We start from the raw sequence: 68,256 nt of genomic DNA, 5'->3' as shown, positions 1-68,256 counted from the left end.
CCCTCTTCTTTCTTCCCTTCTCTCCCCCTCCTCTCTCCCTGTCAGCTGACGATCAGGAGATTTCAGCTGACACTGTCTCCCTTTCCTTTCGCTCCTTTCATCCATTACTGGCAAATCCATTCTCCACAGTAAACACATTAGCCAAATTAGCAAATGCACATTTGGATGTACACTGAGAGATTCAATACATGACTCAATACATTCGACAGATATTAGCCTTACTATTAGCATTTCTGTTTGCCAGTTATAAGTGATGACCAAGCCCATTTTCTGCCTTCCAGTTTCTGTCTGCTTGCCCACAGAGAGTGACATACTGCCAGCTATGACATACTGCCTACAATGATCTGTTGTTGAGTCTGAGTGTCTCCCATGCTAAAGATTAACTTTCTAGGTCATTTGTTGGTGGGAACAGGGGATGTATTGTTTAAGCCATCTCTAGCAATTGAGCATTACCAATGGCTATGTCCGTGAAGAAAAGATCAAAAGTTTAGACCTGACTTCACTTTCTTCATGACATACAATACCATGACATACAATTCCCATTCGGGGAAGTATGTCCAAACCTTTGACTGGTGGTGTACTTTTTATACATTTTAGTTCATGCCCAGTGCTATGTTCCCTCAGCAAGAATTTTGTCTCACTCTGCTTCTTTCAATTTGTCTCTGCCTTCACTCTCTCTCTCTCTCTCTCTCTCTCTCCTCTCTCTCTCTCTCTCTCTCTCTCTCTCTCTCTCTCTCTCTCTCTCTCTCTCTCTCTCTCTCTCTCTCTCTCTCCTCTCTCTCTCTCTCTCTCTCTCTCTCTCTCTCTCTCTCTCTCTCTCTCTCTCTCTCTCTTCTCTCTCTCTCTCACTCTCATCTCATGACCCTCGTCACTGCCTGTTTATGCTCTTGCCCGTTTGAGGAAAAGTAGGGCATTTGGAAACATTTGACTAAATTGACTAGGTATTTTTGAAGCCTCAGTCGAACGTCTCTGTATAATTCTCTCCATCTCTGTCTGTTCATCACCCACTCTCACAGCAACATGGCCACACATACACAGACGTCAATACAGTGAAACGCACCCACCCACCCACACAGCCACACACACACACACACACACACACACACACACACACACACACACATTGATATGATCAAAATGCAACCTTTGATTGCTGAAAATAGGAGGTGTAGTTGTCTTGCAACAAGTGAAATTATTTCTTAGATTGTTTAATGTGTGTGTAAACGTGTTCTATTTACTAATTTCAAAGATGATTTACAGATAAAAGAGTATAACAGCTTATTTGTGTCTACCTGAGGTATGGAATGTTAGTGCGTCAGATGTTCAGCATGGTGTGTGTGTGTGTGTGTGTGTGTGTGTGTGAATGTGAGAGAGAGAGAGAGAGAGAGAGAGAGAGAGAGAGAGAGAGAGAGGAGAGAGAGAGAGAGAGAGAGACAGGGAGAGGGAGTGTATCTGTGAGAAAGTACAGGAAGGTGGAGGCCAGGGTTGACAGGGGGACAGTTGATGAGATATAATTAGAGTCTGCAGTTTCAGCCACACAACGTGACAAACATCCCAGCCCTTTGCTATGGTGGCCAAAGCTTCTCCACTTGTCCACTCGCCAGAACTGTCCTCTCTACTTCACTATCCTTTTTCTCTCTCTCCTCTCTTACAAACTCTTAATTTAATTAAGTACGCCTTCTAGTCTTCAAATCAAGTGAACAGATAGTCTGTTATTCCCTGCTTCTAATGTTAATCTCTTCTCTCTTTCTCTCTCTCTCTCTCTCTCTCTCTCTCTCTCTCTCTCTCTCTCTCTCTCTCTCTCTCTCCTCTTCATCTCTCTCTCTCTCTCTCTCTCTCTCTCTCTCTCTCTCTCTCTCTCTCTCTCTTCTCTCTCTCTCTCTCTCTCCTCTCTCTCTCTCTCTCTCCTCTCCTCTCTCTCTCTCTCTCTCTCTCTCTCTCTCTCTCTCTCTCTCTCTCTCTCTCTCTCTCTCTCTCTCTCTCGCTTTGCCTGGTGTTCTTTTCCTCCCCTCCCCCAAAGCTTCTGCATTGCCTCTGCAACAGAGCCTCATTGGGTGTTTGTGATGTGTGTGTGTGTGTGTGCTGTGTGTGTGAGAGAGAGAGAGAGAGAGAGAGAGAGAGAGAAGAGAGAGAGAGAGCACACGTGTGTCTGTGTGTGTGTGTGTGTGTGTGTGTGTTTCCCATGTGTGTGGGTGACCTTACTCCCTCTCTCTGGGCTGGTAAACAGTGTTCCATTGAGATGACAGTGAACAGAGTCCAGTGTGCCCCCCTCCCCAGCACCAGCCCACCATTCTTCAATGATACGCTCCCAAACCGTTGCCTCCTCCAGCCATTCTCTACCCTCCTCCTGGAGGAATGACTTGCCCCAGCCCAGACTGATATCCCCTCCCTCCCCCCAACATTCCAGACCAGCGGAAGTTAACATTGCCCGCCTCCAGGGTCCCCCCCCACCCTCTACAACTATTACGATTAGGAATCGGGGGGGGCTGACAACTCAGGTCCTCAGGCACAAATTAAAATTCTCTGAGATGTCCTGCAGGATGTCAGAGTATGGCTACATGATGGCTACTTTGACCACTCATAACTGTTACTAATGATGCTATACAGTTTCAGGTGTTACATGTTACATGCATGCTGGCTGTGAGTGAGGCTATGCTATTATTTCATTGTCATTTCACACCTACTCAACAAAGGCTAAAGGTATGCCTCACCTGTATCAAAAATAGATGAACACACCTGTAGGATTATATACTAGAGGATGGACTACAGTACCACAGAGTACTCATGTACCGTACTCTACACAGCATAATGTACACCATAGTCCTTAGTGTATCAGAGCAGAGGGACCACTGTGACTTTTGGTTTAGTTCTTTACATCAAAACTCTCAGGGGCCAGTTCTTTAACTATGTCAAATACATTGTCTTTATTCACACTATCACCTCATGTGTACTGCACGACAAGGGATTAGGCTGATTATAACAGAGTTAGAAATACCTCCGTTCCCACTACCCAGAGAGAATCTTCATGGAGTTTTCCACTGGCTTTTTAAGTCGCAGTCTTTTGTGATTGCTATTCTGCAGAAGGGTTGGAATGGTTTATGAATTAGGAAAAGAGGGATTTATTTTCCGCTCCATACCAGCTGCTCAGAGTGCTGCAGGGATGGTCTCTCCTCCCCAATCTCCTCGCTCTGGCTTCTCTTCTCTCCTCTCTTTCTCTCCCCTCTTTCTTATGGCCAGCACCTGAGCACATAAAAATCACATAAAAAGAACGATATTAATTATGTGCGCAACTTCTTTCAAGCAAATAGATGAGTGTATTTTTATTCACACATAACTGTTGTCACAATCAACTAGGGAACAGCATTTCATAATTTTTGGCATAAAGAAGAAACATGTACGGTATGATAGACCCAAAAAGCTAGTGATACATCTATAACTATAAAGTCCATATATAGTCCATAACAGATTGCAGTTAGACAAACCTGGTGAGTCTTTAACCAGACATCCAACCAACATCCAACCTTGAAAACTAAACTGTCACACCATTCTAAGAAGGCTAAAAAGTAAACTTGTAAAACTTTTCACTAAACACTGATGGGGCAGGTTACTACGGACTGGTGGTTACTGTACCACCACAGCCCAGGTGACATTGTGAAACCAGAACAACCGAACAACATTCCACTGGTTTAGAGTGACACCCCTCACATTAAAAACATGCCTTCATCTCCCCAAAACATGTCAATCAAACTCCCCTGCCTATAGAACAGAGGAGACGACCCTCACAGCAGAGATCCGCCCCTAATCCAGTTCTGCAGCCACTATGAAAACTCCTCATCACTGTGAATCACAACAACATGCTGTGTGGCTAATCAATCCAAGGCTGAGAAACTCCCTGCCATGACATTGAGCAATCTTTTCTGTTTTCAGGCCTCCATGACTCACAACCCTAAGCCCGGTGCCATGCATACTGTACACACCCCTCCTGATTTACAGGAACACCCCAATTCTTCCCAAGGAGTCTCAGAAACGTGGCTTTACTTAAACATGATTTAGAACGGAAGAATGAGAGAGTTATACTGTAGTCCCTATCTGCGATGACGAGATTTGAGATTTGTCCCTTAATGTGTGCATGTCCCAGAGATAAGCTGCATGATAATGGCAGCTAGTTCTCATATCTTGGCTCAGGTTTCGAGGAGTCTGGGGCCGACATTTTGTTTAAGGGTTTATGGCCAAATGACTTGATGACTGATGACTGACATTTACAGAGTGTCATACTCAGGACTTGATGTTTCTTGGTCCATTGTTTAATGCTTTTGTCATGCCAATAGGACAGAGGGAGGGAAAGAGAGAGAGAAACAGACCCTCACACAGGAACGACAGCCAAATCACAAAGAGCCATTCATTCAGCCCCTAGTTCCACAGCTGGTTCTAATATAGAGCTAGGAGTGGCACAGAGAGAGAGAGAGAGAGAGAGAGAGAGAGAGAGAGAGAGAGAGAGAGAGAGAGAGAGAGAAAGGGAGAGAGAGAGACCATAACAGCCAAGAAAATAAGCCTCAAAACAAACGTAATGGTTGCTGAGGCCCAGTTGTGGATCTCGACACTATCAGAAATCGTAAATACAAACAAGCAGGCCTGTGCTAAGTGACCAATGTCTAGGAAATGGCTGTTTGTGTACGAGCCTCCCACTGTTATTGCTCATCCATTTATAAAAGCATAGTAAATTAAATTAAATTAGATTAGATTAGATTCGATTAGATTCAACTAATCTAACAAGTACTAAACAACAAAATGCAGTTTAGCATCTAACCAGAAGTGCAAATAGTGATATAAGAACATGATATAAAACATGACAATGATAGTGATAGGTACAGTATGGCATGTACAGTAGTTTAGAGGTACAGTATACATGAGCTATGTACAGTTATGGTAGCTTATGTGCAGTATGTAATGTACAGATGTATAAAAGAGGCTATATCAAAGAGGTATGTGCAATGTGCAATAATACAGTATGTGCAAGGATAGTATAGTAGTAACAACTGGACAACACAAAAGAGCCAGTAAATAAATAGTATGCCGTGTTGAGAATAGAGGTACTGTGTCCATTCCTGTTTGTTTAATACTTTAGTAGAGATAGGTTAACATCCACTCCCACAACTCCCTCCCAGTATCCTCCTATCACGCAGATGAAAATACACACTCTCACACGCACGCACGCACGCACGCACGCACGCACGCACGCACGCACGCACGCACGCACGCACGCACGCACGCACGCACGCACGCACGCACGCACGCACGCACGCACGCACGCACGCACGCACGCACGCACGCACGCACGCACGCACGCACGCACGCACGCACGCACGCACGCACGCACGCACGCACGCACGCACGCACACACACACACACACACACACACACACACACACACACACACACACACACACACACACACACACACACACACACACACACACACACACACACACACACACACACACTTCAGAAGAAGAGATTGGTTAACATCCATTCCCACAGCTCCCTCCCGGTGTCCTCCCAAACACACATTGCACTATTGGACTCTCACAGCTGTTTGTTGTTTGTTGTTTCAACTCATTTATTCAGGTTAGAGCTATGATGAAACAAATATGGGGAACATAACTGTGTTACTTTCATCCATCTAGTCAAGCTGGGGGGTTGTGGTGACGAGTCTGAAATCCACCATGAGACTCCACCTTTCCACCATTCAACAGCAACAATGTGATGACGGCATACACCCACTCAAAAGATCAAATCACCATGCAACGGCACTCAACTGCACATGTCTGAACCCTGGGGTCTGAGCACATGAGGAGAAGTTTCCCAGTTTCATAAAGAAAACATTGATATAGCAAACTTGACTCAATGTTGTGCGATTGTCTGATCAAGAAAGGGTTACAGGAAAGGGAGCTCCATCTCTTCATTCCCCTAGGACCCAGAAACAACCCAGTCACTTCCTCCAAGGCCAGGAGAAAGAGTAACAAGGAGAGCAAGAGAGGGAAAATGAGACAGAGAAGGAGAAAGAATAAGGGAGTATAGGAGAGAGAGAGGAGGGCGAAGGTACAGTATGGCGGAGAATGGGGGAGAAAAAGAGAAGGAGCGAAAATGTGAGAAATAAGGGTGAGACTGAAATGGAGAAGAAAAGCAAGGGAGAGGAGACTTTGAGATGGAAAATTCTAGAATGAGAACACCATGAATGGTCTCAGATTTAGAATCCACCAGAATGAATCATTGAGAATCCCAGAGGCGACACCACAGCGGAGCGTTCTCTTGCCAAAGCAGAATAATATCAATAGGATGAGATAAGGCTTTAGTAGCGCCCCTGACCAAGATTTAATAATTTTTCAATAGACTGTTCCTCATAATCTGAATGGTTCAGCTAATAACGTTGTTCCAAGATGAACATGGTATGAAATAATCAAAATTTCTGTTGACCGAAATGTTGGTATCTTTCTCACATACTGTAAATGTCACAGAAATGTGAAGCAGCAACAATGCAATTGTGCTGGAGTTTTCTCCGCAAATAAGATTGCCATCATATTTTGCGCATTCCACAATCTGTTTAAGGATAAATATAGACACACAACACAAACCATTATAAAAAGAGGCAGTACTTATTGTATCTAAATTAGGCTAAATGTAATTTCTTTGTCAGCACCCACTTATGATTGATTACAGTCAATTGTTTGAGAAGGTCAAACGGTCATAACTGATGAACTGATGAACTGGAGATTGAAGGTGTGTTTACTGACTATATAGTGACTTACATCCACAGTTTAAGCATTTTATAAAAAAAAACAATGAATGCATACAGTATAACATAATGCATAGGAGGATGGGAGAAATATTAATTAATCTTTACTTTATGCTCTTCATTTGCTGGGTACTGCTGTATGGCCTCACTTTCATCATCACAGATGGCTTAATTTAGCCAACTGGTCGTGAATTAATAATTTACCAATTAATTACTAGTCTCTCCTTATGGTGAAAAGCAGCAATGATGGTAGCCATTTATAAATAAGTAGTATGGTTACTTTACATATAAAACCTGCTCTCAGCTCTGTGGGATACATCACAGCAAGTAAAACGAGGCATGTTTACAGAGGACATGGGCTCATCAGGGTCACACTAATTGCTCTTAGGATGATGAGCATCTGAAGTGTGACTAATGTGGGGTTTGGACTGGCAAGTCATAACCCAAATGTTGAGACACCACTCTCCAAGCAGTGTATGCCCTGGGACTGGTTTTCACATTAGGAGTGGTATGGAGAAAAAGACAGCAGTCTGCTGAAACAGTCTGGCCCAGGCCGGAGTACAGCCCAGGGAGGGGCCAGCCTACTCACATTACGGCTGGAACAGGAGGAGAAAAAACATCATCACAGCTGCCATTGGTCATTGTGCTGACCCTCCAACAGGAAGCTATCCAAGGGTGGGGCTGAGGGACAGAAATCGCCACGGAAACATGTAAAAAAATTAAAAAGGCATTAAACAGAGAAGGAGAGAGAGAGAGAGAGAGAGAGAGAGAGAGAGAGAGAGAGAGAGAGAGAGAGAGAGAGAAGAGAGAGAGAAGAGAGAGGGAGAGGGAGAGAATTCCTGGGTGGAGCTGGAGGTAGGGATTAGGGAGTGATGAAGGCCAGAGAGGCATGCGTGTTGTAATGATTTGGGGAAATGGAGGGGTTCTGGTCAGGGGAGAGGGAGACGAAGACCAGGAGTGTATTCAGGGGGAGAGGTGGTCAGAGCAGTGTTGGGGTCAAAAGCTGAGGTCAATTGTGTGGAAGGGCTCCCAAGGCAGCACCGTAGGGGTAGAGGAAGTATTGTTAAAACAGAGTTGATATTTCAGAGTAGTTCCTCTGCAGGGTTACTGATCAAATGCTTCTTGACTGATTGAGTGCAATAGATTACATAACTACCACCCTCAAACACAGACGTGACAAATGTGCACAATACACTGGGGTCTGTGGGAATCAGGAAATAGAGATGTGCATCTCCCCTTTCTGAGCGATTATTGCATTATGAGGCATTAGTTCAGATTATAGCCGATAATATGTTTTGCTTGCTAGTACTCTAAATACCTGATATGGGCATATGTTCATAGAAAACAATACTGGATTGGTCTCTCCGTGCTTGTAGCTAATAAATAATTAGGAGTATTAACTCCTAAAATCCTGGCCAAATCCTATATTACCGTATCTATTATTGTGGCTGTGAATGTATCCCCTACTCAAGCAAAATAAATCCTCAATTCCCAGGCAATAACTAATATGATCGCATGGAGCAACAGCTGACCTGCCTTTCTGTGCCAATGTTCAGAAGGAGAAACAGGCTTTGTATCCACTGAATCAGCAATAATTGTTCATTGACTGATGTGATAGGACTAAGTGTCCAGTGGGCTAGAAGACATGCACTGTGAAATAAGACTTAACACACACACACTGACCAGAAGATGTACTGTAATAATATTGCAAACTCTTGGATCGCTGATAAAGTTACCTGATTAAAAGTGATAGGTCCCTCAAAATGAACTGTTCATGTGTGTAACCATGGTTTCAACTGAACATACGATGCCAACAAGGGGACAATTCGACATGCTGTGAACTGTCCACGAATTCTAATAAATCCTGACAAATACAGACGACTTCATGCAGGTTCAGAGCGTAATTCCATTAGTCTTTCTAAACCATTTAAATGCTCAGCGTGTGGTCCACCGTACAAATGGGGTTTATAACCTTGCATTCCTCCGTTTGGAATTCCACTACAGCGCCCCTTGCTCTAAACGTTGTAATCGGGAATGTGAGTCCATGAGACAGATGCATTCCATCCACGACGGCTGGCAAAACCACAGGGGCAACTCCAGCTGGGCACCAACCCAATGACAATAGCGCACCAACTCAATGGCAACGGCTCATGTGATTTGGATTAGCCTACCTTTACTAGTCTTATTCCGACAAGTTGTCTGTGTGACAATGGGCTACATTGAGTCATGCCCTGTGAGACCTAATTTGGGTATGATTTGAAAGGAGCTAGGATCAAGGATTAATAGCAGGACGCCATAACATCACCTAATCACGAAATAGGCCTATGATCAGTACAGTAGGCTAATTTAAATGACGAATGGCCAACATGGCCAATAAGACATAAGCCCCATAATAAATGCACATGGCATTAACAGCCGCTGTGCGTCCTCATAGGCTTATTCAACAAAGAATAAACATTCAACTGCAGGACAGTTAGAATCAGAAAACTCCAGTGAAACTTATGTTGAGGAATCCATCCGTTAACTGCTGTTCACTGACCATCGTATCGACGGCCGGTTAGACTAGCAAATCTGAGGGCAAAGCGGCAATGAGAAACTGATGAACATCTGGAAGTAATGAAAACTGGGAAAATGGACAGACCCACCCTCTCCCTTGAGTCACAGCAATCACGGGTTTTCTTTTAATGAATACATAATCTTTAAATTATTTAGGAATTATACTTCAAACATCATTCCATCTGATTGAACCCATAGCTTTTACCCGAAAAATGTTAGTTCAAGTTATCAAAGGTTACAAAGAGATGATGGTACGGTTCCAAAATGTCTCAACTAGCCTACGCAAGTATCAGGCAAATATGTTTTCTCTAACCCGCCCAAAGATCTTTATGGGAAAATGAATGCTTAGTCGTAAAAATATCTAGGCTAGGCTATAAGAAATCATTATACCAAGTTGTTGTTGTCGTTGAATTGGCAATTGTTGTTAAAGGTTTCCTTTGCTTCCTTGAATAACACACGCGCCACTTCAGACGGCTCAATGTATTGTGTGCGCTCCCTCGAGGAGCGCATTAACGTGAATGATGGTTAGAAGAACAAATATATGCAGAAGAGAAAGAACAAAACCATAGGATACCAAATAATCCATTAAAACCATGCTACTGAAATACGTCGGGACCGACTCACAACCGCTAATACCAATATAGAACCAAATAAGTAGGGAATTCAATTCGTTGACAATAAGAGACCCGTTATACTTCAGAAGTAAAACAGAAATCGAGGAATGGGTAGGACCAGTGCCATACAAAAGAAATCATATTCCAGGCACCATTTTGTACAATAGAATTGAGCCTTACAGACAGCAAGGAAATTAAAATGAAATGAAATAAATCATCGTTGTTGTCCTGACCTTACCTATCCTAGAGGAAACCTTTCAGACGTCTTCGGCCAGCAGCGCTCACTGACAGCGAGACAAAAACACCGCAGCCAAGACCGTCTCAACCCCCTCCCCTCTGTTCTTAAAGGGCCAGCAGCGCGTCTCTGACCAATCTGTTCCCAAACCTCCAGCGACACAATATACACATTCTTTGAAAACGTCAAAACATCTGGTTATGATGGAGATCATACGAAAGAAACAAATCACATTAATTGACTAAATGTCTTGTTTACTTAAGACCACAGAGAGACACAGACGTTCGTGAAATTTCATCCATTCATATTTATTGGCGTGTAGGGGGAATGTGATTCCCGTACCATGACGTCATACTTTGTTCTATTCCCAGTTTCTGCCAATACAGCATTGATTAAAGGCTGCAAATATGACAATGGATACAGCCGCGATATACCGCTAATTGACGTATGCGTAAATGGGTGTTTTCTGGAAGCGGATAGCGTTTTACATATCAATATACAGCACATCCATATGGGGCGGTTCATTCTTGCAGACAAACATTAGGCTACAATGTGAGACATACCGGCACAGGAAATTAATTGCACATGAAAAATAACGAAAAGTGGCGCGCACTTCGGTTCAGGAAGACATCTGGATCAAATCGAGATCTGAGAGGTCTGCGCCCAGCAGTAATCAGGGCGTATTTACGTCTGCGAAGACGATCCTTCGAGCCATATGGCAGATATTGTTAAATGGATCCACGACAATAGAAACTATATGCAATTTACTTAAATGCTGTATGTTTCCTGAAACGTTTTGTGTGTGTGTTGTTAACATTTAAATTGTAGAAGGTTGACAACCTTGAGATGTAACAAATGGCAAATATATCTGTTCTTTTTTCTGTTTTGTTTAAACTAGATATAATCTTTCATATGGCCGTTTTATACAAATGAAATAATAAACAAATGAATTAATGTTTGTATTAATGTTTGTCCTGAAGGTGAAAACCAACCTGACCTCGGGTGTGATTTGAAGTGCTATACAAGGAACAGTGTTCACCGCCCCCCCCCCCCAAAAAAAATGCAGAGCCTTGATAAGACAGAGAGAGGTTTAATACAATGCAGTAAAAAACACAAAACATGTGAATAAATTAAAAAAGTAGTTTTTCCTGATTGGTAAAAAAGCAGTTTTGGAAGAGCCTTGTAAAAGTACAATAGCAGAGAAAATACAGTAGTAGTAGTAACAGTGGTAGGTGCTGCAATTTGATTACAGTAGTGCAATACAATAGATACAGTAGTTCCAATACAGTAGATAGAGAAATAGCTACATTGATTATAGGTGTTTCACCAACCAAAGGTGGGATGGATAATAATGTTTGGTTTACTTTTCTTACCATCAAATACAACCAGCCAGGCAATGAAACATGTTGACAAAGTATGACTGTGTCTCTGTCTTACTTCAGTCTATAGATAACACATGCAGGTGTGTGTGTGTGTGTGTGTGTGTGTGTGTGTGTGTGAGTGTGAGAGAGAGAGAGAGAATGCGCGAGAGAAAGAGTGAGAGCGAGCGAGAGAGAGAGAGAGAGAGCGAGATTGTCAGTGCTTAAGTGGAGAACATCAGTGATGTGACTTGTGTTTTTTGGTCAGTGCAGAAAAAAAAAAGTATTTCACAGTGTTTTAACAAAGACCATTTTCAACACTCACTACCCCTCTACCCTCTTTTTTTATCTATGTTTTCACATGGAAATTGGAACTCTAGTGTTGGAGATACAATCCATATTTCATACGTCTTAAACGGTAATTTATGATCTGAGATGGTTGGATGAATGTAAGAACTCCCTAGAGAAAGAATGTCAGTTATTTGTATGAGGATACATTAACAAGGAAAATCTCCCAGGGACTATTTAATGACAGCGTCTGGCAGCAACTGGCCTCAAACATTCACACACAACTTCACGGCGGCTGTGAAATAGGTCTGCTAAGTAACCACACAAGGTAATCAGGCCCTTCCACAACAGACATTAAACATACACAAGCAAATGGAAAGAAGCCTAGATTTGTCACACAGTCTGTCACACAGTCAAGCTCACAAATACAGTCTGAACGCACCCAACACAAACACACAATTATGGAAGTGCCTGGAAGAGCATTTGGATTCTCCAGTTCTGTAAAACCTAAAATTATCATTCAGAGTCCGACAGAGAGTGGTCTTTCTGTGTCCTCCATGCAGAGAGTGCTGTTGAAAGCCTGTCTCAAAATGCCCAAGAGACAGAGCCATGACTCCGAATGACTGTGTTTACAGTGCAGATAAACTTTCAGTATAAACAGTGAGATCTTTTCCTATAGGAGTGTGAGAGACAGGGAGGAGGACTGATGGTGGGAGGAAGGAGACCAGAAGAGGAAGAAAAAACGAGTAGGGAGGGAAAGGGGGACGGGGGACGGGGGACGGGAGGGGACGAGCGTGAGACAAGGTAAAACGGTGTGTGTTAGTGATAGTTTGTGTGAGAAAGGAGGTGAGAAGACAGACCAGTTGAAATAAAGCATATTTCTGAAGCCCTTCCGTCTCTTTAGGAGATCCTCCAGGCTTCAACAGTCCACTTTGCGAAAGCTGGACCTACTGAAGGAATTCCTGTGAATACACAAACAAAGATGGAGGACATGAAGGGTTCCTTCATCAGGTTTTATGGTTATGTTGTAACGCAGCAAAAGGGGAAGTGGTGCTGTGTGTTTAATATACTCTTCTGGCAGGTATTGCAGTGCTTCTGGTTCTGATTATAAATTAAACAGCTCTCCAACTCGCATATAACACACGCAGATGGCTGCAAAAAGAGGTCAGAAACATCAAACAATGTGCTGACACTTTGCATAACAAAGCCAGGCCAGATTATTTCATCAGATGCATTATGTGCGTGTTAATCCTAATATGCATGAGGGTGGCTCATGGTGTTCTATTGGTTTTTGTGTTTTGTGTACATGTATGTGCCCTATAGGGTTGAGTTACTGCAGTGTTTGTGAAATCTGGGGTTGTCAGTGCTGTGTTAAGTTGGATAAGCTCACAATGTTTGACTTAGCATCTCTGTGCTTAAGAGAATGGTGTAGAGTTACTCTTGTTTTGTAGGCTACGGGAAGGGTCATGCTGTGTAACTCTGAATGAGCTGATAGTGTGTGTGTGAGAGTGTGTGTGCCTGCTTGTGTGTGTGTGTGTGTGTGTGTGTGTGTGAATACAGTGTTATGTTACCGTTGTGTTTGTGTAGTCTGAGCTGGCAGTGGTCTGTAGAGTTGGGGGATCTTGCGGTTGATGAGGGGACCCAGGGATTCTTTGAGCTTATGGTAGTTCCTCTCCATTTCCCTGTGGTAGTCCTTCTGATCTGGTCCAATCAGACCTTTATTCTTCCTCAGGGCATCCTCACACCTGGATGAGAAAAACAGACAAGACAAGGGGAGTCAGGGACTTGTATTCACTGTGTAGTCTGTGCAGCTTTTTGGGAAAGTGGCATCACCTCTTAGTGAAGTCTTTAAAGCAGAGGCGCAGTTTGTTGTGATGACGGAACAGCTTTGGGTCATCAGGAATGTCTGAGAGAAAGACTTGTGCCACCTCCAGAGGGCCCTGCGAGACAGAGGAACTGTTATACACCTACACCAGCCGTATGATAACACAATACAGACACCACACACACACACACACACACACACACACACACACACACACACACACCCAGTGGAGAGCCTACCACAAGTTGTGCATGAGGGGTACCTGGTTGACAGTGGTGCCTACAGAACCCTGCAGCACCATCTGAAGCATCTTGGCATCAGCAGGGTCCTGGTGGGTGGCAAAGGCCAGCTCCTGGGTCTTCTTCTGCATGTCCTCTATGGCCACCTCCATCGGGACCAGGATGATCTGACGAGTGGCGGCAGTGACACAAGAATGAACACTCCAGTCACTAATTAACCCTGACTAACGTACCCTAACCCTAGGCAACTTACTCACCATGCTCTATATAGACTAGGTATGGGTATAGACTCACAGTGGACCATACAGTACTGTTGACATGCAAAACCACCAACCTCCTCTTTGTGGATGACATTGATCCGTGTCTTAATGTAAGGGAAGGCGTGGGAGGTGGTCAGGATGGTCTTGCGCTTGTACTGCTCGTGCAGGTCTCCGTGGGCGTGCCCGTCCAGAGTAAAGGGGGTGCAGTACATGAAGGTGCGCAGATTGTAGTTCTTGTCAAAGTAGGTGATTCGCTCCTTCAGCTCGTAGGTGTCGAAGAAGGGCTCCACGTAGGTGATCTGGAGGTAGGCCTGAGGAGGGGCAGAAACACAGGTCAGCTCCAGAGATCGTCCTCGTACACACTCCTGGAAAACCCAACCTAAGCCTTCAGTGTTATCCCGGGCCCCCGTGCGTCTGGGTCTGACCTTATTGGGGTCCATCTTGTTCTTGTCCACAGGATTGGAGTCCTTGATAATCTCCACCACATCATCGCCGAATCGCTCAGCGTAAAACTCCTAAACAAGAACCAAATGAGAAACACCAGAGTCGGCGTAATTGAAATACATTGCGCAACTCTCCAATGGACAATGAAAATAAATCATCTTTCACATCAACAGCGACACAGTGACGCTGAGACGTGCCTCTAGCCGGTGGGAGATCTCTGCCAGCTTGGTGATGGACGGCTCCTTGTACACAAACTCCTGCTCATCCAGATCTCCAAACCGGCAGCCGTAGAAGCCCACCCTGAAGTAGGTCCCGAACATCCTCTACACACTACAAGAACCAGGTAAGGAGAGGAGAGGAGGACGAAGAAGAGAGGGGAGGGGAAGGGAGAGGGAGGTGGAGGGCAGAGGGAGGAAGAGGAAAACACAATAATGACAGTCTGAGCCACTAAGCTGGCCTTTATTGACATGTTACAACATTTAAAGCAGATGCAACCACAGCGACCAGTGAGCAGACCCAGGAGAATTGAAGCCAGTCACTCTTGTGCAAACGGTTTTACACAACTATAAATTGGTAAGTAAGTGAGAGTGCAAACGCAATGATGTATGAATAAGTGTCGGGGAGGAGTTTTATAACATTTCACTCACCAGTTTAACATCAGCACAAAGGACAGGAAAGATGAGGGGAAACAAGGGAAAGAGAAAGAAAACATTATTGTTTCAATGCAAAATGACCCAGTGACAGTTACTGTACATGGACACACAGAGCCCAATGAAACTCTTACCTCCCACCCAGAACTCTGCAAAAGGACAAAAAGAAAGAACAAGAGAAGCATGTTAGTCGAGTACAACCCACACATACCTCTCTCTTAATAATCATATATAATAATCATAATCATAAAAGTAGGGATGCACGATATGCATTTTTTCCAACCGATACCGATAACCGATGTTTACCCGCTTCTCGTGGCCGATAACCGATATGAGAACCGATATGAGAACAGATATAATTTCACAGTTGATAACCTGTAGTTCATGCACACCTGAAGGTAAGAAAGGCTATGTAGTGAGCAAAGATTGATGATTTAATATTCCATAGTGATCTCACCAAATCTAACTTACATCACTATTGTTAACACAACAAAGAGAACACTTCTGACTCTTCAAATGTCGAAATCATTTAAGCCTCTTTCACACATAGTTCCCTGTAACTTCAATGGAATCCCAAGCTGTGCCGTCCAGCCATTTTCGCCGTTCACTCATGAGTCAAATGCCGGTAGATTCGCGTCTTGCTCCCTTTAACACATGTTGGCGTTTCCCTGGTTGCGAGATCTAAACTACTAGAACTGAAAGCGGCAGGTAACAGGCACGTAACATCCATATGCTGTATATATAAATAAATATATTTGACTACCAGCAAGACACCGGAGCACTCGTATCTATAACAAACGCGGAGAGCCCCGCGTCAGTCAGCCTTTCCGTAGAAATACATCGCTCCGTTATATATCTAACGTTACATGTTTAAGGCTGGTCTGTGCATGATAGTGCTGCATTATGTTGATCTATTTATATCGATCTATTCTTGCCAATTCCTTATTACCAGTGGAAAGGGGGAAGGCTAAAACACTTTGAATGGAATAGATAGGACTTTCCGTTCAATGGAGGAAGCATGATACTCGCGAGTTCATCTCGCTTTTCCCCCCGTTGATGTATTAAACAATCTAAGCAATCTGATCAGAGCAGTTGTTATTATGTAATATTATTGATGGATGTGCCCTTTTTGATGGAGAGCAGTGAGCGGATGACTGGATGTGAGCATGTATTTGACTAATGCCGATAGATTCGCGTCTTGCTCCGAAACCGGAGCTGTCGGTGCAGAACAGCGTTCCTTCAAACTATCGTAATTCATGAACTATATGCCCAATCTAAAAAATTCAAACAGTTTCTGAAAGCAGAGAAGTTTTTTAGGCTTATTACGGTAGTTCACCGAACTTTTGCCGAACATGTATTGCAAATTGCAAACGCACTATCTGCCTCAGAAACTCTGAAGAATGTCCACACCGGGGAAGCCATGTTTCGCTCTCGTCTCTACACTGCGTGGCTGTACGCAGGCGCAGCATCATGAGCGCGACAACCGGAACCGGAAATATTTCCGGCTTCATATTATCGGCTCTATATCGGCTAAAATTTAATAAAACCGATAAATATTTAATAACATTAATTTCCCAATATCGTCGCCGATAATATCGTGCATCCCTACATAAAAGTGCAGTTATGGTCAAGTTCAGTGATGGTCAAGTTCAGTGATGGTCATGTCGCAGTCAGACTTAGACCTACCTGGTTGTAGATTTTATTGAAGGCGTCCTGCAGCTTGCCATGGACAGTGGCCAGCTTCTTGAAGTCTCTGTTGGCCTCATGGACGGGGAGCAGAATCTTATAGACCTCATTGATGGCCTCATACATGGAAGCCTGGGGGAGAGAGAGCAGCGGAAACATTTGGAGTCAGCTCCAACACATACCACACCCTCCAGCCATTCTGAAAGGGATATCATCATACTCTAGGTTCAAACGGAGCTCAGACCAAACATGGTAGGCGTGGTAGGAGAATCTGAATCATACCAAGTGGAAAGAGGCTGCTGCTTGCTCCAGGAGTCCCACCAAGCCAGACTCGCTGAAGTACTTCCCTGCACAGATGCCCTCCTCCTCTGGGGACAGGATATCATCAGACACGGCCGACTCCTCCAGAACGTTGGATGAGATGTTCTACAGGCAAGGAACACAGCAGTCAGGAAAAACACAGCTAATGTTTCTGTGAATGAAGCATACACACGTCATACGCTAAAAGAAACGCACAGGGATGCTCTCTCGCTCACACACACGCACACACACACTCCTGACCTGGAATGTGACACAGCCAATGGGCAGGTAGCGGCAGTCCTCCAGCATGTTGAGGTACTCTGCCACCAGGGCGGCGCTGTGCACCAGGCAGTGGGCCGCCTCGGCGTGGTTCCCTCTCTCCGAGTGTTTCCCTGCCATGTTCTGGAGCCACGTCAGACGCAAGTCTGGAGAGTTCTGGTAGCCCTTAGCGATCCTGACAGAGACGGGAGAGGAGGGAGACGGAGGTCGGAAGAGAGCCTTATGAGAGGAACATCTAAAATGATGACGTACATATACAGAGAGCTGTTTCTTTGTCTTTACAGGCTTGTGTTCCCATGGATGAAAGTGCAGTCTGTGTGAGAGGTGTTGACATGTGATTTACCGGTACATCAGGTCAATGAGCATCTCCGGGTCCTGCTGATGCTCTTTCATCTTGACAGTGTCAGTAAGAATCATGTGCAGATTAAACACCAGATCCTGCACCTGTAGGATCAACACAACAACCCGAGAGAGTGCAATGAGAAGAAGACACACTGTGTCAGTGACACGTCTCAGCCCGTCAGATCAACAGTCACCCCTCCGTACCTATCTGTGTGATAGACCCAGTGTGTGGCTGGTACCTGCTCAGGAAAGGGAGAGTCCCGTAGCTCCAGGTCTTCCTCAGCGTAGGTCAGGATGGTCTTCAGGGAGCGTCGGAGGTGCTCCTCGTTGAAGTTCTGAGACATTCCCACCAGGGAGGACAGGGACATGGTCACCTGCATCTTCACTCTGGCAAAATTCTGCATCAAAAGACAAAGACATGTCAAAAATGTGTGTCTGAAACAGGTAATAACTATGTATGTGAAATGAGTGGGTTACTGTGCTGAGTATACGTGTATTGGAGTCTTTTTTTCTTCTTTTTTTCTTCATTTTATTGGACAGATATAGTGAAGACAGACAGGGAAGTAAGGAGAAGAAGGGAGAGAGGGCATGTCAGCAGGGCATAGGCCGGATTCGAAACCATGGGCCCCGACATGGGCATGTGTGTGCACTGTAGACCGCGGTGCTAGACCACTGGACCACCCCAGGCCACCTGGAGTCTTGTTTTGAGTCATGGTAGTCAAACCTTGCAGATCAGTTCGACTTACGTTGCCGATCTCAAAGTTCTGCCTCATGAGCAGGTAGAGGGAGGCGGAGGCGTGGCTTCGGACAGAGCCCACGCTGCTGCTGCAGTGACGCAGGAGACGCAGGCACAGGTCAGCACACAGCTCAGTGTCCTCCTCAAACAGCATCTCTGGAAACTACGCACACGCACAAGCACACAGACAAAGACACAGACGACACAGACACACTCACTTACCATATCACACATAAAACACTGCTCCATGTCACACACTCCCTTCATTGTATCACACACAGACCTTGAAAACCAATGCCCTCTGTGTAGTGAAGCAGTGTTGCAGGAAGAGGGCGCTCTGGCTCCCTGCCATGCTGTGGAGGAGGACTCTCAGCACCCCGCCCAAAACGCTCTCCTTCATTTCAGACACCATCACAGTCTGGAAGACAATAGCAGCCAGGGGATGAGACAAGGAAGGAAACAGGGGGAGGAAGAGGAAGGAATGTTCCATGACTGTTCCATGAACCAGGTCAGTGACAAAGTGCACAGTTAGTGTTTTGAAGGTTGAACACTCTTGTGTTACCTTCACGATGATCTCCAGTGTGTCAAGGACTACCAGGGAGGCTTCAGTGGCCAGGTTCCCATCCACCACTGACTCCTGCTCCTGCTCCGCCTTAGTCCTGCGAGGAGACAGTGTTTGACATCACTCTCTCACTCAAATAGTCACAGGAAGCCAAATGCAACGCACAATCAAATACCATAGAGGTAAGGGCACACAGAAATATTCCGTTGATTATGTACTTCATCAACTAATTGGTCTTCTTGGCATTAGAGTCGCCATGTCATTGTTGCCAAGTATGTAAATGAGTCGAGGACCTACTTATCCACCCTGTCTGTGTTCTGCCTCCAGTGAGTGACGTTCTTCCTCCATCTGACATTCTCCTGGCTGCCATACGGACTCCGCTCTGGAAAAACAAGTTAACAACCATAAAACACAGACACACAGACATAAACACACACTTACCATATCTCTCTCACACACACACACACACACACACACACACACACACACACACACACACACACACACACACACCTCGGCAGCGGCGGACCATCTCCTGGCGGGCACCGATGGTGCCCAGTATGGCCTCCTCCAGACGGGCCTTCATGTCCTGAGACTTCTTGAAAGTCAGGCTGTTGATCCTCTCCAGAGCCTTCTTCCCCTACCGCCGCCAATCAGAGAGCAGGAGCACAACCAAACACACCGATCAGAGACCAATCAGCCAGCGTCTAGTCTAGTCGTAAAGTAAGAGGACCGCAGCTAAATGAGAACCAGAGTCCCCTACGGTTACTATAGGGTTAGCTGTGGTGATGGAGGACTCCTTGCTCTATAAGTGATAGTAGAGGGGGACTGGGTACCTTGTACTCGAAGCAGGACACAGAGAGGTGCAGCAGGTCCAGCAGGCGGTTGATCTGCAGCACAGAGAGATCTGACACCCAGCGCTCCAGGAGGGAGGCGTCTGCGTTCTTCAGCACCCACAGGAAACACACCAGCAGAGTCCTACTGCACTCGGCAGAGAGGGAGCTACACTGGCGGCCAGCCTGATAAAAGAGAGGCGTGCACACACACAGAAACACACACACACACAGACACACACACACATTCAGGCAGATAATTTTAATTTTATTCCATTGGCCTTTCTACAGACCATATGGCAGACAAGTGAGTAGCTATGTCATCATGAGAGGCCATCTACGGCCAGAGAGTAAAAAGGATCTTTGTGGAAGGAAGGCATGTCACACGCCCTCTGGTGGAACCAATGGCTCACTTACGGTAGTTACAGTACCACACTACATTCCTTTTGAAAGATTTCTATTGACATTGATATAGGTGATGTGCTTAATACACTTATTTGTAGTGTGTTAAAAAAACACCTGATAAACATATGAGAGAATGAGGCAACATCCTCCCACCCAGCAGAAGGGGTCTGACCTCTGAACTGTCTGTCTGACCCCTGCTGCCATCACCATCACTCACCGTGGTCGGCAGGGCAAAGGGGTTGGCTTTGGCATGCGGCAGTGGGGAGCCAGCAATTGCCATGGCGACAGACTGATTGATGGTGCCGTTGTCGGGATCGCTGTCGTCAGCCATGGCTGCAGTGTGGCGGCCCCGAGCGGGGGACGTGTCTGCGTGCGCACACGCACACACACACACACACACACACACACAGACACACAGACACACAGACACACACACACACACACACACACACACACACACACACACACACACACACACAGCCAAGCCAACATGCCAAGACACACATGAATAAATAAAACAGTAAGACACATTGTTGAATCTATCCCCTGTGGTGTTTCAATCTAGACAGAGAAGTGAACTGCAGGTGTGTCCTCTGACCTGTGAAGTCGTGGAGCTGGGGCAGGGTATCCAGGAGGATGGGGATGAGGGGCAGGTAGAGCTGGGCGATGTGGCCGCGCACCTGGGGGTCTGTGTAGCGAGGGTCCGCATCGTGACTGCACATCAGGGAGTGGACCGCACTGATGGCCTTCTTGTGCAGGAAAAACACCCTATGGGGAAGGGAATGGGTTAAAGTGTTCTCGCGTGGCCATACCTCCAGATCACGTTGCTGTTGTCACGTCTCCTTTGGAGGTCTGGAGAATAAGATGAGCTGATCTGGCTTGGATTGAATCTGGACGGAGCGATGTGAGACTGCGCTCGCAACTTCATTGGATGTTACGTTCCAAGAACACACGCCCGTAGACGTCTGTTTGTTGTTATGTGCGCCATCTTTTCCGACCAGGTGGGACTATTTTGAGGGTAGTTGCCTATGGCTAGCTTGCAACATTGAAGAACATTTTAGAAAACCTGAAGGAAAAACTGTATGTACTGTATGTCTGTGTGTATCCCTGCGTGTGTGTGTGTGTGTGTGTGTGTGTGTGTGTGTGTGGTTATGACTCACCCCTCTCCGTCGGGCTCCAAGATGAGTGACAGTTCGGTGAGCAGCAAGCCAGACAGGAAGTGTTGCTGGCGGAAGGGGACAGAGAGCTCAAACATGGTGGCCACGCTCTGGTCATGCACCATACTGGAGAAGGCTGAACTCTGGGGAGAAGGAGGCCGAGAGTTAGGGATGGGTGATGGGAAAGGAATGTCATACGGTCAGAGTAATCTTCAGAGCCTACAATGAATGCTGATCACCAGGGCTATTGTGTAGTAATACATGGGATACATGTATTAAAAAAATACGCAATAGCATGGGATATCCATTACGAGTACCTGGGAGGTGGTAGAGGAGGTGGAGGGGGAGGGCGAGGCGGGGGGGCTGAGGGTGGAGCAGGGCAGGTTGAGGGTGACGTAGTGTTCGTGGCTGCACACAATGCGGGTGAAGTCCATCCTCAGGGCAGTCAGAGAGCTGGGGTTCTGAGCTGTGTGGAGCTTATTGGCAATCTGATAAGACACAGACAGAGCTGTTGCTGAGAGGCAGTGAAAAACATGTGTTCGGGATTCGCCTGTCTGTGTGTGTGTGTGTGTGTGTCTGTACCTACCGTGGCTAACGTCTTCTCTGGAGTGTATGTGTGGGTGAACTGTACAGGGTTCCCACACTTTTTCACCAATGATTTTCCAAAACTTTTCCATAACTTTTCCATAATATTTTACCTAATTTCCATGACTTAGTTTATAGAGCGCAATAATGAGCCTCAGCAGTGTAGCAAAAATGTAGCATGGTTAATGTAAGGGAAGTTGTGTCTATCCAACATTACCACCTATCCTGGGGCATTGCGCAATGGCGTTGGAGTCTATGGCACCCATACAGGTGCAGTGCAATAAATTAGAATATCGTGGAAAATGACTTGGATTCTGTGCCTCTCCGCTCTTCCTCCAGCCCCGACCAAATGAACATACTTTTCAGAAGGCCGACATTTCTGTATTACATTTTTTTAAATTTGTTTTATCATTCTAATTTTTCTGAGATACTGACAGACAACTTACAGCTCATTCGTTTTCATGAGCTGTAAGCCATAATCATCACAATTACAAGAAATAAAGGCTTGCAATATGTCACTTTGTGTGTAATGAATCTATAGCCTATTATATGAGTTTCACTTTTTGAATTGAATTACTGGAATAAATTTACTTTTCTTTTTTACTTACATGCTTTTCCATGATATTCTAATTTATTGAGCTGTACCTGTATTCTTGTATTCAATTATGCATTGAAGTGAATGTAGCATTTATCAACAAACAACAACAAATAACCAAATGCTACAGTATTTACATGCTCAAGAAAGCAAAAACATTGAAGCGGTAACAGATGGCATTTCATATATTCAAGACAATCAGATATTCAACAATTACAAATAATTGTTCACTTCAGTAGCTCACATGTCAATCAATCAATATCATATATCAATAAAATAGAATAAATTACAGTCTGGTAGAAGAGCAATCAATGCCTCATACAGCATTAGGCTACACAACAATCTGAGACTAAAACCTGGAACATGGAATCTGGAACCGCACGTATACTAACAAGGGCTAGGCTACTGTAGGCTGTAATGAACAGGAAAACCCCCCATGGCCTACCATGACAAATCACTCAACATAACAGTATAAAACATAAGTGGAATGCGACAGATATACTTGCTTTAGTTTTAACAATGTGTATGCACATACAATGACTACTGAGTGTCTCCTGCTTTCGTTGCTGTTTGGTACTAAACTGTGTCTACTCACTCTTCATTTCTTTTAGTTTCTCATCGATTTGCTTTTCAATGTCCAGAAGACTTGCTTTCTTTTCTTTGGCTGAACGGCGCAGGCTGTTAGACTTTGCAATGAAGGTTAGTTTGCTAGTGGTCTTTGCCTTGTTTGCATATTCATCTGCAGCTTTCTCCAGGGCGTTGGCATCAGCCTCAACTCTAGCTCTCTTTTTTTTTCAGTTCACCCAGTTCATCCATGAGAGACTTTCTTTTCATGTCAAGAGTCTTTCTATTTCTCTCTCTCTTTTGCTCATCAAGGTAGGTACAATACTTCTGCCTTGCACCTGCAGCTGATATAAGCAGTTATTTTGTGATCGGAACTTCACACACTCCTCCAACTGCCCTAATGTGGTCGATAATGAGTCTCTGGGCCACCAAGGTCTGTTCCTTCAGATTCTCTACCTCAACTTCTTTATTGACAGAGAAACCCCTCTCCACACTTGCCTGTCCATGGGACATCACAAGAAGCACCTTCACCACATCCCAAAGTCTTTTGAATTCAGTGCTAGAACCCATGGTCTCATGAAACAGAGTATCCACTCTATCTGAGGTGGGGGAAAATTCTCTGAAACCTGGAGTGACCAGAGCAAAATCACAGAACGCCCTGTACTCTCTCAAGACATCATCACACACTGACTCATTCACTTGATTTGCAGTGACAAGGGTTTGCAGGACTCTTTTCATTTTGATCACACACTGCTCTTTGTGAGCAACCATTTGTCTGGGATCTAGACACTGCCCCCAGGGGTCTATTGTTCTATTTTCCCAATTTTAATAATTTTAATTTGTAATAAGCTTATGTAATCCCAAATGGAACTATCAAGTGTTGCATATCATTGTATTCAGCGCAAAATGCTCTTTTGTGGTATGTTATCATATATAATTTTAGGAGACTATGTGTATTTCAAAATGACCACAAAAGCAACATACAAAATAAAACAAAAAACAGTTCTGATTGATTGTATTTGTATTGATTACAAACTGTACAGAAAGAGATAGAAGACTTTTGGATGTTGAAAATTGTTCTATGAGGCCTTAGGTATAAATACACTAAAATAAAACACTCCACACAAGTATATAACTATAGACAAAACTGTTAGCTCAGTTCACAGACGTTTTTGGACAGAATTCACATTTCAAAGCAGTTTCTTATTCATTTCTTTGTATGTGTCTGAAAGCCCTGTGGAGGACATGGTGCGTTCTGGTCTGCAGGTGCAGCTAGACTGTGGACAGAAACTAAACAATGGTCCTTTTGAAGCCAACTGGCCCAGATTTATTTCCTGCTAAGGGACTAAGCAATAATAAGAATATAAGAACATCAAAACTAATGAACCTCCTCCCTTCTCCAGGCCACATTACTATACTGACCCCCAGCAGTGTTTTTCATCTCTTGTCTTCTCTCCTCACCACGGCATCGCGAACTATACAAACTAATTATTATAGGCTATACGATAGCCAGCAAGTAGGACGAATCTGCAAATCACATGGATAGGCTGTGATATACAAAAAGATCTACCTACTGCCGATCATTATTATGTAGCATTAGCGAACAAGCAAGTTAGGTGGCATCGCACTACATGAAAACATTACCTCCGATTGGCTCGTCGATATAGAGACTTCTGGTTGGTCTAGACGCGGGGGTGGGCTCTACTTGTAGCTACAATATAGGTTTCACCATACAATCTATGGTTCCTATGCGGAACGAGAGCGAAGTTATTATACAACAGTGTTCGTTCCATGTCGCCGGCGACATGCTCGGTGAACATATTTTAAACACAATGTATATTTCCAAAACTTTTCCAAAACAGTTAAGTTAATTCCATAACTTTTCCAGACTGGAAAATAGTTTTTCAAATTCCATAACTTTTCCAGGAATTTCATGACCGTGGGAACCCTGACTGTATGTGTTTGTTGGAGGAGAACATGAGAGGACGTGAGGACGTGTGTGTGTGTGTATGTGTGTGTGTGTGTGTGTGTGTGTGTGCGCTTGTGTTTGTTTGTGTGTTTAGTACCTGTTTGTAATAGGAGCGGATGAGGTTGAACACAAAGCCCCGGTCCATGAGAGACAGCAGGTCATTCAGGAAGAAGGCCAGACTGCTGTTTAACCTCTCTATAAGCTCCACATCCTGACAGACACACACAGAAACATACAGGTTACAGGTTAACAGACCGACAACAAATATCTCGGCCCTATAAAAGATTATATAAGAAAAAAGGCAAATGTGACTATGTTCTCCGTAACTCTTTATTTGATGGGCCTAGGGCTGTGGGCTGTGTACCTTGTGGTATCGGCTGGCTATATCTACACTGATAGCACAAACTAGTGCAGCAATGTCATCGACAAAACGGTCTGGGAATCTCTGCCGCCTGGGAAGGTCCATGCGGTTGGACAGGAACAGATGATGAGACATGCTCTTCACCTGAGAGGGGGAGGGAAAGAGGGAGATCCAGAATGAGACGTTACTATCTACATTTGTTCTTCTCTGTGGGAAAGAACAGACAGGACATTGTAAAAGTCTAAGTGACACTGGAGAAACCGCAAAGTAAAGTGTGACATCTCAGGAATGGAATTCATCATCATCATCATCATCATCATCATGGTGGCACACTGACCATGAGCTGGAAGAAGAACCAGGCCTGCTGTTGCGCTGCCTCCCTCACTGTGCTGGTGCTCACCACCCACTGTAGAGCCAGCTCCTCATGAAGCAACTGTACCAGGAATACACACACAGAGGTTACACAGGGATAACACACACACACACACACACACACACACACACACACACACACACACAAACTGCACTAACAAGTCTGTCATGTTTAACACTTAAAAGGTGATCCCAATCGCATAGACAGACTTAGAGGAACTCCAAATGGGGATTATACTGTAGGCTTATCAAGTAAGCTTCAGATAAGAGACTTTACTCATACTGTACCTGTTTGATGTGTAAACACTCAAAACAGCTGATGTACCGCACAACTTAACACACACTGTTACACACAATGACACAGTACATACAAATGGAGAAGATGAGGATGGAAATTAACGTTAAGACATTCGAACGGGAAAACTATTAGTTTGTTTTTAGTTGACACACGTTTTACCTTATTGGCAATCTGCCGTGTGGGAGCTGAACAGAAGGTGCCACTATCCAGAAAGGCAGACATGCGATTGCAGCCACGCTCGCTGGCCTGAGATGGAGTGGTGGAGGGAGGGAAGGATGACGACGAAGAGGAGTGAGAAAGAATGTAAAACATTTTTTTTTAAAAAGGATGAGAAGGAAGACATAGATGGATGGGAAGAGATCTCCCTCAATGGAACAGATGGGCTAAAACAGATGCCAGTGCCAGCATGGTCTGTACATCACATTGGAGGCAGAGCTATATATAGAGAGAGACATAGTTACATCAACTACGTGTCAAGGGAAACCTTACTCTCACCCTGAACTATCTAAGTTGATGGAGTAGCAAAATGTAGGTTAAGATTCCTCCCGAGACTGACGTTGACGGCCTAACTGGCTACTGAGAAAACTGTGCTTTGGAGCCCTCCTAAAGACATTTGATTAGTGATTACTGACGAGGAGTTGAGACGACAGAATGTGATTGACAGGGGAAGAGGCGTTAGGCCTGACTGCGACAGGATCGTAGTGATTGGCAGAACCAAGCCAAGGCAGAAGGATGGAAGAGTAATACACATCGATGCAATGAAGGAGTCACTATGACAGACAGCTGACAGAGCGGTACACAGACAGACACACAGACAGACACTGATCCAGACCCATATGAGTGGAGGGAGGGAGGGAGGGAGGGGAAGTGAGTTGGGCACTGTGGCAGTTGGGTATGGGGGGGGGGGGTGGAGGAGTAGGGGGATAGGTGGAGGGAGGGGTTTGGCACCTGCTTTAGCTCACAGCTGGAGTTGGGGTTCCGACGTAGCACAGCTCTGGAGCCCCCGGGGGCATAAGCAGAATTTACCCAGGAGTGGGAGCGGTCTATCCCCTGGCATCAGCCACCGGACACACACACAGGCAGGCAAGAGGCAGGGAGGGAGATAGGAAGGGAGGGGGGATTAGGACAAAGAGAGATTAGGGAGGGAAGGAGGAGGAGGAGGAGGGGAAGATTAGGGAGGGGTAGAGTAGACAAGGGCAGATTTAAGAGGGAAGGATGGGGGAAGAGGAAGGGATGGGAGAAGGGAGGGAGGGGTAAGCGAGGGATAGAAACACAAGGGACAGAGGCACAGCACAATTGCATAATTGACATCAGCAGTGGAATCAACCAATTGGCACAAGACCCCCGGCAACCACAGGCATGCACATCTAGATACCAAGATACCAGACTGGAACCTCCCTGGAGGCCACCGTAGGGAGGAGGGGATGGTAATGGTGTGTAATTACAGGAAACACACACAGACACACACGTGCGCGCACACACACACACACACACACACACACACACACACACACACACACACATGTGTTCCATATGTTCATGTGGACCTAAATAGTAACCATGACATGAGACGCCACAACCACATCAAAGTGGACTATACGTAAACTGGGAAAGGCAGCACTCTCATTGGCGGGAAGCACAACACAGCTCGCACCGACACGAGAGTTCAGCACGTTGTTCTTTGATCCCCAGAAACAAGAGCAGGCGTGTGTAGGTACACTAGACTGAGGTTTAGGTACGGCAAAAGCTCAGACGGCGCACGCAAGGGGACCGACCTTGCTGCCGATGATCCTCTGCACCTCCTCGTCGGGGGAGGTGGGCGTGGTGGCCAGGTCCGGGTTGGAGTTGCTGATGCTCTTGGAGCGCGCCAGGTGCAGGCTGCTGGGCCGGGCCGTGGCCCTGGACAGCGTGGCGTACTGGATGGGCAGCTCGTAGGGCGGGGTGCCTCCCGCGGAGGGCCTGGCAGGCTGGTGGCTGGGCAGGTGGAAGCAGTAGTGGATGTAGGACACCAGCAGGCTGTTGCGGCCGTGCTGGTCCTGGTTCCCCTCCAGGTTCTTATGGATCTGGTTGACCAGGAGGGACATGGCCTCGAAGGCTGCCCGCCCAAGGTTCACTGAGAGGGGAAGACAACAGAGACGGAGAGAGAGAGAGAGAGAGAGAGAGAGAGAGATAGAGATAGAGATAGATTGATAGATAGAAAGATAGATAGATACTTTATTGATCCCAGAGGGAAATTCAGGCGTTATAGCAGCTCAGACCACAAAAACAACAAACAAAAAAATAAAACGACAATCCAATAATACGCTAAATAAAATAGACAAAAGAGAGATCAGGATGACACATCGTGGGAGAGAAGGTTGGTGTCAGATGGCCGTCGTGAGAGGCCTCCTCACCGATCTGGCCGGCGATGACGGGTGGGTGGATGATGAGCAGGATGAGCTTGCCGAGCAGCTGGTGCAGGAAGCGAACGCAGGTGTCCAAGAGCGCCCCCCGCAGGGCGGCCATGCTGGCCTTCAGCTCCCCCTCCACGTTCGCCTCGCTGATGATGACGTCCTTCAGACGGAAGGGGAACGAGTACTCCTCCAGCACGTACACCAGCGTGAAGAATTTGTCCAGGTGGGGATCCTGCGCACAAAATCCACATCCTGAGCATTAGAGAGACGAGAGACGGAAAGGGAGAGGGAGAGGGAGAGAGAGAGAGATAATATGTACAGTAATTGCGTGTACCTGAGTGTGAACTGAGGAGGCAGCTGTCACCTCCACATTGAAAACCCCTTTATGATTATCCACCCACTTCATGCCTGGGAGCTGCACCTGTAATGGAGGGACATTCAGCATAGAAAAATTCAGCCACACAAACACATCATTCCATAAGAACTCATGTACACACACACACACACACACACACACACACACACACACGCACACGCACACGCACACGCACACTCACACACACTTACATCAGGGGTGAGGACGGAGTAGCTGGGTGGAGGTTTCTCCACAGAGACGGGCAGACTGAAGGAGCCAGCACGTAAACGCCCATGTTGCATTAGAGGGATCCACTGTGGACACAGACAAGCCCTTTACTACACTCTCCCAACTACACCCTAGGATGTTGTAGGGTGGAAGTAGGCCTAAATGTTATTGATATTCAGTACAGCAGGTGCTTCATGTGGTGCTAGGTCAGTCAGTCAACTCACAGTGTAGCCCACAGGGGACTCCAGGGGCGTGTTCTGCTTGGGCTGGCAGCTGATGTGGTAGAAGGTGAACAGCAGGTGGTGGTTGTCTGTCAGGTTGGCAGGAATCTTCATCTTCACCTCCTCGTAAAACTCTGGAGACCTGCGGGTAGACAGAGCCAGGGAGATGAGAGGGCAAAGAGAAGTGAGTGAAGACAAAAGGAGAGGAGTGGAGGAGGAGGAGGAGGAGTGAGATGGAAACAGTGAGGAGAGGTGGGTCGTACTTGTCATGGTAGATGATGGGTGTATAAGCCTCTTTAAAGAACTCGGCACAGCTGGACTTCCCAAAAATGACCTGCAATGAGAAGAGGCAGGGTTTTTTATCGGGTGCATATACTTTCTAGTCCAGTAGGAGGCTCTCTTTGAATCTCAATGTATTTCTCAACTTCACCAGCAGATGGCGTCTTGTGAGTCTATACAGAACACTCAAACACTCAAACAATGGACTAAATAAATAATGGAGCGAGGGTTTTCTTGTTGTATTATGCAAAATGATGGTCCAATATCATTTGAGTTAGAATTAGACAATTAGATAAGCAATTTTCAACAACATCAAAACTAGACACAGATAGTGTGTCAGTATCATTGACATGATTTGGACATTTCTTTTTTCGACAAGGATCGGAATGCTTTGGAGGTTCCATGGACCTATTTCACTGGATTAAGATGCTTCAATGGCACAAATTAGATTAGGGAATTTTCTTGAGCCCTACAGGATTATGAATCCACAGATTATTTGCGCAGAGACCGTATTATAAATATTTGAATGTAATTGTAATTTGCAATCATATTCACTATACAGGGACCAGGGTTGCCTAAATGTACTTCAGTCGTGCACAACAGACATTCTTGTAGCAGGGAAACCTATTCTTACAAGACATCATATTTCATTGCCCCAGGCTTTTCTTTGTGTGTGAGAGATGCCTTTGTCCTAATAGTACCACATACAGGGCTTTAGAGGTGTTCTCTTGTGAGTAGTGTCCTCCCTTGTGATTGGTGGAGCCACTCACCGGCATGGCCAGGCTGGGGTCCTCTCCTGCCATAAACTGCACCTTCACAGCAATGTTCCTGACTGAGCCCTGTCGACTGCTGAAGTTCAGGCTCTGAGGGTACACATACAGCAGGTTCCTGAGAGAGAGAGAGAGAGAGAGAGAGAGAGAGAGAGAGAGAGAGAGAGAGAGAGAGAGAGAGAGAGAAAGAGGGGAGGAGAGGGAGAGGGGCAAGATAAAGGAGGAAAACAGGCAGTGAACTTTAATTACACGGCACCAGGCTGAAGGAAGGTTTGGCAAAGGAAACATGGCCAGTAACAGTCAATAGATTTGGTCACACAGAAGCTAGTGTGTAGATGACAGAAGATTAGAGAACACACAGTGCTTGTGCAAGAACGTGTGTTGAGAGTCTGACCGAGAATGGGGTCATTTGCATAGGTGCGAGTGACCTTAAACTCTGGTCCAAGCCAAACATGCAAAAGGGAACTGCCGACTGCAGAGCATATTACAATCTCTGATTTCATTTAGCAACCGAGCGACAATCTCTCACTGTTCGAGAACAAATATTCTCATATTATATTATTATATTACATTAGGCACACACGTCCACATTCATTATGGTCACATCATGTTGAAATATCTTTATCTAGGTCATGTTTACGATCTTATTTCAGAGGTTGAGCCACATGCTACGGTCATCCTGACAAAGGCCACCACGCTGGTCTCTGATTGGACCACTGCAAAGCTAATGTTTCACAGTGATGTTGCGCCCACATTCGTTTATCCAATCAGAGACACTCACTATTTCACACATCAAATATAAGAAGGACTCTCACACAGATAAGCACAGGACTGAGGTGCGGAGATTAGGGAGTTCTCTCTGTGTCTACTCTGTCCTAAAGATGAGGGTAATCCTGTGTCTACTGTGTGTGGCAGTGTGTTTGACAGGGTTCCGCGCCAACCCCGTCTGGACGTCCACTCAGGCTGAGATGGAGGCCGCCCCGCATGAAGACGTCAGCGTGCTCATGTACGGCGTGCTCCAGTTCAGCGAATCCCTCCGCCACATCTATGAGACCACCGACGCTAAGATGGCCCGCATCGCACTCTCCCTGAAGAGCCATGAGGGGACGCTAGAGAGGCTGGGGCAGGAGGCCGAGCAGGCCGCAAAGGTGGAGAGGCAGATCAAAGAGGTGATCGGATTGCTACAGGTGAGGCAACAAACCCTGTCAACACAACCCATCCCCATATTCATAACCATCTGGCAGTGTTATCGAATGGTTGACTTGTTTTCTATCTAGAATTACTATCAAATAGTGGACTCGAATCCACAACGCGACAGCATGTCGAGGCTAAGAGATAATAATGGTATGCCAAGAATCTGAAATCCCTCGGTTCCTCTGGGCTCCCAGAGAGGGAAACAGAGCAGCTGAACAAACATCTAAATGACCAGCTATCCGCTGTCTCGCCAAACATGCTTTATCCTAGAACTGCAATGTGTGTCTCTCAGCCCATAGATTCTCTCAATGAAAGCTTTTTCAAATTATTCAAACAGACAAAAGTTCATCCGAGACGCATGCATTTGTAAGTCATGTTTACTGAGCACACAGTTCGTTCTGGGATCGGAGTGAGTGAGATGATGAATGACTTTATGGACAGCTACTCCATGCTGTGGCTCAGGCGGCTGCTCTGAGATCAGTGGGGGAGAGAGAGAGAGAGGATAAAGTGGGCAGATGCTCTTTTGTGACAGACCCAGATGGCCGGGATGCACGCTCAGGCTGAGCTGACCAAGGGCAAGCTGACACAAGTGGAGCAGGAGGAGGTGGAGCTGAAGAATAAGGTGACCGACCTGGAGACGTACCTTAAGAACGCCTCGCCCACCAGGATTCTAGAACTACAGGTAGCCTGCTGACAGGACCCTTCTCCATCACACTCGCACAGATAATGTCATGAGCTGTCGTGCTTATACATAAAACACTGAAGTGTTACCATGAATTCATGAAATATACAAATTGTTTTTTTTGTTTTTTTTTAGGAGAGGGCCCTAACACACACCAATATTCTGAAGAGTCTGCTACATTTGACGCGACACCAGAAACGGAACCTCGAGAGTCAGAACACACAGTTGAACAAACTACAGTCACTGGTGGGTTTGATTGACATGCCGCGAATGCAAATATCTAATTGGCTGTTGATGGATGCAGCTGCTCTAGGTACATCTGACTAAATGTGCCTTATTTTATTGTTTTATTTCAGAGTGAAACCATGATATAACCAGGCATCGTCAGATCATACATCTGTATGGAGACATATTCATGGCCAGATTGATTTACACAATACCATCTTTGCACCTAATTCTAAACCGCTTACTACACTCCCCGATGTTACCCCTGGCTTATACCATCCCATCTACACATACAGCTATATCACTATTCAAGAAGATGAAAAGAAGATGTCAGAATGATATAACAATTAAATTAATGACAGTACTTTTGTTTGTATTTATATATTTTATCAATAAAGGTTGAATTCAATAAGAGTGTTCTTCAAGCTGACTACTGAAAATACAGAAAAAATGGCTACAAAGACATCATGAGGCAAATATCTGAGAATCAAACAGACAGAGAGGGTTACAGCCTGTGTGCATGTGGTAATGTCTAAGTGTATCATTGTGTATGACAGGTGTGCTCTCACCTGTAGGTGGTGTGTGGGGTGTAGACGTAGCGGGCGGGGAACTCCAACACCTCTTTGGTGGGACGTACGCGCAGGTCAGGGTAGGGCTTGACGTGGAGCAGCTCGGGAGACAGACAGTAGTGAGGAGAGTCTGGGGCTGGAGAGATGTCTATCTTCAACTGGGCTGAGGACAGACAGATAGAGAGACAGACAGGGAGACATTAGTCTTAACATTGTATGTGTGTGTGTGTGTGTGTGTGTGTGTGTGTGTGTGTGTGTGTGTGTGTGTGTACGTGTGTGTGAGATACCTGTGACAGGTCTCAGTCTGCGTAAGACAGAGGATGGTCTGCGCATGTCTGCTAGAAACTTGTAGAGATCTTCATCACTCAGTCTGTCCCCCTCCTATATACACACACAAATAGATTAGTCTATTTAAGCACGCACGCACGCGCACACACACACACACACACACACACACACACACACACACACACACACACACACAGACGCACACGCGCACACGCACACACGCACACACGCACAAACAGTGGCATGACATCAATCAGCAAATGCAACAAACAACATGCACACATATTCAGAAGCCACACAGATTCTGACTGGCCTGTTTGAAGAAGTTGGTGACTGTCAGGGTGGCTGGACGGAAGGTGGCAAAATTACACATGTCCTCTCCCACACTCATTCGCTCAAACCCTTTCTTCTTTCTCTCGTTCCATGTTCCATGGCTTTTCCGTTCTGATAGTAAAATACATTAAAAGGAGATGGTTGCAATTTAAAAAACAGTTACATCTTTAGATAAGGGTTGTCTCTAATAAAACCAATTATTTATACAGTGCCTTCTATAATTATTGGGACAGTGAAGAATTTTTTGTTTTGGCTATAGACTCCAAACATTTGGATTTGAAATCAATCAATTACTATGAGGTTAAAGTATAGATTCTCCGCTTTTACTTATTATTATTTTTATTTTATTAACAATTTGTATACATAGTCCCCCTATTTTATGGAAGCAAATTATTGGGACATATGAATGATATGCAAATTAAGCATGTTTAGTGTGGTCACATAATCTATCCTTTGCATGCAATAACTGCCTGAAGTCTGTGATCCATTGGCCCCACCAGTCACTGGGTATATTCTCTGTTGATGCTAGGCCCGTATGGCTTCTCTGTTGATGCTCGGCCTGTATTGCAGCTATCTTCACTGTTTTAAAAAGGTGCTATAAAAAAGACCCTTAAAAAGGTGCTATATAAAGTTTATTGTTATTATATTATTATTAATAGCAGACTCCTAAGGCAAACGCAAAGTGTAGAATCAAGACTAAACATTTACAGCTCCCTTATGCCTGCACAAACAATGTGACAAGACACACCTGACCCACCAGAAACACCTGTCAAGCCAATTGTCCCAATACATTTGTTACCATGAAACAGGTGGACTACGCATAAAAAGTGCTGTCTTTTCTAAATGGTGAAACCAACATGTACACAAATGCCCTCAAATAAAGCTGAGAATCATAATAAATGTGTGATTAGTGTAAAATCCAATACTTTTCAAGTATAGTCAAAAGAAGAAGAAACGCTTCACTTTCCCAATCATTACAGAGGGCACTGTATGGATTTCCATGTGTATACTGTGTTCAGAGAGAATATGAGAGTGAGCATGAGATCGTAATAGTGTGTAAAACTGGGGACCATTGGTGGGGGGGTCAGTCAGTACCAGAGTCTGAGTCGGGGTCAGAGCGGTCCAGCCCCCCAACACTGCTGACGATGTTGAGCAGATGAATGGCGGTCCAGGCGAAGGGCATGCGGAAACGCCCCAGACGACTGCACGACTGCTCCGCCTGCAGACGCAGCTTCTCTAGCTTCTCCTTGTGCTGCACAGGGACAGAATCAGACAGAGTACTGTAGAACAGACAGAGTACTGTAGAACTGGATGGGTCCACTAGGGGCTTTAGAACGGGCTCTGCAAGATTCAGTATCAAATCAAGTTTGTTGGACATTGATCCTCTGGAAAAGGATTGCAAATATTGCAGCTAGACTGAATTGAGAAATGATTACGACTACACAGTTGTAAAGTCACATGTGCATGGCCCCACCCACCCACACGTACACGTACACACCCACCCACCCACCCACACACATACATACATATTACTTGTTACCTTAGTTGAGTCTGACTCCTTCATGACCATGTAGGGTTCACAACATTCTCCAATGTCTCCTTGCTGAAGGACTTTCTCCAGCTGACACACACACACACACACACACACACACACACACACACACACACACACACACACACACACACACACACACACACACACACACACACACACAGCTTTTAACTTGGACTTAACAGTGGTTAAAAAGCGATGCACAGTGTTATATAGGATGCAGTATAAATCATGACAAATCAATTCCAAGTTGGTCATTGCACCATTTTTGTGTCGCAAAGCAGAAAGAAGTTTATCTAAAGTAAACAAGTGATAAACTTAATACAGCGATGGCAAATGATAAGGTACAGGTATTGCAAACAGGCTTGGCTTGAACTCTTTCTTGGCTACAATTCATACCATTGACTTGCCAGGGATAGTGTGCCCAAATACAGTCAAGTTATATCACCCTCTTAATGTTCATCTATCAAATCCCACACTAAACAGGTTTGAGGTACAGTGGATGATGCACCACATCATCATAGGATGTCAAATACTACAGGAATGATCTGTTTGAATGAACAGATGCAGTCAGTTGTGGGCTGTGCTCCTCCCTGAGCTCTTAGTGAGCCTCCCCCAGGCTGACGGTAGTACCTTGATGACCAGGAAGATGTCGGCAGAGGGGTACGTGATGGAGAAGATAGCGGAGCGGGCCAGGGTGGAGATGGCTGTGTGAGGTGTGTGGGGCCGGAGCAGTCCCTTCATCTGATCCGAGTTCAGGTCAAAGTGGAAATCCTCTGAGATCTGAGGGGAAGGGAGAAGTGAGGTAAGAGGACGGCAGGGGGGTAGGGAGGGATGAGAGTGGAACTACATCAGTCAAGGGGTTATAATTGAGTTTGGACTCCAAGATTTAAACCACAAGACCTTTTAAGCCTACTGAGACTAGAATAATTAAATATGGTCAAGCATGAGTCAAGCATTAGTTTAGTAATATGATCAGTCTTTTCAGTATAAGATAAACATACTGCATGTACAGTTTGTAACAAAAGACAAGTTGTAAGAAAACCCCAAAAGTACCTTTTTCTTTTCCTTGACATCATACAGAGCAAGAGTCCCAAATATTGGCTCAATTTCTATTTCAAATCTGGAAGGAGGCCAAAGAACACAATGAGCAGGACACTTGACTGGGTGAGTGAATACATGCAGAAAAAGGAGTGGCTTCACGGGTAAGTTAATGAGTGGACGACAGGGATTCCTGTTACTGACAACAACAACAACACTCACTTCAGGGACAGACACTTGACCATGATCCTCTGGCCACAGTGCTCCTTGGGCACCTCGGGGACCGAGCATCGCTCCACAGCCTCATCCTGCCATGGAGACGACGCCACAGCCGTGTCAACACAAACACCACGGCCGCGTTTCAACAGGCGCCATGGCAACGTTGACAGACACCCCAGTAGTGTGTGTAAACAGACAAAGAATGAAAGAGAGCGAGGGAGAAGCTGTGAGAGAGACGCGGAGGCATGGGAAAGCATGCAAACAGTTCACAGATGGCAAGGGACATTTTCTTTTTCCACCATGTTACTGAACATTAATTTCATAGAGAGCCTCCTTATCAGTGATACAGCCAGCCCTGTTTTGACCGACAGTATGCTGAATTAAGATTCTCGTAGAAGCATTACAGCTAAGCCTGCTAGCGGAGTTATTCATGTGGACAGACCTCATCGGGGGGAGGGAAGAGGCCCAGAAGGTCAGGATGGCGCCCCTGCATGCGGGCCTCTGCGTTGCGGTGGTCCATGTCCTCTGCAGCAGTCCGCTCTAAGACGGAGGGCAGCAGGGCGTCCGGGGAAGAGTTCTTCAGGTCAAATATACTGGAGGCCCAGCTGCCCCTGGGGGTGTCATCAAGGGAGACCGACCGCCGCTTCACATCATCCTGACACACACACACACACACACACACACACACACACACACACACACACAGCAGAGGGGGGGGGGGATGAGATCATGGCTTTCTATGAAACAGGATACTGTAACCGTTAATATCACACTGACTTATTTCAGAGCAAAACAGATGTTTTTCAAGATAACAAGAAGTAATGCTGCGAAAACATCTCCAGTCACGAAATGAGGAGTGAGGAGGTTAGCTTAGAGCATAGTCCTTGGACCACTATCGAATACACATTCCATATGATCAGTTCAGTGATCGACAGAGGCCAGGTTTCCCATAATACTCATGAGCCCACTCTTCTGTTAGCTACCTGGTCGTCTTGGCGGTCAGCAGCAGCGGCCTCGTCGAGTTCAAAGGTCTGCTTGACCAGTCCCCTCTGTCTCTCTCTCTGGCGCTCAGAGTTGTGCGGCGTGTGTGTCGTACTGTGACGCTGATACCTACGAACATGACACGACTCATTATCCATTTCTCCAAACAAAGACCTCCATTAAGACCACCAAGGCAAACAAAACCGTCATGACAGAATTATTCATGGATGGATGGATGGATGGAAAAGTGAGGGAGAGATACAATCGTCACGCACTTTCTTTGGATGATCAGCCATTCATCTGTGTAGACTCCCAAGGCATCTCTCACTCTAGGGTCCAGTGTGCTGAACACAAAAGCACATTAATAATACAGTAGAACATAAATAATGATTTCAATAGTGGCATAGGCAAGAAACAAGGCTTGTCCACTTCTTGTGTGTTTCCACACCTATAGCACAGCATGGTGAGGCTGTTTGCTGTGTGTGTGTGTGTGTGTGTGTGTGTGTGTGTGTGTGTGTGTGTGTGTGACTCACTCCTCCTCTGGCAGAGGGGACTCCAATGTAGTACACTCCCTATCCTGCAGGAGGAGCTCCAGGTCATCATGGGGGAACTCCATCAACTGTCTGAGGGGACCAGGCTCCGCCCCAGGGGCATGGCTACTGACATACTCCTCAAAGTCCACTGGCTCCACCACCTCCGTCAGGGGCACCTGGTAATAATCAACATGCTATTAAATACATCAATACCTACAGCAGTAAATGGAATACTCATTCAGCTCTCATCTGTTCAACAGGATGAGACTTGCCCCCAAGCAACAGAAGAGGATAGGGTGAGACTGGAGAAGAGGATGAGTAATAGATATTTAATACTAGTAATACTTGTCTGACACACACACACACATATCAATTTCACTTCAGTAAGAGCACGCAAAACCTACCAGTGTTCTTCATACTGGCTCTGTTACCATCAACGCCTACTGTGCTCAAATGGCTGACACTGCAATTACTTGAGGAGCGGTCTGTTTCCATAGCAAAAATTCTAATTCCACCCTCATCTTTGCCACAGATGATGCAATACCACCATAGACTTTTGAAGGAACACAGAAAAAAAACACAGGCACATAAACAGACACCCTGACTTACGGGCTGATGGGCCCCTCCTCGTTTCTTGGACAGCTGAGGGGAGCCATACTCTCTGGATACTTGTTTTCTGACCTCCGCAGCCACCGTCCTGAGAGCCAGAGGAGAAAGGGTGTGTCAGATACAGTTAAACAGGGGACAAATCACATCCCACTCATAGTTGTTTTGTCATATACAGAAAAAGAAACAAATCAACTCAATTCATACCAGCTCCATCAATAGCATCCGCTTGTTGTTGAACAAAAAAACAGTTGATACAATACGTGGGTGTGTGTGTCAATCTCAGATCATCACGCAAATGATTTCCCAAAATCGAATTGCCTTTCCATCACCATGCACATGCAGATAGGCTAATTTTGCATACACTAACCCCTCGCTGCAGATAAGCCAGAGTTAGGCCTCTTACATTATTGCAAGTCCGGCTTGTAAACCATCACAATATGCCCTTAGAAAGAGACATCATGCTTTACGAGTTTTATAAATAAGAGTGGGCATGACTTAAATTACAGTATGTGTCTAGCCTTTAAATGACTTATCAAATTTGAGACGGCTATATAGGCCTATTCCTATTCCTCCTCTACTCCACAGCAGCTGGTACCAGTAGCAGTGCTGAACGCCAGCAGCTGTTGTGAATGGGAATCAAGCCGGATCTCTCTGAGAGGTGGCGGGCCGACTGCAGAAAACCAGGCAGAGAGCCATAACTCTACCCCTGGCCTTTATGGACCAACTGCGAATGGGAGGCTTAGAGACAGACAAAGCCAAACGAACCCCCAATCCTCTCACAGAGACAGCATACAGCTGCCTTTCCAGAACTCCAACTGGCCATCCCTCTCTCTCTCTCAAAACATTTCTGCATTCCAAAAAGAAACCCTAAAATCAACTCTCCTCTTCCATGACATACTTCACAATCTCTCAGAAATACCTCTACTAGCACTACTAGAAGTCTTTCGGGCAAGAACTCTAAACTTCTAAGAGAGAGCAAATCATGAAGCGTCACAAGAGAAGTTTGCAACCCCATCCAATCTCTCTTTAAACAGGAAAAAGGAAAGCTCTCGACTCCAAGGGCAAAGGCAGGAACACCCCGCACACCCTTTCCTGCATCCTGAACTGAGACAATAGACTGGGTCCCACGGAGGAGTAGGGTTGAGAAGGCTCCGCGAGAAGAAAACAGAGAGAGGGAGAAGAAACTTGTAGGAACACTTAGACTATAGAATGGATGCAATTCTGAGTAACAGAACCAGTTGATATAGGCTAGGCTATTAAGGCAAACACAACCAATCACCATTTTGAAACATCATCTGTGTAGAGTGTGAGACAGAGAAATTCCTGTTGCCTTATGAGCAGACGCCAGTGTGTGCATAATAAGGCTCTAGCATGAGCCTGCAATGTAGGCCTACATCGTTGTTGACTGCTCTCTGACAACATTCCAACATTCCCACTGATTTTCTCTATGTTCACCTCTGCGATATGATGATGATATGAATCTCTTATCCTGTCTGCTCCATGGTAGCTTCCATGAGGGAACCACAGCACAACCCACTGTTGTCCTGTTGGAGTCAGACAGCAACCATGAAATGGAAGTTTTAAGACTATTTGCCTGTAATTGGATTGCATCATGAAGGCATAACAGCCATTAGCATCCTGTCCAGGGGGTGTATTTATTTGTATATCAAGCTGCCTCAGGACATAGGCTCCCGCCCTATGGGCTTTTCCGGCTTGTGTGGTCCGGTGCATATGGCTACTTATTTAATAACTATGTGTCGATATTGGAATAGTCCATCAATCTGGTCTAAGACTACATTACTGACTGCGCCCACACACATAGATTCATAGCTGTAGTAAGTGATTTCCACAAAGTTTCAATGAACTTTACACTACTAGACTAGGTGGTCAACTCCATCACCTCACCAGCAACCAATCTGTGGCCCCTATGCCACCCACAACACCAACTCCTAGCCAGGGAAGACCTCGCTCTCAGTGTCTATCAGAGGGATTCTAGCAGGAGTGCAAGTGTAGATAGATAACAAGGATACTGCCTGCCATGGTCATTTCTTATTTTCCCCACAGGAAAAGGGGAACTCCATCTTCCCTATTGTACTTCTGTTTTCACGAAAGGAGCTATAATCTGTTGAAAATGGATCCGACCAATAAACGACCATTAGCACTAGTGAGGTGGCGGAGGCAGCTCGGAGAGTGACAGCAGTGTGTGTGTGCCGTATGAACTGTTTTATTGTCCCTTAAACCTGGTCGACGGAATTTGTGTTCAATAAAGCTGTTATAAGTACGGGCCTAAGTGTCGTGGCGATTTTGCTCAGTGCTCCTTATTAGACATGAAACGTTATTACAGTTAAACCCCAGTAGCTAAATTAGCAAGCATTTGATGGCCAAGACAGAACTGTAGCTTCGGATGGGCTGATCAATGATTTCTAGCTCTCATTGTTGTAAACAAAATGACATGTGAGTTGATAGGAAATTCTTTACGAGGTTCGAAAACAAATCCGATTTCATTTGGAAAAAGCTTTTCTCGAAACAATAGACAATACCGTCTGTCTCAGTTTTCAATTCAGTCTGCCGCGGTTTATATGGTCAGTGATGTGACACCCCCCAGGTCTGCACTACCGAGTGGGACCGTCACGTCACGCATTACATTTTGGTTCATTTTAACACAAAGCATGTCTGGTGGCCTCACCGATTGATTTTGTGCGCAAATGCCCTCCTTTCGCTGGTTGAAGATGCCATGTTCGTGTCTCCATGTGAAGTGAACTCTTCGAACTTAATCTCCTTCTGTCTGCCTTGTACTTCGATAGTACTGTTGTCCTGTGGGGAGTCAGTCAGTCCTGCTTCCTTGTCACACCACACTGCGATGCCTGTTCCTCCTAGCGGCTGGGAGCTGAAAGACAAAGATTAGTGTGGGATCTGTTACTGTCAGTGCACGCACTATTCTCACCTGACCGGTTTCAGTGTATCACACACGCTGTGACAGTGGCCCGTATCCTCAACAGTTTAGGGTTTCAGTATTAAGCCTATGGTATACAATTGAGGAAGCTGGGTGAACAGTTAAGCGTTTTCATTTCAATTGGTATTTGGAAACCACCCCAGACCAACCCCCCCCCCCCCCCCCCAATATGATTAGACCTATAGTCGGCCAATTTAGTCCTTTTATAACAATTGTATTATAATTACCACTTTGGCCTAGATTTGTATATCATTCAGAACAGATCAGTTATGTCCACTACGGTATTTGTTGCACCTTCACTCCTAGACAAAAGGGTGTGTAAAGGGTTCTGTGGAACCTAAAAATGATTCTGCATGAAACTCAAAAGTAGCCTATTCTTCAAAGGTTTCTCCCATATGAATGAATGAATGAATGAATGGTCTTTATTGTCATTGATATAGTACAGGTACCAAACAACGAAATTTGGGAGGGGGGGCTCCCCTGGTGCTAGGAAAAAAAAAAGAAAAAAAAAGGGAAAAGAGCTGGTTTACATAAATAAAGGCTATGTACACTATCCACTATACTATACTATACAAATAAAACACTGTGCTGTACTCTATGCTATGCTATACCTATTCTAACATTTCCTATCTCTGAATCTTATGTACCCGAGGGTTGTCATATTGCACATAGTGTTATTGCACATTCATTTAAAGTGTCGCAGTTTGCAGGTTTGAAATGTTCACAGTTGTGTTTCAGTGTTGCACTTGATTTCAATCTAGTAGCTGCCATCAAATTGTCTAGATTGTCCAGGGCCTAGAACCTAGGTCTTTGCTGTGTTCAGGGCCTGAATGGCCCTGGGGTAGAAGCTGAGCTTCAGTCTGTTTGTCCTTGCGAACATGGTCCTGAACCGCCTGTCCGAGGGCAGCCGAGCAAAGTGTTCGTACCCAGGGTGGGATGGGTCTCTGGAGATCTTGGAGGCCTTCCTGAGGCAGCGTGTGTTGTACAGCTCTTCCAGAGAGGGGAGGGGGGCGCCGGTGATCTTCTGGGCCGATCTCACGACTCTCTGTAGCGCATTCCTCTCTGCGGCTGTGCAGCTGGAGAACCACACGCAGATGCAGTAGGTGAGGATGCTCTCCACTGCGCAGCGGTAGAAGGTCACAAGCATCTCCTGTCCGATGTGGTTTTTCCTGAGGACTCTCAGGAAGTAGAGCCGCTGTTGTGCCTTCTTGATGATGGCTGCTGTGTTGATCTTCCAGGACAGGTCATCCTGTATGTGCACCCCCAGGAATCGGAGGGTTGAGACTCTCTCCACGCTCCCTCCATCGACGAGCAGGGGCTGGACCTCAGATTTTTTCCTCCTGAAGTCCACGATGATTTCCTGGGTCTTTGACTGGTTCAGCAGCAGGTTGTTAACCTTGCACAGCTTGCTCAGCTGCTCTACCTCATCCCTGTACGCCGCCTCGTCCCCCCCCGAGATGCAGCCCACCACGGTGGTGTCGTCTGCAAACTTTACGATGGAGTTGCTGGGGTGGACGGGGGTGAAGTCGTAGGTGTAGAGGTTGTAGAGGATGGGGCTTAGCACGCAGCCCTGGGGGGACCCAGTGCTGAGTCTGAGGGCTGTGGAGGTGTGGGAGCCCACCCGCACCCTCTGGGGGCGGTCGGACAGGAAGTCCTTGATCCATGCACATATAGAGTGTGATAGTCCCAGGTCTAGTAGTTTGGTCACTAGCCTGTCTGGAAGGATGGTGTTGAAGGCAGAGCTGAAGTCCACAAAGAGCAGTCTCGCGTAGCTGTTTCCCCTCTCCAGGTGGGATAGAGTGGAGTGGAGAGTCGTCGCGATGGCGTCCTCTGTGGACCTGTGGGCTCTGTAGGCGAACTGGTATGGATCCAGGTTGGGCGGGAGGCGTGTGACTATGTGGGCCCGGACTAGTTTCTCGAAGCACTTCATGATGATTGGTGTGAGTGCCACCGGGCGGTAGTCGTTTAGGCAGCTCACCGTGCTTTTCTTCGGGACTGGGATGATAGTTGAGGTTTTCAAAGAAACCTTGGCTCAAGGTACCCTTTTCTAGTGTAGGCCTTGTGTACCATTTTGGACAGTGAACAGCAGGTGGCACTTAAATAAGCTATTCCAAATCTGTTACTGAAGTGCAAGTACAGGCGAGTAGCACCATTTGCGTGCGCGTCCGACTTCGAATGTCAAAACGACTGCATGATTAGGCTACTCTTTCCTTCTAATCCAATTGATACAAAAAAATAATCTGCCTTTTGCCAGTGAGCCATTTAATTCGTCATTTAGCTAAATATATTTAATCCTGTTAATGCTGTTTCGCATAGGCCTACGCCTGCCTATCTAGTTTGTTCTTGTCAGTGGCGCGCAAAAAGGCAATAGGCCAGTAATTGTGGACTTTCGCTGGATGGAAAGCAGCATTAGAAAACTGGCTCACTCAACAGACAACATTCTCACTGTCAAATCCATATGCCAGATCCCAAGGTTCAATTACAGCTGTGCTCAAAATCCAAATACCCCTAGGCTATCTGATACAATTAGACGCTGCATCCCGCCATTGTTTGGGCGGAACTTTTGCCATATTGATCACCAGAGGCGTTGTTAAGATCTTGAAACATTGGGGGCTTAGCCCAGCCACCATTTGTGTGCGTGTGTGTGTGTGTGTGTGTGTGTGTGTGTGTGTGTGTGTGTGTGTGTGTGTGTGTGTGTGCGCGTGTGTGTGTGCGCGTGCGTGTGTGTGTGTGTGTGTGTGTGTGTGTGTGTGTGTGTGTGTGTGTGTGGTGGGGCTGGGGGGGGGGGGGGGGGGGAGATAAATATACGTTATCACGTCCAGCTCAGACAAATAGCGCCTTATTAATATTTCCCCCTCACAATCATGCTCAGAATGGATATTCAAATACTGGAGTATTGGAGGTCATCTTTGGGTAGTCTATATTCGGTATAAGAAAAATCCTACTAGGCAGGGGCGGATTTAGGATCGTAGGAGATCCGGGGGTTAGCCCAGAGGGAGAATGTAATGTGCGCGCGGAGCGCGTCGGAAAATTTTGCCTTCAACCTTCAACTTACCACCACCTTAAAGCGGACAAAAGGCACTGGAGAACACATATACATTCACACCCTTTAATGAAGCAAACTAATTGTGGTGGTTCTGGGCACAGAGGGAGGTCAGCACACGTAGCTCCCCCTGTCAGTCAGTCACCATCATTTATATTTGTATAGAATTACATAATTGATGGGCTGAGGCTAGTTATGTTACAGTATGTATATCAGGGCAGACTCTGTGCTCACCACTTATATTGTATTTAGAGTCTTGTCCTGTGTTATATGACGATATATTACATGTATTGTTGGCCTGTGTATAGTACTGTGAAATCAAATCCCCCCTGGGACATTAAACAAACTTAGTTAGTTAGCGTTACATCTTAGGATAGATTTGAGTCATGTTCTGTATACATACATACTACCATAAGGGCATACTTAATGTGGTTACTCCATGTTTACTAGCTGTAACATTAACGTTACATCATTCTTTTTCACTTGTTACTCAGTCAACCAGAGTGCAGATATCAAAGACTATCAGCCTGTTATTCACTTTATTTGTATAAGTATTATCCTTTGTTTGATTTCTTACCATCAGTGGCGGACTGGCCACCGGGCAAGCCTGGCAAATGCCAGGAGGGCCGCGAGACTCTGGGCCGCTCAGAATGTATTATATAAAATATACATATATATATTTGTAATTTTGTCTCTGGTGATTTTCATTGAAAATAACTTATTTCAGCAGACCACGGCCCAAAACATTTTATATCGGCCGGGCCATCCACGCAGTTCTGCATCGCGGATGCCCAGGGCCCTAAACCAATAGGAGCAGAGCTCCCCTATGGGGCGGAGCTCCACGATGTAGAACTGGAGTATGTAAACCAATAGGAGCAGAGCATTAGGTAGCAGGGTAAACCAATAGGAGCAGAGCTTTAGGTAGCGGGGTAAACCAATAGGAGCAGAGCTCCCCTATGGGGCGGAGCTCCACGATGTAGAACTGGAGTATATCTCCATAACTATCGTAGTCAGTTCTATATCGCCAGTGGACACGCACCTCATGTCATCATTCCGTTTATAACAGCAGTTAACGTTACACTGCTTTCATTTTCAGAATGGGGGAATTTGATGAGAGCGATGCAGTTAATGTGCAACAACTGGATGCAGGGAGCAAGTGTAGTTGGAAGTAGGAATGCACCGAAATTCGCATGTATTGGGCCGAAAATAGCACAAAAAAGTACATTCGGTGTGAAAAGGCTATTGAAAGAGATATTGACTGATGACTGCCTTCTGATAATACATATAATTACAGCAAACATGTCGGTAGTTTGGCATCTGTCCTCTGACTTTTTATGTTAACAATCCATGTTGCGTGTTGCGTTTGGAAATAGGGCTGTTGTGTCGCAAATGCCAGGGCTGTTTTTTGATCCCAGTCCGCCCCTGCTTACCATGTACCGTAACAGTACCTTGCTATGTTTCATTTTCATTATAACATAACGTTATGTTATGATAGCCAGCTAGCATCAGCAAACCGGAAAAGTAGTGTCAGTGAGTCAGTCACCTTTCTAATAAGATTCACAAACCTGAAACATCATCTATGTCATCACTGCCGGTGATGTCATTCTTGCTGCTGATACTGCTGCTGCAACAGTTCTTGGCGCTTGTTTTGTTGAAAACAACTTTGGGATATCCATCCTTACAATTTTGCAAGTCAGGCACTGATTGAGATCACTTCTTCTTCAGGGCAGGGCAGGCTACGCAGTACGCAGGCTAATGTCGCGCAGCTGCTGCCTCTCTGTTGGACTCCGGTACTGCACGTTACTCAAGATTTTTATTTATTTATTTTTTTTTAAATAAGTAAAACATTCGGGGCTTTTCAGAAAACATCCGGGGCTTGAGCCCCAGTAGCCACCCCCTAGCGCCGCCCCTGCTACTAGGAATACAGCAGACACAATGATGCATCTCCCAGTCACCCGTGCACTACCTACTTGGTACCAGCAGAGGGCGATGTTTACCATGCCTCTGGCTCATTGGTCTGGGAGACAGGGCAGGGCCCTTCTCAAATGGCGGGTCTTATTCAGCTTTTCACTAGCTGAATCAGTAGTGTTCAAGACAGACTGATCGCAGTATCTCTGATTGTTTTTGTTACCTTTCAGAGATGAACGTACTCTGGTCTGAAATGGGAGGTTACCTCCTTTCAAGTTACGAATAAATTATTTATTGACTGATTTAACAAGGAACAACAAAGTTCTCTATATGGCCCCATATATGATTGGCTCTGATTATATGTTCTACTTGGTCTATCTTTATAATTGACCTCAGTTTGAGATTATCAGGTCACATTATTAGACAATTTGGTATAATTTCACAAGACTCTCTCTCGACCAAGCTCTCTCTTAGTACCCCTCTCTCTCTCTCTCTCTCTCACCCTGCTTCTACGCAGTAGGGGAACCATTTTTTATCGACCCCTCCCAGTTATGAAACACTTGGCAATTTACTGTAAAACCACCACTCCCTTTCTCTCCCTGCCTTCATTCCCTACCCCCATCCCTTTCCATCAGCAAATTATAGCCAAATAGAGCTGCTGCAACCCCGCCCCCACCCGCTCACTCCCTCCGCCCTGTGGTCCTCCAATTCAGCACCCAGGAGAGCTGCTGCAGGTACTCAGCTCTGGGGCTGCAAGATGGCTGATGGATGGAATGAATAGGGTTTATGAAAAATGGAGAGAGGGGGACTAAGGAGAAATTGTGTGACAGAAGCTGGGCAGTAGCTGAGCAAGGACAGACATCTCTGGGATGTATGTTTATGCATGGAGCCTCTCTCAGATCAGCCACAGTGGTCACAGCAGGCATGAGTCTGGCCCAGAGACCCTGTTAATGAAGATAAATGAATCTCGTTTTTTTTTCTCTCTCCTCTATGTAGGTCCACTGCCACCACAATGCCAAAAGTCATTCCTCTTCCCATGGCTGTCCCAAGCTTCAGCAAAACATAAAGAGTATGCTACTTCGGCTTATGAGGAGACATATGGGTGCATCAGGACTGATGAGAGGTACCATTTTAATGGTTGATGCATGTTTTTCAATGGAGGTTAGTCTGTCTGAGGGGGCCAAGAGCTATTTTAAAACTAGACATGTAAATCAAGCTTTTTTTCCCCTATGGTATGTCTGGTGAGAACAAATTCTCTTTTATTAATTGGATATTTAATTGGATATTACATAAAGCATATTTGTTCTTGCACAGAGCACTGCAGTCAACACTGTCATTACTATTCATAGAGATACTGTCCAGATCCATCAATGAACCTCATCTCCAATACCGGTATTCATATGTCATTTTGTAATGAAATCGGTCAATATCACATCTTCAGCGATTGTATGTTTGCAATGACATTGGTATGTCCTTGCATTGTTGTAAAACATACAGCACCGAGTATACTGTAAGTGCATGGGCAGTACCTACGCCTGGTCTATTCTTCCTTCCCCACCTCTCCAGCCTCCCTCCTTTCTCCTTTCCTTTCCTCTCTGTTCGTCGAAGGCGTTCGATTCCTAGACCAGCACTATTGTCTGAGTGCCCCTCCCCCACAGCACAGAGTCGTCCCCCCCCCATCCCTGCTGCATTACCAAAGAACAAAAGAGAGAGTGTCAGACACCACCCACTAGATCTCTTTCACACCACAGCCCCCACCTCAGTTCCAGATGGGGTTGCTTTTTTCAGGGTTTCTCTCAACCCCAAGAGTCCTTCAAAATGGATGTCCCCTCCCCCCAAAGCCCACTCCTCAGCTGCCCGTCATCCACCTGCTCACCCGCCACGCGCCCATGCCCAGAGCACGGCCCCCTCTCCTCCCCACACCGCCGGGGAGTCCCATTAAAATCATTAACCACTTGCTCACTGTGGCCTGGCTCCAGGACATTACCTCAGCAACCATAAAGACTTTTTACGATATTAAGTCCTTAGAGGAAAAGGAAGGACAAACTTCCAGAGTAATCTGCATATGAAAGGTCTTAGAATTTAGCCACCCAAATAGGAGTAAAACAAATAAATTACATGTTAAAAAAAGATTAGGGTATGTGTGAGGTGCATATATAACCAGGCATGAACGTTTTACATAATTTCAAGGATCATATTCAATACTGATCCTTCAGCTGCTGGACACAGAAGATGAAGGAATTACCCAGAACTCACAATGGCAATCAATAATGCTAATGTTCATCTCAGCAGCATCTCCTGGTGTCCTGTATGAGGGGGCAGGCAGATGCTCATTTGATTGTGTTGCTTTGAAAGCATCAACATGTTGCATCTCCAGGAGAGTGTTTGCTTTAACCTCCACCCCTGGACCAACCCATCCCCTCCAGGGATCTAAAGGAGAGGTGTAGGGCTAGGCTGCATCTGCCACCACACAGCTGTTAGTCACTTAATGGAATTTGTCTTAATGTTTGAAGGGGTCGGGGGAGGGGGGAACAGGGCGTAATCACTGCTGAATCTCTTAAAATCTGCTTAATTACTCTAGAATACAGAAATCTATACCCGTAGTGCTCACCCCCTCCCCTTTTATAGCTACACTCACTCAAAAGCAGATTTAGCTTATAAACCCAAAGACATCGAACAAAATAAACCGTGGTACAGTATTTTTCTGAATACAATGTATGCAACATGGAAAATGTTTAGAGCTGTAGTGTATCTGCAGAGTGATGTCGCAGATGGTTTATGGACTATGGCATAGCCACCAATCTGAGCAGCGACACGTTCTCCGCTGCCTTCATTACATGCATGGATGCATGCAATGCTGTCACACTAACAAAGATTTATGGGCATATTCCATCACAGTTCCACCAGCATGCTCACAGCCCACCCCCAACTGGAGTGTCTTATGTTTGAGGACATGCAGATGTATGCATGTAATGTGTTTATGAATCCCTCTCGGTACAGTCTTAAGATTGTTCTCTGTCCTGACCAGCAGGAAATGACTAAACCCCATCACCATTACATCCCTCCCTCCCTCCCTCCCTCCCCACCCCCCAATCCTAAGGGTTCAAGCACCCAAATCAATTGAAAGAAAGAGAAGTGGGCTGGGGTCCTCCCCCTGCATCTGTCAGAGAGGGAGCGAGGGAGGGGTTGTACTCATGGGTCGTACCGGGGAACAATATCTCTCCATCTGTCACAAACGGCTTCATCTCTGATGGGATGAAATATACTTCATAAATACACCTACCTTTATATTATTGCTGTGTATTAGCTTACTGGTGACCAAGGCTACGGCAATCCCCAAAAGCATAGCCAGCTACTCATATCGCCTAATCCCCTACCAGCTAGTCCTCTCAACTACCCAGCATTGCAGCAAGCTGCTCATCATAATGTCACATATTGCGCTTTCAAAAGCAAATAGTGGGCAGTCCTGGCGAAGGACATGATTTCATTTTGCAGTCAATAAAAACCATAGTAAGGAAATACAGAGAGGAAATGTCCCAGAACATAAACTATTAGATTTGAAAGCTTCATGAAAAGAGAGCACTCAGATTGTACTCAGAGGGAATATTGAAAATGTAATATGCAATCTGTTTCAAAACTGCTTTTTTGCTTTTGAAGAGTGGGTGTGGTTGGCTGATTCTTCTAGCTTCCTGGGCTGTCACTTCTTTGTGATGTGCCTTTTGACATTTGCTCCATCAAATCACACTATTTAACCGTCAGTGCTCAGTGCATCACACAAAATGACCAACCAAACAATTCTAGAGAAAAATCCTGAACAATTCACCCTGAGGGCCGACAAAATAGCAGACACCCCAGTGATTGAATTGACTGTAGGAGCTGGCAGAGTGGGCTGGATGTTAACTGGAGAGAACACAGCAGAACCCCATATCCCCCATGGGCCATCATGCATCTCTCTCACTAGCAGGTAGCCGCAATCTCAGTCATTCATATTTAATTCCACTGGAGTTTCCGGCCAGACTAATGTGCTATTGATTTCAAGTCTCCTATTACTGAAGCTGGGGAGAACTGAGTGGGGGAGAGGGATGGATGAGAGGGAGTGAGGGCAAGAGATTGAAAGAAGAGAGGGGGAAGAAGGAAGATGGAGAGGGGGAGAAAATAAAGTGGGAGAGCTGAATCGAAGAACTACTATCATATTTCTTCTCAGACAGACAGCCTGTGGTATCTGTCTTGGAGTTCGGTCTTCTCTCTCATGAATAATATTTTACATCTCAGTCATGTAACAGACTCCCCTGGAAAGTGAAGGGAGAATATTTCAGGTGGTGAAAACAAAACGAGTTGGATATCATTCAACCTTTATTCAAAGTCACAACTGTTACACAATAGAACAGCTAAAAATAAAAATAAAAATTCAGGTATGGCATACAGACACTTTTACTTGTTGCATTTTATTCCATGTACAGTTTTGTCCTTTTGTTATTGTTTGTATGTGACAGATAGACAATGAAAGGAGAGCAATACAATGAGAGAGAGAGAAGAAAAGAGAGAGATTGAGACAATCTCTCTCTTTGTGTATTTAAGGTGTTTTACCTGGATACCAATGCAGACGGGTCGAGATGAAAGATTAATAACTACATCTCTATATTTAACAAGGTTTAGAGTAAAATATGTTCCTCAGCAAGCCCCCCCCCCCCCCCCCCCCCCCCCACACACACACACACACACACATACACAGACACAATACAATGACTCACTTATGGACATGCTAATTCGAGTGCACATTCAGAAGTAATGTATGATTGCTTTTACAATACATAAGTGTACAAATACATGTATGCACACACAGTCTACATGATGTACACACAGCAACATTAACACTGCAACAAGTGAAAAACACACAATTACACCTTCACAAATACAGAAGCATGGAAAGCAGAATATAATCAATAAGTAAAAAGATGACAAGAGGCGTCTACTTCAGAGTCTTCCTCCCACCAGCCTGTCTACTCTAATAATAGCCCAGAGACAACACATCGAGACAGAGGGAGGGAACCAGCCAGGGAGAGCACAAGATGAAATGCCAAATAATGCATGCAGGGCTGAATTAGGCCAATGGCCATTATCAACAAATGTCCTTTAAAAGAGGGGGTAATTCAATTTTGGATCCATTCCTAAAAGCAGTAACCCCCTCGCTCCTGTTACCATGAGACCTTACATTGCCAAGAGCTGAGAGACCACTAGATTAACCAGACCTGAGGCTCCCTCCTCCAGCACTACCCATCCCCCCCCCCCCCCCCACACACACACACACACACAGACACACACACACACTGACACACACACAGATACACACACAGATACTAATATGTCCACAGACAGACTAACTGCTGCGTCTTAATGATGGTTTGCGATTTCATCAAACAGGAAACTAGATTAGTTAATTTAGCCATTAAAATAGACACATAAAGACTGTATATCAAATAGTCGTATTGCTATCTGACTTACAAGATGAGGTCATGCTGTGTATTTTGATATCATGTGATGTAACCAATAAGTGATTGTGGTATTAACTTACTTTAAGCAACAGCCTGATCGATTCCAACATCTGGTCATTGTTGTCATAGCGATTGTTATGTTGAAGCTCTCTTGCAGTCAAAATGACAATAACACTTTCTATAAGGCACACACATACAGTATAAAGTACTATACATCATTTTAGGAATATATGATGCCTTCTAATGTCTTAGATGATGATATATCATATGTCTGTCTATAATATTGTTTTGTTTAACTGCTGGAAAATGGCTGATGATAGCTCAGGAATGTTGTGAGGTGATATGTCTATGCTCTAAGTAAAGTGTTACCAAAAATAGGTTATGAACCGGGATGTGGTAAGAGAACAGTGCTAAAAGCTTTATAGGTTTACATTACAAAATGACGTTATGTTAAGACACTACAATGTTCTCTGTTTTATACAAACACACTGCAATTATTCCTATGCATTTTTTCCATAGCTCTTTTTGCTTGGTGTTTTTTTATGATAATTTGCAAACTAGCCATTAGCAACAGTTAGCATGAGTGTGCTGATGCACTGTAGTGCCTTTTATTGCAATTACATGTATGGAGGGTCACTGTGCAAGGCTGATATGAGTGTGGTGTGGTTATCAAAATTAATATGGCCATCATTTTGTCACAAGTACATATTTTCAATTAATCTTAACACTGCCATATCTAATTCTCAAACTATTTGTGTCCCATAATTGAATCAGAATATATTCTGTTGAGTGCCTCATTGATTTGACATACCTGACATAAGGACACGTGTCCAGCTAATTGAAATAGCTTGACTCACATGAAATGTTAAATCTTGATATGTTAATAATGGATACTAGTCAAATCAATGGCTGGGTACAAATATATTCTCAATAATAATATGATAATAAACTATTGAACTGATATGTTATCTCATGAACCACTATCCTTTATTATTATGATTATTTTTTTTACCATTCAACAAAGAAATACATGTATATTACCTACAGAGAATGTATTGATTATTGTGTATTTTAATATTTGTGGATATTCAACATATACAGCTCTGAAAATAAATGGCTCCTGCTGCCACCAAATAACATTGCATAAAGTGTCATCGGAGTGGAGACAAAAAATCACTACACTGAACAACAATAGAATGCCCGAGGGCTCCTTGAGAATCAGAACAAATGCAACAGGGCTCCTAATCACCTCTGCTGCAAGGGCCCGTAAATATAAGAAAATAATCAGTAGAATAACAAAAAGGTTTTTAAGCAACAGCGATGCTTGATCCTTTAATTCAGAAATTCACAATAGGTGCTTCAGAGGCCCTCTTACCCACTGGGCGATCAGCTGCCCTGCTGCCAACCAGGGCTCTAATGAGGGGCTGCAATTAAGCCTGTTTATTCACACTAAGTGAACTGCAAGTGCGTGGGGCTGCAGTCAGCGAACAGACCTGGGTGCCTTTGTGTCATAAGAGCTGCTTTTATTCAGCAAACAAAGCAGAAAACAACACAAGCACCTAATAGCTAGATCTCCATCTCTCTCTGTCTCTCTCTCTCTCTCTCTCTCTCTCTCTCTCTCTCTCTCTCTCTCTCACACTCTCTCTCTCACACTCTCTCTCTCACACTCTCTCTCTCTCTCTCTGTCTCACTCACTCACACACCACACCCACACCCCCCGACACACACACGCCCACACCCACACACACACACACCCACAACCACACACACGCACATGCACACACATAGACACATATACACAAACACACACACATACACACACATACACACACACACACACACAGACAGACAGACGGACAGACAGACAGACACTCACACACACTCACTTAGGCTCACACAAATGCATACAAGTTCAGTATAGTCGCTCCTTGACAGAACAGTGGGGGCGGAGTTAAGACAGACTGACAGCGGGGGCCCATCTCTATCCTCTTATTAACGCTTTAACGAGTGCTTTCCTCATGCAATATTCATCTGTGCTAATATCATCCAAGCTCCGAGCTGAGCTGGCTACTTATGTAAGGCAATTATGTAAAATATCAGACAGGGCCCACATTCAGAAACTGACTGGGAGAGAGCTGCAGGACAAGGACAGAGAGGAAGAGAGGTAGACAGGAAGAGAGAGGGATGAAGGGAGTGGGAGAAATAGAGAGGGAGGGAGGGAGAGGAAAATGAGCAGAAGCTACGATACAATTATGTGAAGAATTAGCATCTATTTCAACCCAGTGGAGCAGCTAAGATCAGCCTGGAGCAGCCAGCTTTATCCTAGAGTAGTTGCCGATTTTACATTTAACCTGTAACCCAGAGATAGCCTATGTCCTACAACTGGCACTAAAACTGTTGTTCACATACACCCCCCAAATCGTTACCTGCTTTGTTGGCGCTGATTCTCATACTCCCCCGCCATATTTGATTATATCTGCATACAATTGTGAGGGTATTGAACCCCAAACTAAATACATGTTTTCAATGTCTTGGTGGATTGATTCTGTTCTCTAAAAATACATTAATGCAAGAATAGACTCGGAAGCACAGACTTAATGCAGCTGCCTGATACCTGAGCAGTCAGTGTTAACAATCAGAATCACCCCTCCCCCCTTCTCCCCATCATTTCTTAAAGGCGGAGACGTCTAAGGACTTCTCAAGGTCAGCCAGGGGAATGAAGGCAGGAAAAAAAACATAGTTGTTATGGGAGGACTCACATCAGCACCACTAGCACAGACAGAACCCCCCACACACATAAGCACATATGATATAATTGTATACATACAAAATACACACATTATTTCCTCTTCCTCGCATGAAAAAACAACAACCCCCCTACACACATGCACAAACACACATACACACACTTGCACGCACACACCCTTGGGTCAAGGCCCTATGGGGGTCTGTGCAGAAATAGGTCATTTGTCACACATGATGTCCCAGGGCAGGGGATGCATTATAGATGAGACCAAACAGCCTGTCTCAGCGAGCACTCACCACACAGCCACAGAGGAGGAGGAAGCAGGAGGTGGGGAGAGGGATGACACTCCTCACAAGGAGGATGTCTGAGCAACATGGAGTACTATGCGATCACTGCCATGGCTATGTTGTGCTTTCCTGTAGGGCATTCAAATCGTGCCTATCTTCAACGTAACTGACGCTGTCTTTGAAATACAGTAAACATTATGAGTATAAACACAAATCAATTCTACAGCCACATCTAAATACCCCTCCCCTTCCTGCACCTGATTCACTAGTCAGCCATCTGCCCTGCACATGAGCAGTACAGAGGAACATGAAACCAATGGGATGGTGAGAGAAGCATCCATTCATGTCATTAGTCTGCTTTGCTGATTTCATACTTTGTGATTAGCCCTCTATTCCTCCATGTTCTTTTTTCCAGCCATTTTTGTTTGTTTGTTTATGCTGCGATTGACTACCTCAATTGTACACTCAACGTGCTAGAGTACACACACAGCCTTTTTTCCTCGCAAGGACAAAGACCAAAACAGTGATTTTCGGCAAAAAGCTTTAACCAACAGAAAGGGGAGTCTGGAGAATGGAGAAAGCCTATGTAGAGGGGGAGAGAGCGAGAGAGTGGGGAATAAGAGAGAGAAGGCTGCTGTCTTCTGCTGCACCCATCTGTTCTGATAGTGCAGGTGGAGCTCTATTCACTCAGCTCTGCGTGTGTGTGTGTGTGTGTGTGTGTGTGTGTGTGTGTGTGTGTGGAGGGGGGCAGGAAGAAAGGAAGGGCAGAGAGAAGGAGGGAGTGGAGAGATGGAGGGGGGGAGAGGAGGATGGAGGGGGGGGGGGGGAAGGGAGAGGAGGATGGAGGGGGGGGGGGCTCTTGGTGCTCTCTCCTGAAGGGGATAATGGGAGAGGAGCGCATTGCAATGGCTGCCGTGTAGTACCCTCCCTGCACAATTAGCCAATCAGCAGCGCGCTCTGCCAGCCAGAAGGACGCATAAAAGAAGAACATTGCAGCAGAGGCACAGAAGGAGACTGCGAGAGGAGCTGGGAATTACACACAAAAACAGCAGAACCAGAACACCCTCCCCTGGACACACCCTGCTGGGGATCACTGCTTCTCTTTTTTCTGAACCATCGCCCACGCCACTTGGAGAGAAAGCTCTCCTTCATCATCATCCTGAAGAAAACCCCTTTCTCCTCATTTTCACCTTACAGAGGACACCTACAATCTCAAAGGGCTGAGATTCCCTGGAGAAGATTGTCTTTTTTCCTTTTTTCTTTTTTTTTCTTTTAATTTGGACAAAGCCAATCTACACCAAAACATAAAGGCCATATAATACAGAGGCCATTGAACAAACACTAACTCAATCTACGGCTTCAAGACCTGCGAAACGAAGGACCTAGATCACTCTCATTGTACGTCAAGAATGGTTACTGTACGTATGCCTCTTTTTCTCTTCTATTTGCAAGGATGATGTTGTAGCAGCATGCATACATTTGAGTCCCAAAAGCTCATTCCCTTTGTTTTCCAATTGCTTTTCTGTCATCCACTCACATACAGTACATTCACATACATATACATGTACAGTGTTTGCATATGCATAACATATCTCTATTGTAGTCTATCTCTATCATGTTACAATAATACACATGAAATCCAATACAAACAATATTGTAAGGATTAGTGGCCTATAGAGCATAATCCTCTCTCCTCTATGTGATAAGTGTAGTATCATGACAAGATTAACGATCGATCCTTGTAATTAGTAATGTCATACTGAACGATGCGCCACGGCTGCGCTACATCTATGCCTGTATCTTCGACGCTTGTGAACCAAATGCTTTCTGCTGCCATTTTACAGAGCATCATTTTTGTGAATACCAAGTAGCTTACATGGAAATCATTAAATGTCTCGGTGGTTTGTATATACTGTATGTGATCACGCTCATGACAATGATGCAGAGCAGTGAAGGTTACGGAATTCCGCAGGAATAAAGGGAAGTGCTGAAAAGGCAGAAGGGCGTTAGGGGGCAGAGGCTGCTGAGGCCGCGTGCTGCTGAGCGGTGTAGTGGGGGAGGACCGCCTTTCTCTGCCTGGCGCAGCAGCGCAACGATGCTCGAGACTGATTTCTGAGACAGAACATGATGCCTCGGAGGCTGAGGGCCCATCGAGAGCAAGGCAAAGAAAAAGGGTCGAGTCACTCGGGGAGGGGGAGGGGGAGGAGAGAGATTACGCATCCATTGGGTTGGATTGAATCAGGCAAGTCAAAATTCCTACGGGTTCTCGTTGCGATGCAACCGAGTACATGGGCTGGACATTTCAGAGGCCGCGATAATAAGGATGCAGACTGGCATGTATTTTTACCAGCACATTTTTATCCACCCCATCAACCCATCCTTGTAAAGTGTTTTTGAAGCACGACTGTTTTGACAAAGGGCAGAAAAGCTGTAATAAATGTGGTTTGATCATTGCCGACGGCGGAATTGGGCGTGTCTCTGCTAGACTCGAGCACATAATGATGGCACGCGCTGGCGATTGGTCTCAAAGCCTTCATCTCCACAAACATCCTTATCACATCCCTCTTGACTTGAATTTGGCTGGTCTGTAATTCTACACCTGTCAGCATGTGGAATGATTTACCGATGTAGCCCTACAGCTAATTGCTGAAGAACTAGCAAGTTAATAAGATTATTGGCTAGATTGGCCAAATATCACCAAATCACCAAAATCATGTTGCAATATTATATAGCCTGTTATAAATATAAGCCCAGGTTAAAACATAGAACTTCTTTATTCAATAAAAGCTTTTTTTCTTTAAAAGAAAATAAAGGCCTGCATATAATGTAATACTTATAGGCCTATAGGCCTTGCCTAAAATATAGTAGCCTAGTATTTTTGTAGCCTGAAAATGTCCAAAAGTGATATGAATATGTATATATATATATATATGAATATATGTAGGTATTTGATAACTTACTGTAGGGTATAGACTTACTGATATGGCCTAAGTGCAGTTATGGCCTCATGTTTTCTGTTATTGAACAATATCTCATCTATGTTTGCCTTTCGAGCTCAGATAGCAGGCCTAGTCAGCGTCCTGCACGTATAGCTCCCCACCACATGTTCCGCAGTCCTCCGTGAGCATGCCTGTACCGCAGTGCCAAGCAAATAAAACCGTTGAGTCAGATAACCTTCCCGAGGCGCTTACACAATTCAAGGACAAGGACAACAGGCCACCAAGTGTAAACGAACCTAAACATATATATATGATGTTGAAGTGGATTATATTATAGTAATATGCATCATAATCTGAACAATTTGGGCATAATTGCTATTCTGAAAAACATTCCACTTGGAGCATGGCGTATGTATGGGCCAATATCAGGTGGTTTAGTTGTAAAAGCACGTTTTCTTCGACTAGGGTGTAGGCTGTAGTGAAATGCATACGAATAAAAGACCCCAACCGCCACGACATTACATAAGCAATATAGGTCTGCTACTGTAGCATACTCAGAATTAAATGTATTTATTATAAATGAATTTAAGTAATTGACAGCTATGGAGGGAAAAGATGCACATTCTCAAGGCCTCACCTCACCTGGTCTTGTTATCTATTATTATTATTATTAGTAGTAGTAGTAGTAGTAGTATTATTATTAGCAGTAGTAGTAGTAGGAGGAGGAGGAGGAGGAGGAGGAGGAGTAGGAGAAGTAGGGGTAGTATTAATGATAGCAATATGTGTATTGTTATGTGTATTATTATTATTATTATTATTATTATTATTATTATTATTAGGCCTATTATTATTATTATTATTATTATTATTATTATTATTATTATTATTATTATTGGCATTATCTACTGATTTACAAGAGGGAACTAGTGCTGGCAATTGTAACGTTCATTGTTCCCGGAGCGTCCTGCAGCCTCTGGCCACGACACAAAGCGCTACTGTTTACATTAATATTCATAGTGCTACCACCATAGTCTCTGCGCGCGAGAAGAGGAGGAACGGGTGGCTCTTTTGTTTGGTTGTTTCAATACGTTTATTCAGCAAAAAGGCGCTCGGGTTTATGAATGCCTACAGAGCGCACATGTCTTGTTTTCATTAGGGTTAGGTGGTAAATAAATGAAATTTATAAATCGAACGAGGTTAGGACAAAACATTTTTGCTGCAATATAAAGTCGAAGATTATTGTATATTAATGTCACAAAGCGAATTTCAAACATTTTGCAATAGCAAAGCGGCTCGATGATTTGGACAATGCATTTCTGGTCTCAAACGAAATCGCCTGAAAGCCACTCCCTAGTTCAGCACTCTGGATAGCGCCCATAGTTTCAATGAGGGCGTGCAGACAGATTTTCTCTCCTCAATTTCTAACGTGGCGTACGGCTATTGGCTGCATGAATTTGAAAAACCGGGTTAATGTGAACTTAAAAAAATATATATCTATAATATCCATAATCGAATAGATTTAAAGAAAACACGATATTGCGGTAGGCTGCCAGACAGTGATTTAAAGCCAGTGCTAGTGCCCACGTAGGTTGAAAGTGTTGTGACTCCTGTTGTCCTGTTGTTCTACAGCTGCCACCATGATCCCTTAAGCTGCAGAGAGAGTGTAGCTAATGCCTTTTGTTTAGGATAATCCTGTAATCTGTGTTATTTAGAAGGCCCATTAAAACTCGAGCCTAGAATTCAGATTTGATTCAGGCCTTATAGAAAAATGCATTGATATATTTTAGAATCAAGGAAGGGAAAGATAAAGAACGCCTGGACAATGGAGACGATTTCCTGAGCTATGATCTAAATCTCAATTTTGAATCCTCTGACTTTTTCTTGTTCAGTGAAATGTATCACATATAGTTCACAAATGTATGTTTATTTAGAAATAACATTGACATAAAACGTCATGAGGGACCACACCTTATTTTCTAATTGTTGAACGAATGTTCTAATTTCCCTGTCTTCCTATATGTTTTATTTTGTTGCTTTGTGGTACAATCTAGCCTGTAGATAAATGAATGTCATAGAGCACTCTAACATGATATGAAAACCCTTTTTACTTGACTTGGCCCACTCAACTGTCTCTGTCTCTGTCCCACAAAGCCCACAATTACAGACAACATTTTAAAGTATTTTTTTTGCTTATGATGTTATTGCTAACAGGAAATAACCAACCACTGGTGGTGGCCCTTTATCTCACTGAGAAATAGAGGTTATTTTCCACAACTCTCTCCCTGTTCAGTGTGACATCATTCATGGCTGTCATCATTCAGTGGAGTCACTAACAGGAAGCTTTCACAGCAGTAATGTAGTTCCAAGCTCTACGGTTAGATCATCGCAGGCCTCCTGACCACCCATCCTTAGCACAGAGATTTTGTCATCATGTTTGTCATCATCATTAAGTGGATCAACATACCACATATGACAGTTTGTCTGCTGCCTTGTTTTTACAATAGAGGAACCGGGTAGGGTTCATAGATAAGGGACACAGATCTAAAGTAGTCTATGTCATTGTCATTATCTATGTTTTTTCCGTTTAGTCATGTAGTGCTTTTCTGTTTTGTAATTTTAAAAGTACACTGTGTAGGTGGTCTGTGTGCTCAGCAGAGGAGGCAGGGCTCTTGTTTGCGTGCAAGTCTTGGGTAGGCAATGCTGATGCAGTACATTAAATATTGAGGGACATCTCTCAGGTCCCAGAAATAGAAAAGGTGCAGGCCGGGACAAGAAGGGCTGGCCCCACAGCAGAAATCTGACAGAGATGTGGGTTGCTCTGCTGTGTTGATGTGTGGGGGCTTTTTGCTGTCATTCATATATCTAATCAGTACTTTTGTGGTTACTAAGAGAATATTAATAAGCAGAATTGGCCCATACACACCACTACAGATGATGATTGCCTTTATCGAATACCAGTTGAGTTGCTGCCTGCATCCAACCATCCTTGGATAATTGTGAGTCTTTGTGGATATTGCTAAATGTTTCTCTTCGTAAAAAACCTCACATGTTCTGGTGAAGTTCAAACTCTTTCTGTTTATAGCACATGAATGCAATCCATTTGACAACCTCTTCTATTTTTGCCTGTAAATCTCTGGGCGGTTTTTAGATGTTGCTTGTGTCAGCCAGTCTCTGTGGCCAGCGTGCAGTCACTGAGCTTGTGAATTATATAACTTTATACACTTGTCACTGTGGATGGGTGGTCTGCCAGAGTGAGGGTTTTCTCAGTTGGCAAATCAAATTTGCTCTGATTCAGTGTTTTTGTGCAAAGAGTAACCTTTAATTGTCACTTCTGGGAATATTCAGAAAATATTAATATTTCTTTCAGTTTTAAACATGCCATTTGCACTGTAGATCTTGCATGATGATAGATATGTTATTGGTCAATTCATACAGTAACTATGTGCACTATTTGTCATTTTCCATTTCACTTATCTGTTAATTCATGGCACAGAGAGAGACTTTTCTAAATGTTCTCTTCTTGCACAGTCTGCAGATTAGCAGACATTACTGCTCTAAACCAAAGGACCCATAATATTTGTATGATGGATGGCAAGTCTACTTGCAGCAGCTTTCTTGTGCTTAGATATGTGTTTTCATTGTTTTATTTTTAGGTTGTCATAATTCACTCTGGCTTCCTCTTCCTCTCTGATCTTCTCCCCGTGTCAATGTTAATTTGACTTCAAGATACCCTCTGCTTCCACAAAGCCTTATCATATTAATACATGGAGAAAAACAATATACAATTTTTTAAAATAATAACAGAGAAAGATTTTTCTCTCTCTTCCACTCTTTTTCTCTCTTTCTGACACACACACGCACACGCACACGCACACACGCACACACACACTGGCCAGCCAGCCATTAGCAACAGTCTTTTGAGCCGCTGTTACCTGGGCAACCTGCTTAGAGGTAATGCTCAAGGCAAGAAAACGAAGAGAGAGAAAAAGTTGGATAGATAGAATCATGAGCATGAGGGGGAGGGGGAGGGAGGGGGGGGGTGAACACTCAGAGCTACACTAGAGCTCAGAAAATATCATCAAAATATCATCAAAGCGATGCATGCTTTTAGTGTAATATGTTTACCAAGAGAGAGGACAGTCCTACTCACTCTGTTACAGATAACTCAAATAACAACCTATAAATGAACGTCTGGACAAAACGTAAATAACACCATTCATTATTTGTATTTTTATTATGGAGGATGTTCAACATGTGTCAATGGATGGACTATGCTTTATTAAACAGTCAAAGCCCTACGTCAGGAAGTTATCCTAGAATAATTCTTGAGGTTTCGTTAATTAAGAGCCTTAGATGTTCTGCACTACACTGGGAGACCCCAGGAGCTTTGGAGGGGAGTCTGCTTAGTTAGCCTTCTAACACACATCACACCCGCCAGTCAGAGACCTGTCATTTCAGCTTGACTCAAAGACAACAGCTTGTAAAATATAAATAACCTAAATTCTAAATAATAAATATAAATAACCTTTATATAAATATAAATATAAATAGATAACCTCTAGACCATTTCCTAGATACTGTATATCAAGACACCAAAGAGGGACTCAAACTCAACACACACATTAGGTTGTAAGGCCAGTCATGCACATAGAGGAGCATTAGCTTGTTTACGTTTGTCAGGGATGGATTTTAACTCTAGATAGAGAAGATTAGAGGAGCGATAGAAAGAAAGAGATGGAGAGGAAGTGAGTGAAGGACAGGGAGGAAAAAGAGAGACACAGCAGGAAGTTTCGTTTCTGACCTGCACACAGCTGTTCCATGAGAATCCCCTGTGGGTCAAATTAAGCAACATGGTATACTACCGAGCAACACAGAAGAAACGAACACACCTCCAGTGTGCACAAATACACACTCATTCCACTCAAACAAACAAGTTACAAACAAGCACATACAAAATGTAGTCTCACTAACTCCCAGAATGTATTGTTGTTTTTTGTATGTCGTTTCAAACTTCCATTCCCATCCATCGCACAACATCCTTTAACGATGTTAGGACTGAGCACATTTGACGATGTCACTTTCACTCTGGTCTGTCATCTCACCCCCCCCCCCCTCATCCCACCCCCACCCACACCACCACCATACCCACCACCACTATCATCACTAAGAAGCTTGGCTGCGTAATGATGTAATGGTGTTTGACCCTGGATGGAAGTCGGGGGGAGGGGAGGGGAAAGATAAAAAAGGATGGTGACATCTGCAGGGCCAGAGGCAGAGAGCGAGGGAGTAGGAAGAGAGGGGGGGGGTGAAACAGCGAGGGGTCAGTCCTCCCATCCCACTCCCCCTCAGCAATGCTGATGTCTGACCTCTCCCCTGACAATGAAAGAGAGGAGTCTATGACTGTATATATATATATATCTGGCATAGTAATATCACCACACTATTGTGTGTTGTTGTGGCTGTGTATCTGTATTTGTATTCGTGAGTGGACATGGGGTCTAATTCCTCCCTATTCCTCAGCAGATAATCAGCACCATGGAAACTCAGGTGTCCAATGGTCCAAGCGGAACCAGTCTGCCTAACGGCCCAGTTATTAGCCCCAATGGTCCCACAGACGACAGCAAGACCAACCTGATCGTCAACTACCTGCCTCAGAATATGACCCAGGAGGAGTTCAAGAGTCTATTTGGTAGCATCGGCGAGATTGAGTCCTGCAAGCTTGTCCGAGACAAGATAACAGGTACCCATGACCTTCACATAGGTAATGAACACACACACCATGTTCCAAGAATAGATACTATTATCTGTACTGAATGTAGTTGTAGGAAAAAACAATCACATATAATACAACATAGGTGAAATCATCACCAGTGTTCTTTGAGGGCCAGGGCTGATATCCATCCTCGTCTGCAGGTCAAAGCTTGGGCTATGGATTTGTAAACTACGTGGATCCCAATGATGCAGACAAGGCCATCAACACACTCAACGGTCTGAAACTGCAGACTAAAACAATCAAGGTAAGAGGACCTCTCCTTTCTGCCCTTTCTGCCTCCTCCACACTCTGCTTTAACACACTGCAGAAGATGAGAAGAAAAGCGAGGGGAAACATTGAAAGGGAGCTAGAACGAGGCAGAGACAGACATGACAGAGGGAGAGGCGGAAAACGGGGAGGGGGGAGGCAGAGGGGAGTGGTTGCTGGAACAAAGGAAGTGAGAAGAAAAGAGAGGGGGAGAGGAGGAGAGAGTGGAGGTCAGAAAGCAAGGGGCTGGCAGCATGCAGAGGTGATTGTGATGGAAATGCAATTAGGAAGGCCCACTGAGGGGCATGGGGGTCAGTCCAGGCTACCCCATCTGCCTGCAATCTGGGGTAATTAGGGGGCTTCTTTGTCCTGAATTCGTATGGGGAGAGGAGGGGTGGGTCAGATTAAACACTACTCCCCTCCCCTCCCCCACCTGATCAAAGTAGATCAAAGATTGGGACAAAGTGCAGGCTTAGGAAATCAGACCTCTGAAAGACCAGGCCAGGAGACACAGCATCAGCTGTCGAAGGGTGTGGAAGTTATTGGTGTAAACGTAATCTTCTTAAGGCCTATCAGGACAATACAGTATGTTTTTCTTCCACAAGATTAGGCTCCTGTACAAATACATATACATGTAGGGATCACATTATACACTGTTCCTTTAGCTACTAATAACATGTTTTACATTGGTTTAACAAAAATGATGCAGTTATTATTGATATATTTGATATTATAGTTGTTGATTGAATTGGTGGGTATTTATATTGTTACATTGTTTCTGTTTACTACCAGTTATGAAGGTTATGTTTCTTTTTTTAAGTTTAAGTCTTTTTTTAATGTATTATTCTCCACATTAATACCATACTTTATTTCATTCAATAAAGACCATTCATTCATTCATACATCTAAACACTATGGTCATATTTTTCCATGAAAGCATTGTGAGATAGAGGAGACGGAGGGAGGGATGGAAGTAGGGGGGAAGGGGGGTATCTTGGGGAGCAGAATGCCAATGACAGGATTAGAGGCCATATGGGCTGCAGGCACCATCTGTACTGTGGGAGAGACAGGGAGAGGGTTAATTATAGGGCAGTGCCTGTTCCCCCCGCCCCCCCGCCCCCCCAATATCCCCCAATCACTGCACCACAGAACCCTCCCACTCACACACCGTCAATATACACTATACACACACTGTGGTGCCAAACAGTGCACTCTGGAAGTACAACCTTATTCCCTCAATAATTCAAATATGTTTCAATATGTATTCAGTATGTCTCTTAAAGTAATCCACATTAAAATACCTTCACATCCTTGCCGTTTATATATAAAACACAAAAACACAATAGTCACATAGTTCAACTTTTCCCCGCCCAGGTCAAATCTGGGTGAGATTGTGTTTGTAAGGAGAGTGAGTGTGTTTATGACTTGTCCAGGATGCTGCATGTCTTGTCTTGATCTATTTACATTGTTTGCTGGTTGCTAGTGGAGCTGTAGTCTCTGGAGGACAGAGACAAAGGAAGGAGGCAGAAGAGGGAGGGGAGATCAGCCTATCTCCGTCAACACCCGCACTCTCTCCCTCCATCACACACAAACACACCACTCACAACAATGCACTCTCACTCTCACTATCTATCATCCACTCTGACTTGCTCCCATACACAACTATACATGAATATACATACACTTTTATAATCAATAATATTTGATCATTTACAGTATACTAATGGATAATGCGCACAGCAGTAGACACTGGCAACCAACCGCAAAGTATACGAACAAGTTCTGTCCGTAGATTATTTTTTCACATTAGTTGATTAATCACATTAGTTGATTAATCTACCGAATCTACCGATTAATCAAGGGTGTGGATTAAGTAAATCTGCTGCTTATTTCTGTACGTTTTATTCATCAGAGCAATTGCGCGTCATCTCCCTGTCATCAGAATGATCACGCCCCTTTTGGGGGTATAGAAGCGGAGAAGTTTGACTGGCGGTCAATGGAAATGTCTGGTCTTCGCTACTTTAATCCGATAAAATAAGAAAACCGTAGTGCTTTTTAGATATTAGGAGCCCAAATCCGATGGCCAGAAAATTTATGAAATAGGGGTTGATTAATCAGAGCAGTCATACGTCATCTCCCTGTCATCAGGGATGTGTAGTTCTTCAGTTGATTTGCCGTGTCAATCCCCAGATGAGAGTGTTACATTAGTTTTCTTAAGATAGGATAATAAATAAATCTGTAATAAATACTTTGGCAAATGCCCATTGAACAGATTTATTTATTATCCTATCTTAAGAAAACTAATGTAACACTCTCATCTGGGGATTGACACGGCAAATCAACTGAAGAACTACACATCCCTGATGACAGGGAGATGACGTATGACTGCTCTGATTAATCAACCCCTATTTCATTAATTTTCTGGCCATCGGATTTGGGCTCCTAATATCTAAAAAGCACTACGGTTTTCTTATTTTATCGGATTAAAGGAGCGAAGACCAGAAATTCCCATTGACCGCCATTCAAACTTCTCCGCTTCTATCACCCAAAAAGGGGCGTGGACATGACGGGAGCCAAAGTACCCGGATGCGTTGCTCTGATGAATACAAGTAGCCTATCAACAGAAATGCATAAACATTAGAACAGAGATTCTGCAGGTGCTAATGACCCCTAACCTGACGCCTAGGGGTGAGCAAAAATAATTCGATAACATACAGTATTAAATTAATCGGTTTTAAACTGATTCATTTAAAAATTAAATGAATTGTCTCCTAAAGCATTAGTTGATTAATCAGTCCGATTAACCTAATATACTTTACAGCCCTAATACAAACAAAAAAACAGCCACACGCTATTCACGACAATGACAGAGACTAATATTCATGGTATACTGTATACATGCACTGGCTGTCAATGGATGTCAACATTCAATATAATAAATCTCCTAGGAACATAGAATGGCATAGCTGAAGCAGCTAATACAGATTTCCCCATTTCTGCCAAAATAGTGAATTTGGCGTCAGCAGTGTGTCTGTCATATTATGCATGGTTGAAAGTGTGTGTGTGTGTGTGTGTGTGTGTGTGTGTGTGTGTGTATGTTTGCTCAAAGAGACTGATAAAGACTCCTGTAATTTCCAATGGCCTAGAGGGGAGACAGAGAAGGGATGGGAGGACGTCTAAGAGGAGAGTACAGTTGTGTGATGCTATGCTATAAGGGACAGGGTTGCAGAGAAACTCAATATGTTTTTTTATGAGCACCTAAGATATTACAATGTGTGAATATCAGTGTTTGCTAAGTATTTTCTTTGTTATATTTCTGTGCTGTAGGTATCATACGCCCGCCCGAGCTCAGCCTCCATCCGTGATGCCAACCTATATGTGAGTGGCCTTCCTAAGACCATGAGCCAGAAGGACATGGAACAGCTGTTCTCCCAGTATGGCCGCATCATCACATCCCGCATCCTAGTGGACCAAGTCACAGGTACAGCCTTAACTCACTCCTACTGTCCCACCACCCCTGACTCCCATCTAACAAACCCTAACCCGGCTCATCTCGCCAGACAGCCTTATGGCAGGAAGGGGTATTAGCATGACTTGCTCCACCTGCTTCTCAGGTGCTAACATTACCCTGCTTTCTGACCCGGAGCAGGTGTATCGCGAGGAGTGGGCTTCATCCGGTTTGACAAGCGAAACGAGGCAGAGGAGGCGATCAAAGGCCTGAACGGGCAGAAGCCCCTGGGCGCCGCCGAGCCCATCACCGTCAAGTTCGCCAACAATCCCAGCCAGAAGACGGGGCAGGCCCTCCTCACCCAGCTGTACCAGACTGCCGCCCGCCGCTACACTGGCCCCCTGCACCACCAGACCCAACGATTCAGGTATTGCCCTCCTACTTGTCCCTGCCCCACCCAAACCCTGCTCATCCCAGATCTCACCTGGAACGAGCTCTACGGCGCTCATCCTCTCTCTTCCTCTCTCCCTCTCTCTCTTTGACTTTCTTTTAAACTGCAGCATCATCCCCCCATTTGGAAAGGGACCAGATCCAAATAACAGCTCAAAACCAATGTAAGAGACCCCAATTTTCAAAGCACAAA

General features: G+C 44.8%; 3 protein-coding genes across 4 annotated transcripts in view; 2 read left to right on the top strand and 1 right to left on the bottom strand.

The window, feature by feature from the left end:
• Positions 1-11,283: 11,283 nt before the first annotated feature.
• Positions 11,284-41,575, bottom strand: dock6 (dedicator of cytokinesis 6). Its single transcript, XM_080522385.1, has 49 exons — positions 41,465-41,575; positions 38,779-38,866; positions 38,170-38,345; positions 37,912-37,980; positions 37,639-37,765; positions 37,098-37,310; positions 36,659-36,744; positions 36,452-36,518; positions 36,029-36,178; positions 35,384-35,464; positions 34,939-35,095; positions 33,824-33,954; positions 33,510-33,603; positions 33,223-33,385; positions 30,553-30,670; positions 29,767-29,837; positions 29,507-29,645; positions 29,267-29,368; positions 29,034-29,120; positions 28,700-28,931; positions 28,082-28,419; positions 27,255-27,356; positions 26,466-26,552; positions 25,974-26,069; positions 25,640-25,780; positions 25,373-25,486; positions 21,880-22,050; positions 21,566-21,705; positions 21,004-21,173; positions 20,623-20,771; positions 20,004-20,186; positions 19,681-19,807; positions 19,465-19,549; positions 19,168-19,264; positions 18,889-19,023; positions 18,616-18,768; positions 18,109-18,267; positions 17,871-17,971; positions 17,510-17,702; positions 17,231-17,374; positions 16,949-17,080; positions 15,397-15,411; positions 14,810-14,935; positions 14,594-14,683; positions 14,243-14,479; positions 13,932-14,075; positions 13,678-13,784; positions 13,416-13,589; positions 11,284-12,806 (listed from the first exon to the last, which is right to left on the bottom strand). The coding sequence occupies exons 1-49, from the start codon at positions 41,512-41,514 to the stop codon at positions 12,764-12,766; spliced, it is 6,354 nt and encodes a 2,117-aa protein (XP_080378511.1). The 5' UTR covers positions 41,515-41,575; the 3' UTR covers positions 11,284-12,763.
• Positions 31,397-33,008, top strand: angptl8 (angiopoietin like 8). 2 transcript variants are annotated; one of them, XM_080522387.1, is made up of 4 exons: positions 31,397-31,739; positions 32,279-32,428; positions 32,564-32,674; positions 32,785-33,008. In XM_080522387.1, the coding sequence occupies exons 1-4, from the start codon at positions 31,434-31,436 to the stop codon at positions 32,800-32,802; spliced, it is 585 nt and encodes a 194-aa protein (XP_080378513.1). In that variant the 5' UTR covers positions 31,397-31,433; the 3' UTR covers positions 32,803-33,008. The 2 variants fall into 2 exon arrangements, with proteins under 2 accessions (XP_080378513.1, XP_080378512.1); XM_080522386.1 differs by having other exon boundaries at positions 32,564-33,008.
• A 13,718-nt stretch (positions 41,576-55,293) lies between the features above and the next one.
• Positions 55,294-68,256, top strand: part of elavl3 (ELAV like neuron-specific RNA binding protein 3) — a gene marked incomplete at both ends in the record, with an annotated part of 14,688 nt that continues 1,725 nt past the window's right edge. The window contains 6 exons of the mRNA XM_080523318.1: positions 55,294-55,298; positions 56,616-56,625; positions 63,667-63,907; positions 64,060-64,163; positions 67,493-67,646; positions 67,815-68,040. Coding sequence (XP_080379444.1) covers positions 55,294-55,298; positions 56,616-56,625; positions 63,667-63,907; positions 64,060-64,163; positions 67,493-67,646; positions 67,815-68,040 — 740 coding nt within the window. The remainder of the gene's footprint in view (positions 55,299-56,615; positions 56,626-63,666; positions 63,908-64,059; positions 64,164-67,492; positions 67,647-67,814; positions 68,041-68,256) is intronic.

The sequence above is a fragment of the Nansenia antarctica genome (assembly GCF_963989245.1).
Source record: "Nansenia antarctica genome assembly, chromosome: 2".
Taxonomy (NCBI): Eukaryota; Metazoa; Chordata; class Actinopteri; order Argentiniformes; family Microstomatidae; genus Nansenia; species Nansenia antarctica.
The sequence above is the reverse complement of the archived record's forward strand: the minus strand, read 5'-3'. Positions and strand labels throughout refer to the sequence as shown.

Excerpts from the sequence above, each read along its gene's own strand:
- dock6 (XM_080522385.1), bottom strand. The coding sequence starts at position 41,514 with ATGGCATCTTCAACCAGCGAAAGGAGGGCATTTGCGCACAAAATCAAT. Across the intron at positions 26,553-27,254 it reads CCAGCTGTGAGCTAAAGCAG|GCCAGCGAGCGTGGCTGCAA; the intron begins GTGCCAAACCCC and ends ACTCCATCTCAG. Across the intron at positions 19,265-19,464 it reads AACACAGACAGGGTGGATAA|GACTAAGGCGGAGCAGGAGC; the intron begins GTAGGTCCTCGA and ends GTCTCCTCGCAG.
- angptl8 (XM_080522386.1), top strand. The coding sequence starts at position 31,434 with ATGAGGGTAATCCTGTGTCTACTGTGTGTGGCAGTGTGTTTGACAGGG. Across the intron at positions 31,740-32,278 it reads AGGTGATCGGATTGCTACAG|ACCCAGATGGCCGGGATGCA; the intron begins GTGAGGCAACAA and ends CTTTTGTGACAG. Across the intron at positions 32,429-32,563 it reads CCAGGATTCTAGAACTACAG|GAGAGGGCCCTAACACACAC; the intron begins GTAGCCTGCTGA and ends GTTTTTTTTTAG.